This window comes from Triticum aestivum, chromosome 3A (assembly GCF_018294505.1).
Source record: "Triticum aestivum cultivar Chinese Spring chromosome 3A, IWGSC CS RefSeq v2.1, whole genome shotgun sequence".
In the NCBI taxonomy this organism is placed as follows: domain Eukaryota; kingdom Viridiplantae; phylum Streptophyta; class Magnoliopsida; order Poales; family Poaceae; genus Triticum; species Triticum aestivum.
The window spans coordinates 55,006,485-55,069,757 of record NC_057800.1 but is presented as its reverse complement, the minus strand read 5'-3'; the positions used below and the strand labels follow the sequence as shown (position 1 = coordinate 55,069,757).

The 63,273-nt window shown below is 41.6% G+C and overlaps 2 pseudogenes; both read left to right on the top strand.

Annotated features, from left to right (window-relative positions):
- Nucleotides 1-2,539: 2,539 nt before the first annotated feature.
- LOC123056760 (uncharacterized) lies at nucleotides 2,540-24,618 on the top strand (annotated as a pseudogene).
- Nucleotides 24,619-24,633: 15 nt separating this feature from the next.
- Nucleotides 24,634-27,996, top strand: LOC123056759 (probable serine/threonine-protein kinase WNK3; annotated as a pseudogene).
- The last annotated feature ends 35,277 nt before the right edge of the window (nucleotides 27,997-63,273 follow it).

Genomic DNA, 63,273 nt, shown 5'->3' with positions numbered 1-63,273 from the left:
TCTTATAATGTTTTGAACACAAAATGCTTTGATAATTTTAGTTGCATAAATTTTATATAATTTTAGTTTCAATAATACTAGAGGTTTATAAAAGCTTTTTAGTTGATTCCTTTTGCTATTAGGGTTTCATTAAAGTTTTCCAGTTCATTCTTTTTTCTATTAGAGTTTCATTAAAGTTTTCTTGATGAGGACACCACAACCATCGACAAGTTTCCAACAATTATAGGTCCAATCACAAGAAGTCGCGCCAGACAAATAAGTGACCAGGTGAACACTAACATAAGTTTACCTTGTAACCTTGATGACACAACTATGCTTTCATCTCCATTGTTGTTGGTTGAACTTAGGTATAACATGGAAGCAATCCAACAACTTATTTGCTCTTGAAGCAACTGCTTTGGAGGAACAAGTTTGGAGAAAATAAGTTGCAAGTGAAGCTGATGCTGTCAGTTTTTACCTATGATGTTTTGGTGTGGCACACCCATGTGATGGAGATACGGTGCCATAGGGGTACATCAACAGAAGCTATATCAAATTATCTTTCCAATGCAAAAAACCTCACATCATTTGGAGTTGTGAGTCAAAAGTTCTAGTCATTCTCGTCAAAGGTGTCCAGGCTGTCAAGACTTCACGAATTTCTGAGGAGCTCTGCAACAACTCTCAAAGTTGACTGCTTATTCACTCCAGGCAAACCTGCTTACTTTTGAAACCATTTTCACACCTAGCTAAGGAGGGTTGTCCCTGCTATAAAACCCCATCTCCCCCATCCTCTAGACAACCTTTGTCAAACCATTCAGCTACAAGCTTATGCAGTAAGACTGCTAGAGAGATCCGAGAGATCTTGCTACCTTTGCTCTTGTGAGTTCATTCGGATTCGCGAGGAGCCTCTGGTTCCCCCTAGTTCGTGCTCTACGGTTCCAGCCGTTTTGTGTGGATTAGTCCCGGTTTTTGGTTCTGTGATTGTTCGAACAGCGGGTTGGAGTTCTTGTAGCTTCGGTCAGCCATCCCCAACGTATGGGTTGCATCCAACCTTGGCAGGTATAAAGCTAGTTATCCCGGCTGCTTGCAGCTAGTTATCCCTCCCGATTCGATCCTACGACATGAAGATCGGGCCACCCTCGGGCATGAACTCGTTCATCGGGTTCCCACCTATCATCTGGCATCAGAGCTTTCGTTGACACGGTAGGATCTGTTATCCAACTTTATCTTGCTATCATTCCTTTAGATCGAGTGTTTTTCATGCTATATTTTCTGTTCTAGAAGTCCAAAGCCCCACCAAAAATATATCCAAGCCTTGTTGGTGCTGAGATCTTGTTGTTGCATACCTTGCATGTTCTTCATCTTTTAGATCTGCACCAAGTTCATCTTCATAATTGCTTTCAGATTTGGTTGTTGTGCTTTGGAAAAAGAGAGAAAAAAAAGAGTGGAAAAAAAATCAAAGAGAGAAAAAAAGAGTGGAAAAAAGTCAAGAGAGAGAAAGAAAGTCTTGTGTAAGATCCAAAAGTTTCAGCTTGACAGAAAAAATTTCAGAAGCTTGTGTGTTGTGTTTTTCAATCTTGGTGCAAAGGTGCAGAAAATCCATCCACATATTTTTCTTGGTTTGCATCAACTTGATTTCAGCACAAGCCCCTTTTTGTTTACCCCACCGAGCTCCACCAAAACCGAAGCTAGTTCTTTGATCCCTGTCTTTCAATCGCTTTAACACATCCGGGAGAAGCACAATCTAATGTGAACTCATTAGAACTTTGGTGAGTAAGAGGTGAGGTTGTGTGATTCCACAAAATTATCATATTCCACTTTTGGCCTTACTAACATGGCAGGATCTAGATCGAGTGTTCATGGAGAAAACCATGGGAAAGAAGATGCCCCGGTCACACGTGCTGATTTTCAGGAATTACAGAACATGGTTCGAGACCTTGGAAGGATGTTTCACAAACAACCTCCAACAGGTGGCGATAGGGTTCGACACCGACAACACCATATTGACCCACTTGAGGAAGTTGGGGATGAAAATTCCGTGCATGCTGATGTGGATGGCGACATGGAGGATGATAACAATAGCCATGGTGGACATGTGGCTGCTGCTCGTGGGCGTGGTGTTGCTGCTCATGGAGGGCAGCGAGGAGGACAACTTCGAGGGCGAGGGCATGGTCCTCGTGGGCACTACTATGACCCTCATGAGCGTGTTGCTCGTGGTCATGGAGATGATTTTGATGATTATGATGGTGTCCCATACCGTCGTGCTGCTAAAGATGGGCGTCGTGCAGAACGTCGTGATCGAGATGGTCGAGATGACATAGCAAGAATCAAGTTGCATATCCCCAAGTTCACAGGAAAGGAAGACCCCGATGCATATTTTGATTGGGAAGAGCAGTGTGATCAGATTTTTCGTATCCATAACCTTGCAGATCCGAAAAGAGTAAACCTTGCTTGTGTTGAGTTTTCTAGTTATGCACTCACTTGGTGGAATCAACTACAAGAAAATTAACTGCCGCTAGGCTGTAATCACATTGACACTTGGGAAGAGATGAAACAAGCCATGAGGCGAAGGTTTGTTCCTTCACAATATCAAAGAGATCTCCGAAAAAGATTGCAGTGTCTCAGCCAAGGTACGCGCACGGTGGATGAGTACTATAAAGAGATGAAATTGTTGTGGGTTCGTGCTCGTATTCATGAAGATGAGGAGTCAAAGATGGAAAGATTTTTGCATGGTCTCGACAATGAAATTTCTGATTTTGTGGAGATGTTTCCCTATAACACTCTACAAGATATTTTGGAGCAAGCAAAGCGCACGGAGAGGAAGGTGCAGCGGAGTGGTCATGGACGGATATCTCATAACCGCACCACCACACCATGGCAAAGGTTGCAGCCAAGTGCCTCTCATGGTGGTTCTCAGTTTCAGCATACTTCACACCCTACTACCACCTGACGAACAGCGGCTTCATCGGCATCATCACTAGCCCCTAGGAATGTGGACAAGCGTGCTCCTTCTGCTGCTGGAAGTACCTCTAACCCCACGGCTGTACCATCATCTCGAAGCCGGGATATTGAGTGTTGGAAGTGCAAAGGTCATGGTCACATTTCTTCTGAATGTCGAAACAAGAGAGTTCTCTTTGTGAATGAACAAGGTGAATGGGAATTTGAGAGTGAGCATGAAGATAATGGAGCATCGAGTGATCATGAGGATGACGAGGGCGAGAAGAGTGGTTGTGATATTCAGGCCGACATGGGAGATTGCTTTGTTTCTCGTCGTGTGCTTAGTGTTAATGCAGCTAGAGAAGAGAAAGGGCAGTGACATAATATTTTTCACACCCGTGGCACAATCAAGGACAAGGTTTGCAGAATTATTGTTGACAATGGCAGTTGCAACAACATTGCAAGTTCAGATTTGGTAGAGAAGTTGGGACTGAAACAAAGAAGGCACCCAAGTCCATATAAGATGCAATGGCTCAATGATTGTGGTACACTTCGAGTAAGCAACATTGTCACCGTTCAATTTTCCATTGGGAAGTACCGGGATCAAGTGGAATGTCACGTGGTGCCAATGCAAGCATGCCAATTGCTGTTGGGAAGACCTTGGTTGTATGATCATGATGTGCAAATCAGCGGCCGTACTAATCGTCTCTCATTCCAATATGAGGGAGAGCGCATATCTTTGCTCCCTTTGACACCCAAAGAAATATTGATGGATGATCTGAAAAAGAAAGAGAGAGTGAGCGAGAAACAATTGAGTGACATCCACCAACATAGTGAGCGAGAGAATCCAAAGCCAAATAAAACCCCACAGCTTAAATTGACCAAGACATGGGAAAAACAGGGATTAGTTGTGATGGCTAGGAAAAGGGACATGAGAGAGTTGAGAGAACCCAATTCCGTGTTCTTTGTACTTTTGTACAAGGACAATTTTCTTTCTACTAATGAATTAACCTCCACCACTCCTAGTGTTGTTGTTGAAATTTTGCAGGGGTATGAAGATGTGTTCCCCGAGGAGATACCACCAGGGCTGCCACCACAAAGAGGCATTGAACACCAAATTGATTTGGTTCCAAGAGCCCCATTGCCGAACCGACCACCATACCGCACAAATCTGGAGGAAACCAAGGAGATTCAGCGACAAGTTGAAGGCCTACTAAACAAAGGTTATGTAAGGGAAAGTCTCTCTCCTTATGTTGTACCCGTTCTTTTAGTGCCAAAAAAAGATGGATCTTCCCAAATGTGTTGTGATTGTAGGCCTATTAACAACATCACCGTGAGGTATAGGCACCCCATACCTAGGCTTGATGAACTTAGTGGCGCCACCATCTTTTCTAAAATTGAGTTGCGAAGTGGCTACCATCAAATTAGAATGAGAGAGGGTGATGAATGGAAAACTGCTTTCAAAACAAAATCTGGTTTGTATGAGTGGTTAGTTATGCCATTTGGATTGACAAATGCACCTAGTACTTTCATGAGATCAATGAATCATGTGCTTAGAATGTTCATTGGAAAGTTTGTGGTTGTTTACTTTGATGACATCCTGATTTATAGCAAAACTTTGGATGAACATGTTGAACACATTCGGTGTGTGCTTGCTGTCCTAAGAGAGGAGAAATTATATGCTAACAAGGAAAAGTGCACATTTTGCATAGAAAAAGTTGTGTTTCTTGGCTTTGTTGTTTCAGGTCAAGGTGTGGAGGTAGATGAGGAGAAGGTCAAGGCCATCCGTGAGTGGATGCCTCCACAAAATGTAAGCCAAGTACGAAGCTTTCTTGGCCTTGCTGGTTTCTACCGTCGGTTTGTGAAGGACTTCAGCACCATTGCTGCCCCAATGAATGAGCTAACCAAGAAATATGTTCCCTTCAAGTGGGCAAATGCACAAGAGAAGGCCTTCCAAGAGCTGAAAGAAAAAATGACATCTGCACCATTGCTTGCGCTACCCAACTTTGGTAAGACTTTTGAAATTGAATGTGATGCAAGTGGTGTTGGTATTGGAGGCGTACTAATGCAAGAAGGCAGGCCTATTGCATATTTTAGTGAGAAGCTATGTGGCCCAACTCTATATTATTTAGTTTATGACAAAGAATTATATGCACTTGTGAGATCTTTGGAAACATGGTAACATTATTTGTGTCCTAAAGAATTTGTGATACATTCCTACCATGAATCTTTAAAGCACCTTAGGGGTCAACAAAAATTGAACCATAGACATGCAAAATGGAGTGAATTCGTAGAATCTTTTCCCTATATTGTCAAGTACAAGAAAGGAGAAGATAATGTTGTTGCTGATGCTTTGTCTAGACGCCATATTTTACTGTCACAACTTGATACTAAAATTCTTGGGCTTCAAAGCATCAAAGAATTGTATGCCAATGACCCATATTTTGCAGAACCACACTCAAAGTGTAGTGAGGGGAAAGGTTGGGAAAAGTTTCACTTGCATGATGGATTCTTGTTTCGAGCTAACAAATTGTGCATCCCAGATTGCTCTGTTCGTTTGTTGCTTTTGCAGGAGGCTCATGCTGGTGGTCTCATGGGACATTTTGGAGCAAAGAAAACTGAGAGTGTGCTGACTGACCATTTCTTTTGGCCAAGGATGAGGCGTGATGTTGAGCGCTACATACTACGTTGTGAGATTTGCCGCAAAGCTAAGTCACGTTTAAACCCTCATGGACTTTATACGCCCTTATCCATTCCTAGTACACCTTGGCAAGATATTTCTATGGATTTTGTTCTTGGATTACCACGCACTAAGAGGGGGAGCGATTCAGTTTTTGTGGTGGTCGATAGGTTTAGCAAGATGGCTCGTTTTATCCCATGTCATAAGAGCGATGATGCTTCACACATTGCTGATTTGTTTTTTAGGGAAATCGTGCGGCTACATGGAGTACCACGAACTATTGTTTCAGATCGTGACACCAAGTTTCTGAGCTATTTTTGGAAAACGTTGTGGGCAAAGCTAGGGACAAAGCTTCTCTTTTCCACTACATGCCACCCACAAACGGATGGACAAACTGAAGTTTTCAACCGCACGCTATCCATGATGCTGAGAGCAGTTTTAAAGAAAAAAAATTGAAGATGTGGGAAGAATGTCTCCCCCACGTGGAGTTTGCATACAACAGGGCAGTACATTTGACCACTAAATTTTGTCCTTTTGAAATTGTTTATGGTTTCAAACCTGATGCTCCCATAGATCTTTTGCCTTTACCATTATAGGAGCGAACCAATCTTGATGCAAGTAAGCGTGTTGACTTCGTGAAGAAAATTCATGAGAAGACCAAGGAAAATATTGAGAAGATGACTGAACAATATGCAAAACGAGCAAACAAGGGAAGAAAGAAGGTGTTGTTTGAAGAAGGTGATCTTGTGTGGGTACACCTACGGAAGGATTGTTTCCCAGATCAACGCAAATGCAAGTTGCAGCCACGTGGAGATGGTCCATTCAAAGTTCTTGCGAAGATCAATGACAATGCCTACAAGATTGACCTTCCGATGGATTATGGTGTTAGTCCAACTTTCAATGTGTCCGACCTCTCTCTATACTTTGTACCATCAGAGTCAAGGACGACTCCTCTTCAAGAGGGGGAGGACGATGAGGACACCACAACCATCGACAAGTCTCCAACAATTATATGTCCAATCACAAGAAGTCGCGCCAAACAAATAAGTGACCAGGTGAACGCTAACATAAGTTTACCTTGTAACCTTGATGACACAACTATGCTTTCATCTCTATTGTTGTTGGTTGAACTTAGGTATAACATGGAAGAAATCCAACAACCTATGAGCTCTTGAAGCAACCGCTTTGGAGGAACAAGTTTGGAGAAAACAAGTTGCAAGTGAAGTTGATGCTATCAGTTTTTACCTTTGATGTTTTGGTGTGGCACACCCATGTGATGGAGATACGGGGCCATAGGGGTACATCAATAGAAGCTACATCAAATTATCTTTCCAATTCAAAAAACCTCACATCATTTGGAGTTGTGAGTCAAAAGTTCTAGTCATTCTCGTGGAAGGTGTCCAGGCTGTCAATACTTCGCGAATTTCCGAGGAGCTCTGCAACAACTCCCAAAGTTGACTGCTTATTCACCCAAGAAAGCCAGGAAAACCTGCTTACTTTTGAAATCATTTTCACACCTAGCTAAGGGGGGTTGTCCCTGCTATAAAACCCCATCTCCCGCATCCTCTAGACAACCTTTTGTCAAACCGTTCAGCTACAAGCTTATGCAGCAAGACTGCTAGAGAGATCCGAGAGATCTTGCCACCTTTGCTCTTGTGAGTTCATTCGGATTCGCGAGAAGGAGCCTCTGGTTCCCCCTAGTTCGTGTTCTATGGTTCCGGCCGTTTTGTGTGGATTAGTCCCGGTTTGTGGTTCTGTGATTGTTCGGACAGCGGGTTGGAGTTATTGTAGCTTCGGTCAGCCATCCCCAACGTACGGGTTGCATCCAACCTTGGCAGGTATAAAGCTAGTTATCCCGGCTGCTTGCAGCTAGTTATCCCTCCCGATTCGATCCTACGACGTGAAGATCGGGCCACCCTCGGGCGTGAACTCGTTCATCGGGTTCCCACCTATCATTTCTAGTCCATTCTTTTAGTTTATTATTTTTGCTATTAGAGTTTCATAAAAGTTTTCCATTCTTTTTTATATTAGTTCATTCTTTGAGCTAAATGACCCTAAAATTGAAAAGCACTTCAGATGAACTCTGAAGAGGTTGAAAATTGGCATGATATCATCATTTCACCCACATAGCATGTGCTAAAAAGTTGATAGGGTTACGGCAAAAACTCGATGCACTTCGTGTACAAAACGGACAATCTCTTTCGAAGTATCAGGGTTTGGGACGAAAACTCATCTATTACAAAGGGATTTCATTTTTTTTGAACTTATTTGAACTCCAGACTATTTGTGTGTTCAAAATGCACCATTCAAAGCCACATCATCAATTTTCAACCCTTTTGTGACTTCATTTTTTATTTTTCATGCATTTAGTGATTTTTTGAGCTATATGACCCTGAAAATGAAAAGCACTAGAAATGAACTCTGAAAAGGATGAAAGTTGGCATGGTATCATCATTTCGCCAAAATAGCATATGCTAAAAAGTTGAGAGGGTTACGGCAAAAACTGAATGCACTTCATGTACAAAACGGACAATCTCTTTCGAAGTATCAGAGTTTCGGACGAAAACTCATCTGTTACAAAGGGATTTCGTTTTTTGAACTTATTTGAACTCCAAAATTTGTGTGTGTTCAAAATGCACCATTCAAAGCCACATCATCAATTTTCAACCCTTTCTGACTTCATTTGTTATTTTTCATGCATTTACTGTTTTTTAGCTATATGACCCTGAAAATGAAAAGCACTACAAATGAACTCTGAAAAGGTTTAAAGTTGGCATGGTATCATCATTTCACCCAAATAGCATGTGCTAAAAATTTGAGAGGGTTACGACAAAAATTGGATGCACTTCATGTACAAAATGGACAATCTCTTTCGAAGTATGAGGGTTTCATACGGAAACTCGTCTGTTACATGGATATTCTATATCAAAGGCATCATCATAATAGTTGTGGAGAGAAAGTATTCACTTTTTGTTCGCTTGTGTCCTTTGCTAATTGCGTCGTAACCATGGATAATCTTCATCGTTTAACAGGGTGCTTGAGTCAGCCTTGACTTTGAAGGGAGGAATTTCATGAAACTTTTCATATTCTTCGGGCATGTCTGTCTTGCCCTCCACTCCCACGATGTCTCTTTTTCCTGAAAGAACTATGTGGCACTTTGGCTCATCGTATGATGTGTTCGCTTCCTTATCTTTTCTTTTTCTCCGTTTGGTAGACATGTCCTTCACATAGAAAACTTGTGCCACATCATTGGCTAGGACGAATGGTTCTTCTGTGTACCCAAGATCGTTCAGATCCACTGTTGTCATTCCATACTGTGGGTTTACCTGTATCCCGCCTCCTGACAGATTGACCCATTTGCAATTAAACAAAGGGACCTTAAAATCATGTCCGTAGTCAAGTTCCCATATGTCCACTTGATACGTCTCAACGTATCTACGTTTCCAAACACGTTTGCCCTTGTTTTGGACTCTAAATTGCATGATTTGAATGGAACTAACCCGGACTGACGTTGTTTTCAGCAGAATTGCCATGGTGTTATTTTTGTGCAGAAATAAAAGTTCTCGGAATGACTTGAAAATCAATGGAGATTATTTTTGGAATATATAAAAAATATTGGCGAAAGAATCAACGTCGGGGGGCCCAGACCCTGTACACGAGGGTGGGGGCGCACCTACCCCCCTGGGCGTGCCCCCTGCCTCGTGGGCCCCCTGACGCTCCACCGACCTCAACTCCAACTTCATATATTCATGTTCGAGGAGAAAATCAAGGAGAAGGATTCATCGTGTTTTACGATACGGAGCCGCCGCCTAGCCCTAATCTCTCTCGGGAGGGCTGATCTGGAGTCCGTTTGGAGCTCCGGAGAGGGGAATTCGTCGCCATCGTTATCATCAACCTTCTTCCATCACCAATTTCATGATGCTCACTGCCGTGCGTGAGTAATTCCATTGTAGGCTTGCTGGGCGGTGATGGGTTGGATGAGATTTATCATGTAATTGAGTTAGTTTTGTTAGGGTTTGATCCCTAGTATCCACTATGTTCTGAGATTGATGTTGCTATGACTTTGCTATGCTTAATGCTTGTCATTAGGGCCCGAGTGCCATGATTTCAGATCTGAACCTATTATGTTTTCATGAATATATGTGAGTTCTTGATCCTATATGGCAAGTCTATAGTCACCTATTATGTGTTATGATCCGCTAACCCCGAAGTGACAATAATCGGGATACTTACCGGTGATGACCGTAGTTTGAGGAGTTCATGTATTCACTAAGTGTTAATGCTTTAGTCCGGTACTCTATTAAAAGGAGGCCTTAATATCCCTTAGTTTCCAATAGGACCCCGCTGCCACGGGAGGGTAGGACAAACATTGTCATGCAAGTTCTTTTCCATAAGCACGTATGACTATATTCGGAATACATGCCTACATTACATTGATGAACTGGAGCTAGTTCCGTGTCACCCTATGTTATAACTATTGCATGAGGAATCGCACCCGACATAATTATCCATCAATGATCCATTGCCTACGAGATTTTCACATATTGTTCTTTGCTTATTTACTTTTCCGTTGCTACTGTTACAATCACTATAAAACCAAAACTATTACTTTTGCTACCGTTACCGCTATTATCATATTACTTTGCTACTAAATGCTTTGCTGCAGACATTAAGTTTCCAGGTGTGGTTGAATTGACAACTCAACTGCTAATACTTGAGAATATTCTATGGCTCCCCTTGTGTCGAATCAATAAATTTGGGTTGAATACTCTACCCTCAAAAACTTTTGGGATCCCCTATACTTGTGGGTTATCAAGACTATTTTCTGGCGCCGTTGCTGGGAAGCATAGCTCTATTCTTTGAGTCACTTGGGATTTATATCTGCTGATCACTATGAAGAACTTGAAAGATAAAAGAACCAAGATTTTTCCCTCAACTACGATGGGAGGTAAGGAACTTCCATCTAGCTCTGCACTTGATTCACCTTCTGTTTTGAGTAAACTTGCGAGACCTACTCCTGCTATTCATTCTGATATGTCGCATGTTATTGATGATGCCACTTCTGCTTTGCATGATACTTATGATGAAACTACTTCTATGCTTGATAATACTGTGCCATTAGGTGAATTTCTTGATGAACAACTTGCTAGGGTTAGAGAGAATGAAATTATTGAAACTGATAATATTGATGAAAGTGATGATCAAGATTCTCCCCCTATATATGAATTACCTGTTGTGCCTGAGGGTTATGTTATGGATGAAGAAACCGCTAGAGACTTCTTAGCTTGCAATGGTAGATCTAATCTTAAGAAATTATTATCTAAGCTTAAAGAAAAATCCTTGAATGCTATAATGAAATATGACCCTACTTTTGCTACTTCACCTATCTTTATTTCCGATAAGGATTACGATTTCTCTGTCGATCCTGAATTAATTACTTTGGTTGAATCTGATCCTTTTTATGGCTATGAATCTGAAACTGTTGTGACACATCTTACTAAATTAAATGATATAGCCACCATGTTCACTAATGATGAGAAAACTCGATACTATTATATCCTTAAGTTGTTTCTGTTCTCATTAAAGGGTGATGCTAAAATATGGTTTAATTCTCTTGATCCTGGTTGTGTGCGTAGTCCTCAGGATATGATTTATTACTTCTCTGCTAAATATTTCCCCGCTCATAAGAAACAAGCTGCCTTAAGGGAAATATATAATTTTGTGCAAATTGAAGAAGAGAGTCTCCCACAAGCTTGTGGGAGGCTTCTCCAATTACTTAATGCTTTGCCTGATCATCCTCTCAAGAAAAATGAAATACTTGATATCTTTTATAATGGACTATGATAACCCACAAGTATAGGGGATCGCAACAATTTTCGATAAGTAAGAGTGTCGAACCCAACGAGGAGCTAAAGGCAGAACAAATATTCCCTCAAGTTCTATCGACCATCGATACAACTCTACGCATGCTTGATGTTCGCTTTACCTAGAACAAGTATGAAACTAGAAGTACTTTGTACATGTTGTTGGATAGGTTTGCAAGATAATAAAGATTACGTAAATAAAAAGTAGGGGCTGTTTAGATAAAGAAACAATAAAGTAAATATAGCAAGTGTGGAAAAGTGGTGGTAGGAGTTGCGAAATTGCCCCTAAGCAATTGACTAGTTTACTAGACCGATAGCAAGTATTATGTGGGAGAGGCCACTGCTAGCATGTCATCCCTGACTTGGAATTCTATGCACTTATGATTGGAACTATTAGCAAGCATCCTGAACTACTAACGTTCATTAAGGTAAAACCCAACCATAGCATGAAAATATATTGGTCCCCCTTCAATCTCGTATGCATCAATTTCTATGCTAGGTTGAAGCTTCTGTCACTCTTGCCCTCCAATACATAGTCCTATCAACATACAACTAACCCTAGGGTGTGATCCACGCGCGCAATCATATGGTGGGCACCAAAGGATAGCAACATAACCACAAGCAAATTAAATCAATCATAGCAATTCATCAACCACCGATAGGACAACGAAAATGTACTCGGACATCATAGGATGGCAACACATCATTGGATAATAATATGAAGCATAAAGCACCATGTTCAAGTAGAGGGTACAGCGGGTTGCGGGAGAGTGGACCGCTATAGATAGAGGGGAGAAGGTGATGGAGATGTTGGTGAAGATGGCGGAGGTGTTGGTGTAGATCGCGGTGATGATGATGGCCCCCGGTGGCACTTCGGTGCCACCGGAAGCGAGGGGGAGAGAGCCCCCCTCCTTCTTATTCTTCCTTAACCTCCATGGCACGGGAGGGGCGAGAGCCCCTCTGAGATTGGATCTGTCTCTCTGTCTCTCTCTGTTTCTGCGTTCTCAGATTCTTCCCTTTCGCCGTTTCTTATATTCTCGGAGATCCGTAACTCCGATTGGGCTGAAATTTTGACACGATCTTTATCCGGAAATTTGCTTTCTTGCGGTCAAAGAAGGGCATCAACCGCCTTACGAGGTGGCCACGAGGGTCAGGGGCGCGCCTGCCTCCCTAGGGCGCGCCCCCTACCTCGTGGGCCCCTCGACCATCGTCTCGCGTGGATTTTTCTTCCCAAAAATCATATATATTCCGAAAAAAATCTCCGTCAGTTTTTATTCCGTTTGGACTCCGTTTGATATGGATATTCCGCGAAACAAAAAACATGCAACAAACAGGAACTGGCACTAGGCACTGGATCAATATGTTAGTCCCAAAAATAGTATAAAAAGTTGCCAAAAGTATATGAAAGTTGTAGAATATTGGCATGGAATAATCAAAAATTATAGATACGTCGGAGACGTATCAGCATCCCCAAGCTTAATTCCTGCTCGTCCTCGAGTAGGTAAATGATAAAAAAGATAATTTTTGATGTGGAATGCTACCTAGCATAATTTTGATCATATGTCTAATCATGGCATGAATATTAAGATACGAGTGATTCAAAGCAATAGTCTATCAGTTGACATAAAACAATAATACTTCAAGCCTACTAATAAAGAAATCATGTCTTTTCAAAATAACAAGGCCAAAGAAAGTTATCCCTACAAAATCATATAGTCTGGCTATGCTCCATCTTCACCACACAAAATACTCACATCATGCACAACCCCGATGACAAGCCAAGCAATTGTTTCATACTTTTGACGTTCTCAAAACCTTTTCAACTTTCACGCAATACATGAGCGTGAGCCATGGACATATCACTATAGGTGGAATAGAATGGTGGTTGTGGAGAAGACAAAAAGGAGAAGATAGTCTCACATCAACTAGGCATATCAACGGGCGATGGAGATGCCCATCAATAGATATCAATGTGAGTGAGTAGGGATTGCCATGCAACGGATGCACTAGAGCTATAAGTATATGAAAGCTCTAACTGAAACTAAGTGGGTGTGCATCCAACTTTCTTGCTCATGAAGACCTAGGGCATTTGAGGAAGCCCGCGTTGGAATATACAAGCCAAGTTCTAAAATGAAAATTCCCACTAGTATATGAAAGTGATAACTCAAGGGACTCTCTATATGAAGAACATGGTGCTACTTTGAAGCACAAGTGTGGAAAAAGGATAGTAACATTGCCCCTTCTCTCTTTTTCTCTCATTTTTTTCTTTTTCTTCTTTTTCTTTTTTTAGGCTTCTTTGGCCTCACTCTTTTTTTGTGGGGCTTATTTGGCCACTTTTATTTTGATAACCTCACATGGGACAATGTTCTAATAATGATGATCATCACACTTTTATTTACTTACAACTCAATATTACAACTCGATATCTAGAACAAGCATATGACTCTATATGCCTCCGGCAGTGTATCGGGATGTGCAATGATCTAGCGTAGCAATGACATCAAAAAACAGACAAGCCATAAAAACACCATGCTAGTTATCTTACGATCATGCAAAGCAATATGACAATGAATGCTCAAGTCATGTATATGATGATGATGGAAGTTGCATGGCAATATATCTCAGAATGGCTATGGAAATGCCATGATAGGTAGGTATGGTGGCTGTTTTGAGGAAGGCATAAGGAGGGTATATGGTACCGGCGAAAGTTGCGCGATACTAGAGAGGCTAGCAATGATGGAAGGGTGAGAGTGCGTATAATCCATGGACTCAACATTAGTCATAAAGAACTCACATACTTATTGCAAAAATCTATTAGTCATCAAAACAAAGTACTACGCGCATGCTCCTAGGGGGATAGATTGGTAGGAAAAGACCATCACTCGTCCCCGACCGCCACTCAGAAGGAAGACAATCAATAAATACCTCATGCTCCAACTTCGTTACATAACGGTTCACCATACGTGCATGCTACGGGAATCACAAACCTCAACACAAGTATTTCTACAATCCACAACTACCCACTAGCATGACTCTAATATCACCATTTTTATATCGCAAAACTATCGCAAGGAATCAAACATATCATATTCAGTGATCTACAAGTTTTATGTAGGATTTTATGACTAACCATGTGAATGACCAATTCATGTCATCTCTCTAAATAGATATAAGTGAAGCAAGAGAGTTTAATTCTTTCTACAAAAGATATGCCCACGCTCTAACAAATATAAGTGAAGCAAAAGAGCATTGTACAAATGGCGGTTGTCTATGTAAAGAGAAACAGTCAATCCAAACTTCAGATGATATAAGTGAAGCACATGAAGCATTCTATAAAGCCATACTAAAAAGATATAAGTGAAGTGCATAGAGCATTCTATAAATCAACCAAGGACTATCTCATACCAGCATGGTGCATAAAAGAAAAATGAAAACTAAATGCAAAAGACGCTCCAAGATTGCACATATCGCATGAACAAAACGAATCCGAAAACATACCGATACTTGTTGAAGAAAGAGGGGATGCCTTCCAGGGCATCCCCAAGCTTAGACGCTTGAGTCTCCTTGAATATTTACTTGGGGTGCCTCGGGAATCCCCAAGCTTGAGCTCTTGCCTCTCTTCCTTCTTCTCACATCAAGACCTTCTCGATCATCGAACACTTCATCCACACAAAACTTCAACAGAAAACTCGGTAAGATCCGTTAGTATAATAAAGCAAATCACTACTCTAAGTACTGTTGAAAACCAATTCATATTTTATTTTTTCACTGTGTCTACTTTAATATAACTTTTTCATGGCTTAATCCACTAATATAAATTGATAGTTTCATCAAAACAAGCAAACTATGCTTCAAAAACAGAATCTGTCTAAAACAGAACAGTCTGTAATAATCTGAACATTCACCATACTTATGATACTTGAAAAACTCTACAAAAATTAGTAAAAATAAAAAAAAAATTATAGGAAGACAGTGCAAAAAGAATCAGAGCCATTTGACGTTCCAGCTAAAAGTGTAAAATCTCGCACTACAGCCAAAGTTTCTGTCCTGCACCGTACAAACCATCAAGCAAATGTAAACATCCTAAAGGCAAACCTTGGCACATTATTTTTATTCTTAAACTTTATAAAAGCACACAACAGAAATAAATGACTCTCTAAAACTTCCGGGTTGTCTCCCTGGCAGCGCTTTCTTTAAAGCCATTAAGCTAGGCATATAGTGCTCAAGTAATGAATACACCCGGATCCCAAGGTATATCAAAGCCAATTTTAATTAGCAATGATTTGTAATTTAGTAGTGAGCACAAAGTAACATATATCATGTAATGACGAAGTCTAACTCTCTTCCTATGCATCGGCATGTCATAAAAGAACAATTCATGCACACATAGTAAAGGCCAATGCATAGTATAAATAGTTTCTTGCAATTTTATCGTATTGGAAACATAAAGAGGCGGAGATGTTGTTCCTCTCTCATAATAATTGCAAGTAGGAGCAGCAAGCACATGCATATTATATTCATCAAAATCATCATGTGCAATGATAAAAAGGCAACCCATCAATATAATCCTTAATAAGGGCAAACTTCTCCGATATAGTGTAGTCGGGAGAATTCAAAAATATAATAGGACTATCATGTGTGGTGTGCAGTAGCAACAATTTCATGTTTAACATAAGGAACTATAGCAAGTTCATATCCATAAGTATAATTCATATTGGCATCTTGGCCACAAGCATAGCAAGCATCATCAAAAAGGGATATTTCAAAAGAATCAACGGGATCATAACAATCATCCTTCGGTAAGCACGAAGGGGAATTAAACAATGTATGAGTTGAAGAGTTACTCTCATTAGAAGGTGGGCACGGGTAGCTAATCCGCTCTTCCTCTTTTTGTTCTTTGCTCTCCTCCTCATCTTTTTCATCCAATGAGCTCACGGTTTCATCAACTTCTTCTTCCATAGATTCCTGCAAAATATTAGTCTCTTCTTGGACAGCGGAGACTTTCTTAATAAGTGCATTAATTTCATAATTGTATTCATAATTCTCATAACAATATTTCAGGATAGCTAAATTTTCAGGTCTATAAACAGCATCATCAAAATCTTCAAACTCTTTAAACATAGATCCAATTTCATAAGCACCCTTAAAAGCAACAAATTCTTATATTTGTTCCACATCATAGTAATCATATATACCATTAGCATAAGAAGCTAAGGTTTCATTATCATTAAATTCACGTGAAAAGGGAAGGTGTGGAGCCTTCACCTTAGAGCAACAAGTATAATCATATCTCAAGCATAGTTGCCTAGCATACCAATTCAATATATGAATTTGATCTCATAATAGTTTCCCTTTTCGTGTCAAGCGGTAATCCCTAAAGTATTCACGTTGATCCAACGTTACTTCCATTACATAATTGAATGGGGTTTCTCAGTATTATTAAAGTAGTACATAATATTTTTCACATAACCAACATCGAGGGTTTTAGGAGGTTCCCCATCTCCATGAGTAGCAAGCACACCTAATTTTTTTGGTATTTCGTGTTCCATATCCATAACTAAAGATAGAGAACAACTAAGAACAGCAAATAAAAATTACTTAGTGATAAAGCAAACAAGCACACACGAGAATATTCACCCCACGCTATTGCTCCCCGGCAACGGCGCCAGAAAAAGCTCTTGATAACCCACAAGTATAGGGGATCGCAACAGTTTTCGATAAGTAAGAGTACCGAACCCAACAAGGAGCTAAAGGCAGAACAAATGTTCCCTCAAGTTCTATCGACCACCGATACAACTCTACGCACGCTTGATGTTCGCATTACCTAGAACAAGTATGAAACTAGAAGTACTTTGTACGTGTTGTTGGATAGGTTTGCGAGATAATAAAGATTACATAAATAAAAAGTAGGGGTTGTATTAGATAAAGAAACAATAAAGTAAATATAGCGAGTGTGGAAAAGTGGTGGTAGGAGTTGCGAAATTGCCCCTAAGCAATTGACTACTTTAGTAGACCGATAGCAAGTATTATGTGGGAGAGGCCATTGCTAGCATGTCATCCCTGACTTGGAATTCTATGCACTTATGATTGGAACTATTAGCAACAATCCGCAACTACTAATGTTCATTAAGGTAAAACCCAACCATAGCATTAAGATATATTGGTCCCCCTTCAATCCCGTATGCATCAATTTCTATGCTAGGTTGAAGCTTCTGTCACTCTTGCCCTCCAATACATAGTCCTATCAACATACAACTAACCATAGGGCGTGATCCACGCGCACAATCATATGATAAAACTTCTGATGAAATTCCAATTTCAATCGTTTGTAGTTCCATGACCCCGTATCATCACATAGCCTATACCATGTCAATGCGTCTTCCTTCAAAGATAAAGGGAAGACCTTCTTATTAACAACATCTCCGGGTACACCTGCAAGCTTAAATAATCCACAAACTTCATCAACATATATTAAGTGCTCATCAGGATGCATTGTTCCATCTCCTGCAAAAGGATTAGCTAGCAGTTTTTCTAACATAGCCGAAGGAAATTCAAAGCAGCTATTTTCATTTTCATTTTCAGTAGGTTCAGTTGGTTGAGGAGCAACTCTTTTCTCTACTGGTCGGGGTGAAGATACCCCGAACAAGCCCCTCGGAGGATTACTTTCCATAGTAACAAGTGACAGTAAATTTCAGCACACTATATAAATTTTTCCTTACCAAATTCCACCTACCAAAGGCGCTTCACTCCCCGGCAACGGCCCCAGAAAAGAGTCTTGATGACCCACAAGTATAGGGGATCTATCATAGTCCTTTCTATAAGTAAGAGTGTCGAACCCAACGAGGAGCAGAAGGAAATGATAAGCGGTTTCCAGCAAGGTATTCTCTGCAAGTACTGAAATAAGTGGTAACAGATAGTTTTGTGATAGGATAATTTGTAACGAGTGATGACCCACAAGTATAGGGGATCGCAACAGTTTTCGATCAGTAAGAGTGTCGAACCCAACGAGGAGCTAAAGGTAGAACAAATATTCCCTCAAGTTCTATCAACCACCGATGAAACTCTATGCATGCTTGACGTTCGCTTTACCTAGAACAAGTATGAAACTAGAAGTACTTTGTAGGTGTTGTTGGATAGGTTTGCAAGATAATAAAGAGTACGTAAATAAAAAAGTAGGGGTTGTTTAGATAAAGAAACAATAAAGTAAATATAGCGAGTGTGGAAAAGTGGTGGTAGGAGTTGCGAAATTGCCCCTAAGCAAATGACTACTTTACTAGACCGATAGCAAGTATTATGTGGGAGAGGCCACCGCTAGCATGTCATCCCTGACTTGGAATTCTATGCACTTATGATTGGAACTATTAGCAAGCATCCGCAACTACTAATGTTCATTAAGGTAAAACCCAACCATAGCATTAAGGTATATTGGTCCCCCTTCAATCCCGTATGCATCAATTTCTATGCTAGGTTGAAGCTTATGTCACTCTTGCCCTCCAATACATAGTCCTATCAACATACAACTAACCCTAGGGTGTGATCCACGCACGCGCTCATATGATGGGCACCAAAGGACAACAACATAACCACAAGCAAATTAAATTAATCATAGCAATTCATCAACCACCGATAGGACAACAAAAATCTACTCAGACATCATAGGATGGCAACACATCATTGGATAATAATATGAAGTATAAAGCACCATGTTCAAGTAGAGGGTACAGCGGGTTGTGGGAGAGTGGACCGCTATAGATAGAGGGGAGAAGGTGATGGAGATGTTGGTGAATATGGCAGAGGTGTTGGTGTAGATCGCGGTGATGATGATGGCCCCCGGTGGCACTTCGGTGCCACCGGAAGCGAGGGGGAGAGAGCCCCCTCCTTCTTCTTCTTCTTCTTCCTTGACCTCCTACCTAGATGGGAGAAGGGTTTCCCCTCTGGTCCATGGCCTCCATGGAACAGGAGGGGCAAGAGCCCCTCCGAGATTGGATATGTCTCTCTGTCTCTCTCTGTTTCTGCGTTCTCAGATTCTTCCCTTTCACCGTTTCTTATATTCCCGGAGATCTGTAACTCCGATTAGGCTAAAATTTTGACACAGTCTCTATCCGGAAATTAGCTTTCTTCCGGCGAAAGAAGGGCATCGACCGCCTTACGGGGTGGCCACGAGGGTCAGGGGCGTGCCTTCCTCCCTGGGGTGCGCCCCCTACCTCGTGGGCCCCTCGAGCATCGTCTCGCGTGGATTTTACTTCCCCAAAATCATATATATTCCAAAAAAATCATCATCAGTATTTATTCCGTTTGGACTCTATTTGATATGGATATTCTGCAAAAAAACATGCAACAAACAGGAACTGGCACTGGGCACTGGATCAATATGTTAGTCCCAAAAATAGTATAAAAAGTTCCCAAAAGTATATGAAAGTTGTAGAATATTGGCATGGAACAATTAAAAATTATAGATACGATGGAGACGTATCAGACTAACTGATGCTTCCAGAGACCACCTGGATAGTTGTGCTGGTTGTGTTTTCAGGGAAAGAACTGTTGATCAAGCTGAATTGCTATTTAATAATATGTTGAGTAATTAAAATGATTGGACACTTCCTGAACCAACTCCTAAGCCAACTCTGAAGAAAAGGTGTATTCTATTTCTTAGTCCCGAAGATATGCAAGAGGCAAAGAAATCTATGAAAGAAAAAGGTATTAAAGCTAAAGATGTTAAGAATTTACCACCTATTGAAGAAATACATGGTCTTGATAACCCGACACAGGTAGTAAAGGTAAATTCTCTCTATAGATTTGATAAATGTGAAATCCCATCTACTAAGTTTGCTAGCCAATGCTTGGATGAGTTTGATGGCTTTATGGTTAAGCAAGAAGACTTCAATGCTTATGCTGGTAGACAATTGAAACATAATGCTTATATGATTGAACACTTGAGTGATTATATGTCTAGAGTTAAAGGTGAACTTAAACTTATTAGTAAACATGCTTTTATGGTTACCACTCAAGTAGAACAAGTACTTAATGCTCAGAATGATTTTCCCAATGAATTAAATAATAAGAAAAATGATAATTCTATTAGATTTATGACTAGAGGGGGTAAAATGACTCAGGAACCTTTGTATCCTAAGGGCCACCCTAAGAGAATTGAGCAAGATTCTCAAAGAACTAATGTTGATGCACCTAGTTCTTATAAGAAGAAGAAGAAGAAAAATGATAGGACCTTGCATGCTTCTAGTGAACCTGTTGTTGACACACTTGAGAATCCCAATGATATTTCTATTTCTGATGCTAAAACACAATCTGGTAATAAAAATGAACCTAGTGATAATGTTAATGATGATGTTCATGTTGATCTCAACCTAGCAATGATAATGATGTAGAGATTGAACCTGATGTTGATCTTGATAACCCACAATCAAAGAATCAACATTATGATAAGAGAGACTTCATTGCTAGGAAGCACGGTAAAGAAAGAGAACCATGGGTTCAGAAACCCATGCCTTTTCCTCCTAAATCATCCAAGAAAAAGGATGATGAGGATTTTGAGCGCTTTGCTGGAATGATTAGACCTATCTTTTTGCGTATGCGTTTGACTGATATGCTTAAAATGAACCCTTATGCTAAGTACATGAAGGAGATTGTTACTAATAAAAGAAAGATACCGGAAGCTAAAATTTCCACCATGCTTGCTAATTACACTTTTAAGGGTGGAATACCAAAGAAACTTGGAGATCCAGGAGTACCAACTATACCATGCTCCATTAAAAGAAACTATGTTAAAACTGCTTTATGTGATCTTGGAGCCGGTGTTAGTGTTATGCCTCTCTCTTTATATCTTAGACTTAATTTGAATAAGTTGACACCTACTGAAATATCTTTGCAAATGGCTGATAAATCAACTGCTATACCTGTCGGTATTTGTGAGGATGTGCTTGTTGTGGTTGCAAATGCTACTGTTTTAACGGACTTTGTTATTCTTGATATTCCCGAGTACGATAGTATGTCGATTATCCTTGGTAGACCCTTTTCGAATCCTGCAGGGGTTGTTATTGATTGCAACAAAAGCAATGTCACTTTTCATGTTAATGGTAATGAGCATACGGTGCACTTTCCGAGGAAACAACCTCAAGTCCACAGTATCAATTCTATTGGAAAAATTCCAACAATCACTATTGGAGGATTTGAATTTCCTCTTCCTACTGTCAAGAAGAAATATGATACTCTTACTATTGGGGATGTGCATATCGCCGTTGAGGTAACCTACTGTTATTCAAAATTTCTCCGGTTTCATGCGATTCAGAATGAGTTTGTTAACAAGACTTGATCAACCTTGTTAGTGGATTCCTTTTGATGAGCATGAGATGGATGAAGTTAGAAAGCACAACCTTCTGTACCCTCTTTTTACTTTCTGTTATTTATATTAATTAAAGTAAAAAAATAGTATTTTCTTTTTATTTTCTGAATTATCCTTGCAATAAAAAAACCCAAAATAAAAGTTCTCCAAATGCCCTGAAAATGAAATATGATTTTTTTTCCAGAATATCTAAGAATTATTGGCATTGAGAACACATCAGGGGGACCCACCGTGTGCCCACGAGGGTGGAGGGCGCTCCCTACCCCCTGGGCGCGCCTCCTTCCTCGTGGACCCCATGTGGGTCCCCTCCACTTATTCTTGCACCCATACACTTCGTCTTCCTCCAGAAAAAATCTTCCACCGGCTCAAACCCGTGTTCTAGCTCATCTTGCTGCCATTCTCGATCTCCTTGCTCAAAGCTCCATTCAGAAAACTGCTTTGGGGATTATTCTTTGGTATGTGACTCCTCCATTGGTCCAATTAGTTTTTGTTCTAGTGCTTTATTTATTGCAAATTTTTGCTGCTTAGGTGACCCTGTTCTTGAGCTTGCATGTCAAATTTATGTGGTCAAAAGTAGTTTGAATGCATTATATAGCCTCTAGGCACTTGTAGGAGTAGTTGCTATCAATTTTGTTGAGTTTGGTTCACTTTTATTTTGAGTCACTAAAAATTTCAGAAATTTTTCAGAGAAAGAAATATGTTTAGGAAAATGTACCAAGGTGGTTATTCAAAGAAGCAAGGCCCAAGGCCCGCAATACGTGAGCCGGACAATGAACTATCAAGGGAGGCTCAAGTGCGTCCTTGTGAATGGCCGTCAGAGGATTTCATGGTCCAGACATGCATCAAGGAAGAATTTGAAGCATATGTGTGTAACGCTAATCTTGAGAGCTTCGTATCAGATAAGTGCCGGAAATACCTTTATTTAACTGATTATTTGTGAGAAGGTTTAAATTTACATCCTCGCGCAATTCTCACAATGTCCTATTTGATATTTATGATAAATCTTATACCATGGACTTAGAAGATTATAATACTGCTTGTAAACTCCCGTAGTGGGGTAGTGCTAGTGAACCTCGCAAATCTGAATTTAAAGAATTTCTTGCTAGTATCACTGTGGGGAATCTAGAGAAATAACACAAGCTACCCTAGGGAGCATTCATTTTCCTACCATACATTATTTTTCTCTCTTCGTGGGTAGAAGCATTAACGGTAAGGATGAGGCATGTCACATGTGTGTTCCCGATCTTAGTGTTCTCAAGAGTGTTGTAGTAGGATATAAACAATAAAACTTGGGGGCTATGGTTCATCATTAGTTTGTTGAGAGGAATGATCAGTTCCTCCAGTACCGACTAATCTTTGACAGACGGTGCACCTTCCATGTTGCTCTCCCTGCTCCTGCTTTCTTTGACTTTCAGACAAAAGGGAGATGTGTTATAACCAGGGAGGAGGCGAACGAGTACGAGAGGAGGATGGAGGCAGCTCGCCTCCAGGCTGCAGCTCTTCAGGCAGTAGCTGCTGCATCTCAATACGACCCCAGCTTCAACTTCGGATATCCAACATGCCATCCATGGGAATAGACCAACTTAGGCCAAAAGCCTAAGCTTGCGGGAGTACCCTCACCGACATTACATTCATGTTCACACACTCATGCCAGTTGTCGGTGCTCATACTTTTTCATTGTATTATCCATGCTAGTTTATTTTTCTTTTAAGCCCTCTTCTTGTGTGTTTGAAAACCCTTAATAAATAAAAACCAAAAAAATTAGTTGTAGCTTTTAGCTAGTTTACTTTCCATGTCTGTAGTAGTAATAATTAAAAAGAAAACCCAAAAATATTTCTCATTCTTCTTTTGCTTGTTGGGACCTTTCCCGTGTAAATAGTTTTATTTCATTTTTTTTCTTTGGGGGTCGAGAGGAGAAGACCATAATGAAAATGTAGAGTGGTTCTCATATGCATTATTGTTGATCTAACAAAGAGCCCATATTACCTTGTCTTTTCCCTTGAATTGAATGCTTGCAGATTCAGGCTTAGTCCAATGCACGTGCATTATTATTATTATCCACACTATTCGGTTGTGCAAGCGAAAGACAATAATGACGATATATGATGGACTGATTGAGATGAGAGAAGCCGGTATGAACTCGACCTCTCTTGTTTTTGTAAATCTTTCCCTAATAATAAACCAGTGATAGCTTCTGGTCATACGTGGTTGGTGTTTTTGCGAAAGAGCCCCTATGTTACTTTGAAATGAACCCGCAGTCATGTTTAAGTGGATATGATAAAACCGTTTTGACAAAAAACACCCTGCCGCATTTGCCCGTGTCCGCCGCTGCCGACCGCAACAAGCGCCTCCACGTGCGGGCGGCTCGCGCCCGTGCCTCCCTGCCGCCCCGCGCCGCCGCCCACCGGAGCTCCGCTGCCGGACCAACGCGCTGCCATGCCCTCCTCTCCTTCTTCCTTCCCCTCCCTATTGTTCTATTTCTCACATCCCCCCTCTCTCTCTCCTTCGCAGGAAGCGGAAGCCATGGCCCTGGTCCTCCATGCCAGACCGCCGCCCCGCGCTGGCCGGCCATCAGAGCGCCGCCGCCGGACCAACGCGCCGCCCTGCCCTCCTCTCCTTCTTCCCTCCCTTCTTCTGGTTCTATTTCTCACATCCCTCTCTCCCTCTCCCCCTTCACAGGAAGCGGAAGCCATGGTCGTTGCATCTCCATGCCGGACCGCCACCCCACGCCGGCCGGCCACCGGAGCGCCGCCTCCGGAGCAACGCGGGTTGCCGCGCTGGACCGCAAGCGGATGCACTAGTTGTGCTCGACGGAGATGGGCCCTGTGTGCGTGCCCCCGCAGCCTGGACGAAACTCCGGCGAGGCCATGAGCTCCCAAGCCCCAACCCAGGTGTAGGAGCGTACGGGAGCGCCGTCGTGGATCCTGCGCGTCCTAGGTCCGCCGAGGCCACGGGCTCCCAAGCCGGGCATAGGTGCGTACTGGAGCAACGCCCGCCTGGGCGAGGTCCTCCTGCTTCTGGAGGAGGCGAACAAGCCGAGCCAAGCCATGAGGCGCCCGTGGCCAACACAGTGTATCCTTCAATTGAACTATCTGATGTTTTTTCTACGTATCTGTGTCATTGACCCATTGTCTAGAGTGTGATTTCACACATTTGATTTCAGCCAATCATCTATGAAGTGCGACCTTTCATGCTTGAATTCTACAATATCCACTAATGAATTTCATGCTTTTAGTGAACCTCAACAAATTCATGGAAAACGTATTTAATTTTGCTCATCTGATTCGCTTTGCTGCATTATTAGTATGTCTGCCAGACTCCAAATTCAAACCTATAGCCTATAATAAACCCCAGTTTTTTTAATCAAGTTTAAACATTTCAGTTCCGTTTTTGGGTTGGAATTTATCAGTGGCCATGTAAGACTGGAAATTGCTCACCACGTGTTCCTTAGTGTATATTGTGCCAATAGCTATTAAACCTTCGATATGCTGGAGGGTGATGAGGTGACATGGAGCTAAAAATAGATTGAAGATTCTGTCATGGGTTCCTCAGAGAAGATAGAACAAATGTGTATGGAGATCCAGCTGTTGAAGACACCGAGGGACAAGAACATTCAGGAGTTGTTCGCCTAATGGGTTGGTGAGAACAAGAATACAGTTAACATCATCACAGAGCCCTGCACATCTCGCATGCGAGGCAGTATGTCCCTTTTTCTTTAGCACACTCATATGTCTCTTCCTACCAGGGAGCGTTCGTAATACTTTGCCTGATTCTATTATGGATTACCCATTTTGTTTACAAGTTGATGTACTTATTAATTTGGTGTCGTATTAACTACACCGGAGTCTGTTCTTGTGCAAAGGAAATTTGATTGGGATTGGCTGCACATCTTAAATGCATCTAGAAAATTAACCACAGATAGATTTCAGTCTTATCGCTCTTCTATTCAATACATTTTGATTGCTGAAATTTGAAACAATGACCAGGTTCTGTAGGAAGCACAAGAAAGTGGGTATGAAAGCTATGAGACGATGGCCAATGCAGATATTGACAGGGCTGGAATATCATTAGAGTCCGGCGCCAACGAATATACATAGCGACTTAAAGTGTGACAATATATTCATAAATAGTCCTGATGGAACAGTGAAGATCGGCAACTATATGGTTTGGCGACATTATTGCATCAATGGAAAAAGCAAAGTGTCAAAGGTGTGTGACATTGTGTTTTTCTGACAGCTACGGATCTGTGAAAATATACCTATTCTATTTACTGTGGATATACTCTCAGGTTACTTTGTTTAAAAAATTATTTTAGTCGTGTACTAACAACCATTGTGTTAAAATGCAGGCGCATTAGACTTTACGGCACCAGAATGCTTCACTGGCAATACAATGAGTTGCTTGGGTATTCCAATCCCCTTGCTGAACCCTGTGCTATTCGCAGCCTCTTTTGTCAATCCAGCAGCACACCGCTGCCCTTCGCATCCTCCCTGCATCACTGCAACTGGGCCGTGCTCACATCGTCTGCGGTCACATGCGCAATCTCTGCGCTCGACGCTGCCTCCACCGAGATTCATTGCAAGGTCTGTTCATAGACACGGTTCTTCCTCCATACCATTGTTGATGCTCCTGTTAATGGATAAGTGTCCAACAAAATTACCTGCAGGGTGCCTGAAACGCCCACTGTTGGGTACATGCATACAACAATTATGCCATGTCTTCCCTATTCGATCGGTCGCACAGGTATGTTTCTTTTCCGTCTTTGTTTAGTTTTAAAGAAAAGATTAATTTCTGAACTCACCATATTTTTATACTATATATAAGCATGGATGACTAGAATAGTTGATTGTCAGTTCACTTATATTTCTGCTATGGAAAGGAGCATCAGTTTTACGCATGCTTCCCGGGTCCTTGGTGAGAGGCCTCTGTGATGTTATTCTTTTAGGTAAGCTTTACTCAGGTTGCTACTCATGTCACAGTGTCTGTAACTTAGCCAGAGTCAGGTTCAGAGTTATTGACTGAATTTTTCGGGCACAACCATCAAGCAACCTGAGTAAAGCTTACCTAAGCCAATGACTTTGTTCTTTTAGCTAGAGCCAGGTTCAGAGTTGTTCACTCTGGATTTTTTGGGCACAACCATCAAGCAAGCTAGCACGTATTGTTTAACTGAAGCAAAGGGCAGCTAAGCTATGGATGCTTCATTCTTTGTTCTACACAAATGCAGCTACTATTTGTATTTGATCTGAGCAAAGGTGCAACCAATTGAAGTTATTTTGAAGAACCTGCACCTGAGTATATATGTTCTGATTTTATAGCCTGCAGAGTCTGTAGAGTAAAGTTTGTACATTTTGTGAATCGCTTTGTTCCGGTTTCCCTTGGTGTATAGTCTATACTGTATGAGGTTATTTACTATGTGCAGATTTGTTTGTGCCATTGCCGATCATGTACTTCTTTCTGTGCTTGGAAGCATAGTCTCATTGTATCCCCTAGATCTGTATAAGTATATTTAGCTCACATACACTTGGCATTTGTTCTTCAAAAGGCGATGTCCTCGATGCTGGACTCCTGGTAACAGTTTATTACATGTTATTTCTTTTTTTGGTGAGTCTTTTCTTGAGATTTAGGATTATGGAGTTAACGGGTGTTACTTTTGACCTGCTAATACAGCTGTGTTAAACGTTTTGCTCTTCGAAAGCAACTATGTAAGTCTGACGCTAACATAATGTTTACTGCTAAAATACTTCAGTAGGTATAACTTAGAGTTAGGAACACAAGTAGAATTTCATAGAAATCTGTCTAGCTCCTGTAGATGAAAGACTTCCTGCAAGTGAGATCTTGAATAACTCTTACCTCCAGGAAGATGAGGTCTATTCCAGCGCCTTCAATTTCAGTCTCTCTGGTCTCAAGTGTGACTGAAGATGGGTGGCAATCTGCAAGTTTCGTGCTTTGGAAGGGTGAATTCTTACTGAAAAACCATATGTATCTTACCGACCATATTAATTTATTGCTAAGGTTTCCTCATACCACTGGTAAATATAGCATTGAAGAAACTTTTAAATCAAACTTTACTTCAGTCTTTAATGACACTATGAATCATTTCAGGCTGTTTAAAGAATGCTGAGTTGTCAAGCGAGGTGCTGCAGTGGCTGGCGTTGCCGGGCATAGGACGACATCTCTAGGCTCCTGCCTGAGGCAAGCCTCTCCAGCCTCCTCGGATGCCCTCTAGGAACTGGCACTGCGTATGATGGTCTCCTCACCTAGCACCTAGGTTGACCTAGCCACCGCCATCGAAGCGGAGAGTTGACAACATATGTATGATTGTTGGACGTGTCAGTCCTGCCATTGACATGTTCAAAACTATGAATTGAGTGATTACAAATATGCTTTGATCAATGAAATGAAAGGATGTTCTGTTACATCTTGTTGTGCAGATATAGGGTTTGAATTATTTTCGGTCGTATCATCTTGGCCCTATAATAAAAAAGCGAGTGTGGGAGTGCGCGACCAGTCGCTACCAGTATCAAGGTGCACTTGATGTGTAGTTATCAGTCAATGAGAACCATAGAAAAATGGAGGCACAGACTCTAGGAGTATATATCCGCTCCCCAAAAAAGGGTGTGCTATATATTGAATGGTTCAATATAGGTCAGTGAGTTTGAGGCAGCAAAAAGCTTTAGAGCTAAAATCAATAGGAAAGGGTATTTGTTTCTTAAGATGTTTTTTTGATAAATGTAAGAAAAATTGAATGAGTTAGTTAGTAATAAGAGAGAAAAGGAGACCATGACGATTGTCTATTTATCCTTGCTCCATATTCGAAGTTTCTGCCAGCTGCTGTCGTCAACCTACCCTTGCATGCCATCTACTTCCAATTCACTTTTGCGAGAGATGCATGCCCGACCATCGACATTGATGCATCCTCTCACTCAACATCGTGTCTCCGCAGGATGGAGCTTAGATCGGTGAACCGCATAATGGTCAACAAAGAGGCAAAAAGTAGATGATTTTGACGCTTTCGATGGTGCATGCGGGGGTATTTTTCACCTTTTGCCTATAGCAACACACGGGTCTTCTGCTAGATGAGACTGGGGCGAAGCCCACCGTCATTATAAATTTTCATAATTACAAGTTGGTGTAGGAAGGGGCTCATGAAAGTCGCGTGCTAGAGTGTGATGACCAATCCCCGGTTCGGCCGTTCGCACCCATCAATAATGCACAACGGATCAGACTTTGAGTGACCCTCCACAACCCAGGTCCTTGATCCCGCTCATGGTAGTGAAGCACTGCGATGGCCGCCAATGACACCCTACTCAGGGTGCTACTTTCCTCGACGGCCTCCATGTTATCACTGTAGCGGGATGCGTGAGACCAAGTGTAGGGAATAGCTTGCGGAGAGCGATCCTCATGTCTAGCTCGACAACATTAGTTTTTAATGTTTTAAACGTTCCATTGTGATTGCACGTTAATGACATGTGTGTCATGTAATGGCTGGGATTGACGAAGTCCAGACATGTTGTGATTAGAGGACACTGCGGTAATCGCCGGTGGTGAGAGACTAAGATAAGTGGTGACACGGTGTCGATGAGGGACTAAGACAAGTGGTGACACGGGTGGGACACCGTGTTGACATAGAAGACGTTGAATTGTGGGGGTCTTGAGCCGTATTTATCGGGCCCGTTGCAACGCACGGGCATGTTTACTAGTATGATTAGTCCATCATTCGTGATTCAGCCTATTATGAATGAAACATGTTTGCGATGACAATTATAGATTATAGTTGCTCATGACATGCTTAATTAGCTATGAGTTTATAATGGTTTACCTTGCGTGCCAACATGCTATTAAAATGGTTGTGATGTGGTATGATAGGGTGGTATCCTCCTTTGAACGATTCGAGTGGCTTGACTTGGCACATGTTCACGCATGTAGTTGAAACAAAATCAACATAGCCTCCATGATATTTATGTTCATGGTGAATTATCCTACTCATGCTTGCGCTCAGTGTTGATTAATTTTAATGCATGTTCATGATTGTTGTCGCTCTCTAGTTGGTCGCTTCCCAGACTCTTTCTAGCCTTCACCTGTACTAAGCGGGAATACTGCTTGTGCATCCAATTCCATAAACCCCAAAAGTTGTTCCATATGAGTACACCATACCTTCCTATATGCGGTATCTACCTGCCGTTCCAAGTAAATTTGTATGTGCCAAACTCTAAACCTTTAAATAAAAATTAAGTTTTGTATGCTCGAATAGCTCATGCATCAACTAGGAATGTCTATATCTTCCATGCTAGGCGCGTTCTTCTCAAGAGGAGTGGACCCCGCTCCTCACTCACGAGAAAATGGCTGGTCTCCGAGATGCCCAATCCCATGCTCAAATCAAATCGAAATAATTGCAAACAAAACTCCCCCAGGATTGTTGTTAGTTGGAGGCACCCGTTGTTTCGAGCAAGCCATGGATTGATGCTTGTTGGTGGTGGGGGAGTATAAACTTTACCATTCTGCTTGGGAACCACCTATAATGTGTGTAGCATGTTAGATATCGAGATCTCTTGGTTGTTGTGTTGACAATGAAAGTAGCTCAAAATATTATTCATCTCTATTTCAAAATCGATCTCTGGCACCTCTACAAATCCCTGCTTCCCTCTGAGAAGGGCCTATCTATTTACTTTTATGTTGAGTCATCATCCTCTTATTAAAAAGCACTAGTTGGAGAGCACGCTGTCATTTGCATGCATTACTATTAGTTTATATTGAGTATGACTGTGACTGGATCTCTTTTACCATGAATTACAATTTCTAGTCAGCCCTTGATCTTCAAGGGTGCTCTGCATTTATGTTTTGGGGTCTCAGAAAGGGCTAGCGAGATACCATCTTGTTATATCATATTATGATTGTTTTGAGAAAGTGTTGTCACCCGAGATTTATTATTTTTGCTCGCTAGTTGATTATGCCATTGATATGAGTAAACATGAGACCTAAATGTTATTGTGAATATGGTTAGTTCATAATCTTTGCTGAAAACTTGAATGCTGGCTTTACATATTTACAACAACAAGAGCAAACAGAGTTTGTAAAAGTTTTTCTTTGTCACTTTTAGTTTGTCAACTGAATTGCTTGAGGACAAGCAAAGGTTTAAGCTTGGGGGAGTTGATACGTCTCCAACGTATCTACTTTTCCAAACACTTTTGCCCTTGTTTTGGATTCTAACTTGCATGATTTGAATGGAACTAACCTGGACTGACGTTGTTTTCAGCAGAATTGCCATGTTGTTATTTTTTTGCAGAAATAAAAGTTCTTGGAATGACCTAAAAATCAACGGAGAATATTTTTGGAATATATAAAAAATACTGGCGAAAGAATCAATGTTAGGGGGCTCACACCATGTCCATGAGGGTGGGGGCGTGCCTACCCCCCTGGGCGTGCCCCCCTACCTCGTGGGCCCCCTGACTCTCCATCGACCTCAACTCCAACTCCATATATTCACGTTCGGGGAGAAAAAAATCAAGGATAAGGATTCAACGCGTTTTACGATACGGAGTCGCTGCCAAGCCCTAATCTCTCTTGGGAGGGCTGATCTGGAGTCCGTTCGGAGCTCCGGAGAGGGGAATCCGTCGCCATCGTCATCATCAACCTTCCTCCATCACCAATTTCATGATGCTCACCGCCGTGCGTGAGTAATTCCATCGTAGGATTGCTGGACGGTGATGGGTTGGATGAGATTTATCATGTAATCGAGGTAGTTTTATTAGGGTTTGATCCCTAGTATCCACTATGTTCTGAGATTGATGTTGCTATGACTTTGCTATGCTTAATGCTTGTCACTAGGGCCCGAGTGCCATGATTTTAGATCTAAACCTATTATGTTTTCATGAATATATGTGAGTTCATGATCCTATCTTGCAAGTCTATAGTCACCTATTATGTTTATGATCCGCTAACCCCAAAGTGACAATAATTGGGATATTTACCGGTGATGACCGTAGTTTGAGGAGTTCATGTATTCACTAAGTGTTAATGCTTTGGTCCGGTACTCTATTAAAAGGAGGCCTTAATATCTCTTAGTTTCCAATAGGACCCCGCTGCCACGAGAGGGTAGGACAAAAGATGTCATGCAAGTTCTGTTCCATAAGCACGTATGACTATATCCGGAATACATGCCTACATTACATTGATGAACTGGAGCTAGTTCTGTGTCACCCTATGTTATAACTATTGCATGAGGAATCGCATCCGACATAATTATCCATCACTGATCCATTGCCTACGAGCTTTTCACATATTGTTCTTCGCTTATTTACTTTTCCGTTGCTACTGTTACAATCACTATAAAATCAAAACTATTACTTTTGCTACCGTTACCGCTATTATCATATTACTTTGCTACTAAATACTTTGCTGCAGATATTAAGTTTCTGGTGTGGTTGAATTGACAATTCAGCTGCTAATACTTGAAAATATTCTTTGGCTCCCCTTGTGTCGAATCAATAAATTTGGGTTTGATACGTCCATTTTGCATCATGCTTTTATATCGATATTTATTGCATTATGGGCTGCTATTACACATTATGTCACAATACTTATGCCTATTCTCTCTTATTTTACAAGGTTTCCATAAAGATGGAGAATGTCGGCAGCTGGGTTTCTGGGCTGGAAAAGGAGCAAATATTAGAGACCTATTCTGCACAGCTCCAAAAGTCCCGAAACTTCACGGAAGACGTTTTCAGAATATATAAAAAATACTCAGCGGAAGAAGTTCACCAGGGGGGCCACACCCTGCCCACGAGGGTGGGGGCGCGCCCTACCCCCTGGGCGCGCCCCCTACCTCATGGGCCCCCTGGTGGCCCTCCGATGACCATCTTCTGCTATATGAGGTCTTTTGATGAGAAAAAAATCAGAAGCCATCTTCTCGGACGAAACTACGCCGCCACGAGGTAGAACCTTGGCGGAACTAATCTAGGGCTCTGGCGGAGCTGTTCTGCCGGGGAATCTTCCCTCCGGGAGGGGGAAATCATCGCCATTGTCATCACCAACGCTCCTCTCATCAGGAGAGGGCAATCTCCATCAACATCTTCACCAACACCATCTCCTCTCAAAACCCTAGTTCATCTCTTGTATCCAATTTTTGTCTCCAAGTCCGGGATTGGTACCTGTGGGTTGCTAGTAGTGTTAATTACCCCTTGTAGTTGATGCTAGTTGGTTTATTTGGTGGAAGATCATATGTTCAGATCCTATATGCATATTAATACCCCTCTGATTATGAACATGAATATGCTTTGTGAGTAGTTACGTTTGTTCCTGAGAACATGGGAGAAGTCTTGCTATTAGTAGTCATGTGAATTTGGTCTTCATTCGATATTTTGATGAGATGTATGTTGTCATCCCTCTAGTGGTGTCATGTGAACGTCGACTACATGACACTTCACCATTGTTTGGGCCTAGAGGAAGGCATTAGGGAGTAATAAGTAGATGATGGGTTGCTAGAGTGATAGAAGCTTAAACCCTAGTTTATGTGTTGCTTCGTAAGGGGATGATTTGGATCCATATGTTTCATGCTATGGTTAGGTTTACCTTAATACTTTTGTTGTAGTTGCGGATGCTTTCAATAGAGGTTAATCATAAGTGGGATGCTTGTCCAAGTAAGGACAGTACCAAAGCACCGGTCCACCCACATATCGGATTATCAAAGTACCGAACGCAAATCATATGAGCGTGATGAAAACTAGCTTGATGATATTCCCATGTGTCCTCGGGAGCGTTTTTCTCTATATAAGAGTTTGTCCAGGCTTGTCCTTTGCTACAAAAAGGATTGGGCCACCTTGTTGCACTTTATTTACTTTTGTTACTTGTTGCTCGTTGACACGTCTCCATCGTATCTATAATTTTTTATTGTTCCATGCCAATATTCTACAACTTTCATATACTTTTGGCAATTTTTATACTATTTTTTGGGACTAACATGTTGATCCAGTGATCAGTGCCAGTTCCTGTTTGTTGCATGTTTTTTGTTTCGCAGAATATCCATATCAAACAGAGTCCAAACGGGATAAAAACTGACGGAGATTTTTTTTGGAATATATATGATTTTTGGGAAGAAAAATCCACGCAAGACGGTGCCCGAGGTGGCCACGAGGCAGGGGGCGTGCCTGCCCCCCTGGGCACGCCTGCCCCCTGGGCGCACCCCTGACCCTCGTGGGCCATCCATAAGGTGGTTGATGCCCTTCTTTCGCTGCAAGAAAGCTAATATCCGGATAGAGATCGTGTTAAAATTTCAGCCCAATCGGAGTTACGGATCTCAGGGAATATAAGAAGCGGTGAAAGGGAAGAATCTGGGAACACAGAAACAAAGAGAGACAGAGAGACAGATCCAATCTCGGAGGGGCTCTCACCGCTCCCGTGCCATGGAGGTCATGGACCAGAGGGGAAACCCTTCTCCCATCTAGGGAGGAGGTCAAGGAAGAAGAAGGAGGAGGGGGGCTCTCCCCCCTCGCTTCCGGTGGCACCGGAGTGCCACCGGGGGCCATCATCATCACCGCGATCTACACCAACACCTCTGCCATCTTCACCAACATCTCCATCACCTTCCCCCCTCTATCTACAGCGGTCCACTCTCCCGCAACCCGCTGTACCCTCTACTTGAACATGGTGCTTTATGCTTCATATTATTATCCAATGATGTGTTGCCATCCTATGATGTCTGAGTAGATTTTCGTTGTCCTATTGGTGGTTGATGAATTGCTATGATTGATTTAATTTGCTTGTGGTTATGTTGCTGTCCTTTGGTGCCCACCATATGATTGCGCGCGTGGATCACACCCTAGGGTTAGTTGTATGTTGATAGGACTATGTATTGGAGGGCAAGAGTGACAGAAGCTTCAAGCTAGCATAGAAATTGATGCATACGGGATTGAAGGGGGACCAATATACCTTAATGCTATGGTTGGGTTTTACCTTAATGAACATTAGTAGTTGCGGATGCTTGCTAATAGTTCCAATCATAAGTGCATAGAATTCCAAGTCAGGGATGACATGCTAGTAGTGGCCTCTCCCACATAATACTTGCTATCGGTCTAGTAAAGTAGTCAATTGCTTAGGGGCAATTTCGCAACTCCTACCACCACTTTTCCACACACGCTATATTTACTTTATTGTTTCTTTATCTAAACAGCCCCTACTTTTTTATTTGCGTACTCTTTATTATCTTGCAAACCTATCCAACAACACCTACAAAGTACTTCTAGTTTCATACTTGTTCTAGGTAAAGCGAACGTCAAGCGTGTGTAGAGTTGTATCGGTGGTCGATAGAACTTGAGGGAATATTTGTTCTACCTTTAGCTCCTCGTTGGGTTCGACACTCTTACTTATCGAAAACTGTTGCGATCCCCTATACTTGTGGGTCATCAAGACCTTTTTCTGGCGCCGTTGCCAGGGAGCCATAGCGTGGGGTGAATATTCTCGCGTGTGCTTATTTGCTTTATCACTAAGTAGTTTTTACTCTGTGCTCTTGTTTTGTATCTTTAGTTATGGGTAGGAAACACAAAATACCAAAAAAATTAGTTGTACCTACTAAACCAATGGTTAAAGAACCACTCAAAATCTATCACACTCCTGAAGCTTATCACTTGGATCATCTTCGATCCCTATGTGCTCGTGCTGAAACCCCAACTAGCTTAGTTGAGGGCAAATCTTTAGATGAGCATGCTTGTTATGTGCGACACCGAATATCTGAAAAGGGAAAATTTTACTGGGTCAAATTCATCCTTTGCAATGCTATGCTTGGAATTTATGTCAAATATATGATTTTACTTGTTGTTTTGAAAACCCTAAGAAACACCTTCCCTATCAATGTGAGTTTAGTGATAATGGAATCGTATCTTCGTATGCTAAGGGTGTTTATAATTACTATGATGTTCAACAAATTGAAGATTTTGTTGCTTTTAAGGGTGCTTACGAAATTGCTTCTTTGATTGAAAAGTATGATGCTACTCTTTACAAATCTGAAAATTTTGCCGTACTTAAATATTGCTATGATAATTATGCTTCTAATGCCTATGTTGAACAATATATTGAGGACTACCCCGCTGTCCAAGAAGAGACTAACATTTTGCAGGAGTCTATGGAAGAAGAAATTGATGAAACTGTGAGCTTAGTGGATGAAAAAGACGAGGAGGAGAGCGAAGAACAAAAGGAGGAAGAGAGGATTAGCACCCATGCCCACCTTCTAATGAGAGTAACTCTTCAACTCATACATTGTTTAATTTCCCTTCGTGCTTACCGAAGGATGATTGCTATGATGATTGTTATGATCCTGTTGATTCTCTTGAAATATCCCTTTTTGATGATGCTTGCTATGCTTGTGGCCAAGATGCCAATATGAATTATGCTTATAGAGATGAACTTTCTATAGTTCCTTATGTTAAACATGAAATTGTTGCTATTGCACCCACGCATGATAGTCCTATTATCTTTTTGGATTCTCCCAACTACACTATATCGGAGAAGTTTGCACTTATTAAGGATTATATTGATGGGTTGCCTTATACCGCTGCACATGATGATTTTGATGAATATAATATGCATGTGCTTGCTGCTCCTACTTGCAATTATTATGAGAGAGGAACTATATCTCCACCTCTCTATGTTTCCAATATGATAAAATTGCAAGAAACTATTTATACTATGCATTGGTCTTTACTTTGTGTGAATGAATTGTTCTTTTATGACATGCCGATGCATAGGAAGAGAGTTAGACTTCGTCATTACATGATATATGTTACCTTGTGCTCACCACTAAATTACAAATCATTGTTAATTAAAATTGGCTTTGATATACCTTGGGATCCGGGTGGATCCATTACTTGAGCACTATATGCCTAGCTTAATGGCTTTAAAGAAAGCGCTGCCACGGAGACAACCCGGAAGTTTTAGAGAGTCATTTATTTCTGATGAGTGCTTTTATATAGTTTAAAAACAACAGAAATAAAGAGGGGAACCCAAAACTTCTTCAAAAAGGAAAGCAGAAGTGAGAAAGACAAGCATTGTTGAAGTGGGAGCTAGCCTTGAACTTTGTTCATGCTCACAAAAACTTTGTGAAACTTGATTACAGAAACTTTTCAATAAAAATAATTATCCCCTTGTACAATTCCATTGTATTATAAAAATAATTTGCCAAGGTTTGCCTTTAGGATGTTTACATTTGCTTGATGGTTTGTACGGTGCAGGACAGAAACTGTAGCTGTAGTGCGCGATTTTACATTTCTTGCTGGAACGTCAAATGGTTCTGATTCTTTTTGCACTGTCTTACTATAAAAAAAATTTATTTTCCTAATTTTTGTAGAATTTTTCAAGTATCATAAGTATGGTGGATGTTCATATTATTATAGACTGTTCTGTTTTAGACAGATTCTGTTTTTGATGCATAGTTTGCTTGTTTTGATGAAACTATCGATTCATATCAGTGGATTAAGCCATGAAAAAGTTATATTACAGTATAAACAATGAAAAAACAAAATATGAATTGGTTTGCAACAGTTCTTAGAGTAGTGATTTGCTTCATTATACTAACGGATCTTACTTTTCTATTGAAGTTTTGTGTGGATGAAGTGTTCGATGATCGAGAAGGTCTTGATGTGAGAAGAAGGAAGAGAGGCAAGAGCTCAAGCTTGGGGATGCCCGAGGCACTCCAAGTAAATATTCAAGGACACTCAAGCATCTAAGCTTGGGGATGCCCCGGAAGGCATCCCATGCTTCTTCAACAAGTATCAGTATGTTTTCGGATTCGTTTCGTTCATGCGATATGTGCAACCTTGGAGCGTCTTTTGCATTTAGTTTTCATTTTTCTTTTATGCACCATGCTGGTATGAGATAGTCCTTGGTTGATTTATAGAATGATCATTGCACTTCACTTATATCTTTTGAGTATTGCTTTATAGAATGCTTCATGTGCTTCACTTATATCATTTGAAGTTTGGATTGCCTGTTTCTCTTTACATATACAACCGCCATTTGTAGAATGCTCTTTTGCTTCACTTATATTTGTTAGAGCATGGGAATATCTTTTGTAGAAATAATTGAACTCTCCTGCTTCACTTATATCTATTTAGAGGGATGACAGGAACTAGTCATTCACATGGTTAGTCATAAAATCCTACATAAACTTGTAGATCGATGAATATGATATGTTTGATTCCTTGCAATAGTTTTGCGATATAAAGATGGTGATATTAGAGCCATGCTAGTGGGTAGTTGTGGATTGTATAAATACTTGTGTTGAGGTTTGTGATTCCCGTAGCATGCACGTATGGTGAACCGTTATGTAACGAAGTCGGAGCATGATTTATTCATTGATTGTCTTCCTTATGAGTGGCGGTCGAGGACGAGCGATGGTATTTTCCTACCAATCTATCCCCGTAGGAGCATGCGCGTAGTACTTTGTTTCGATGACTAATAGATTTTTGCAATAAGTATGTGAGTTCTTTATGACTAATGTTGAGTCCATGGATTATACGCACTCTCACCCTTCCACCATTGCTAGCCTCTCTAGTATCGCGTAACTTTCACCGGTACCTTAAACCCACCATATATCTTCCTCAAAACAGCCACCATACCTACCTATCATGGCATTTCCATAGCCATTCCGAGATATATTGCCATGCAACTTCCATCATCATCATATACATGACTTGAGCATTCATTGTCATATTGCTTTGCATGATCGTAAGATAGCTAGCATGATGGTTTCATAGCTTGTCCGTTTTTTAATGTCATTGCTATGCTAGATCATTGCACATCCCGGTACACCGCCGAAGGCATCCATATAGAGTCATACTTTGTTCTAGACATTGAGTTATAATATTGAGTTGTAAGTAAATAAAAGTGTGATGATCATCATTATTAGAGCATTGCCCCAGTGAGGAAAGTATGATGGAGACTATGATTCCCCCATAAGTCAGGATGAGACTCCGGACTTTACAAAAAATAAAAGAGGCCAAAGAAGCCCAAATAAAAAAGAGAGGCCAAAGAAGCCCACCAAAAAAACAAAAAAATAAGAGAAAAAGAGAGAAGGGGCAGTGCTACTATCCTTTTTCCACACTTGTGCTTCAAAGTAGCACCATGTTCTTCATATAGAGAGTCTCTTGAGTTATCACTTTCATATACTAGTGGGAATTTTCATTATAGAACTTGGCTTGTATATTCCGATGATGGGCTTGCTCAAATGCCCGAGGTCTTCATGAGCAAGAAAGTTGGATGCACACCCACTTAGTTTTAGTTGGAGCTTTCATACACTTATAGCTCTAGTGCATCCGTTGCATGGCAAGCCCTACTCACTCACATTGATATCTATTGATGGGCATCTCCATAGCCCGTTGATACGCCTAATTGATGTGAGACTATCTTCTCCTTTTTGTCTTCTCCACCATCATATTCTATTCCACCTATAGTGCTATGTCCATGGCTCACGCTCATGTATTGCGTGAAAGTTAAAAAGGTTTGAGAACGTCAAAAGTATGAAACAATTGCTTGGCTTGTCATCGGGGTTGTGCATGATGTGAATATTTTGTGTGGTGAAGATGTAGCATAGCCAGACTATATGATTTTGTAGGGATAACTTTCTTTGGCCATGTTATTTTGAAAAGACATGATTGCTTTATTAGTAGGCTTGAAGTATTATTGTGTTTATGTCAAATTATAGACTATTTCTTTGAATCACTCGTATCTTAATATTCATGCCATGATTAGATATGTGATCAAGATTATGCTAGGTAGCATTCCACATCAAAAATTATCTTTTTTTATCATTTACCTACTCGAGGACGAGCAGGAATTAAGCTTGGGGATGCTGATACGTCTCCGTCGTATCTATAATCTTTGATTGTTCCATGCCAATATTCTACAACTTTCATATAGTTTTGGCAACTTTTTATACTATTTTTAGGACTAACATATTGATCCAGTGCCCAGTGCCAGTTCCTGTTTGTTGCATGTTTTTTGTTTCGCAGAATATCCATAGCAAATGGAGTCCAAACGGGATAAAAACTGACAGAGATTTTTTTTGGAATATATATGATTTTGGGGAAGAAAATTCCACGCGAGACGGTGCCCGAGGTGGCCACGAGGCAGGGGCGCGCCCCTGACCCTCGTGGGCCACCCGTAAGGCGGTTGATGCCCTTCTTTCGCCGCAAGAAAGCTAATATCCGGATAGAGATCATGTTAAAATTTCAGTCCAATCGGAGTTACGGATCTCGGGGAATATAAGAAACAGTGAAAGGGAAGAATCAGCGAACGCAGAAACAGAGAGAGACAGAGAGACAGATCCAATCTCGGAGGGGCTCTCGCCCCTCCCGTGCCATGGAGGCCATGGACCAGAGGGGAAACCCTTCTCCCATCTAGGGAGGAGGTCAAGGAAGAAGAAGGAGGAGGGGGGCTCTCTCCCCCTTGCTTCTGGTGGCACCGGAGTGCCACCGGGGGCCATCATCATCACCGCGATCTACACCAACACCTCCGCCATCTTCACCGACATCTCCATCACCTTACCCCCTCTATCTACAGCGGTCCACTCTCCTGCAACCCGCTGTACCCTCTACTTGAACATGGTGCTTTATGCTTCATATTATTATCCAATGATGTGTTGCCATCCTATGATGTATGAGTAGATTTTTGTTGTCCTATCGGTGGTTGATGAATTGCTATGATTGATTTAATTTGCTTGTGGTTATGTTGCTGTCCTTTGGTGCCCATCATATGATTGTGCGCGTGGATCACGCCCTAGGGTTAGTTGTATGTTGATAGGACTATGTATTGGAGGGCAAGAGTGACAGAAGCTTCAAGCTAGCATAGAAATTGATGCATACGGGATTGAAGGGGGACCAATATACCTTAATGCTATGGTTGGGTTTTACCTTAATGAACATTAGTAGTTGCGGATGCTTGCTAATAGTTCCAATCATAAGTGCATAGAATTCCAAGTCAGGGATGACATGCTAGCGGTGGCCTCTCCCACATAATACTTGCTATCGGTCTAGTAAAGTAGTCATTTGCTTAGGGGCAATTTCGCAACTCCTGCCACCACTTTTCCACACTCGCTATATTTACTTTATTGTTTCTTTATCTAAACAACCCCTACTTTTTTATTTATGTACTCTTTATTATCTTGCAAACCTATCCAACAACACCTACAAAGTACTTCTAGTTTCATACTTGTTCTAGGTAAAGCGAACGTTAAGCATGCATAGAGTTTCATCGGTGGTTGATAGAACTTGAGGGAATATTTGTTCTACCTTTAGCTCCTCGTTGGGTTCGACACTCTTACTGATCGAAAACTGTTGCGATCCCCTATACTTGTGGGTCATCACTCGTTACAAATTATCCTATCACAAAACTATCTGTTACCACTTATTTCAGTACTTGCAGAGAATACCTTGCTGGAAACCGCTTATCATTTCCTTCTGCTCCTCGTTGGGTTCGACACTCTTACTTATCGAAAGGACTATGATAGATCCCCTATACTTGTGGGTCATCAAGACTCTTTTCTGGGGCCGTTTCCGGGGAGTGAAGCGCCTTTGGTAGGTGGAATTTGGTAAGGAAAAATTTATATAGTGTGCTGAAATTTACTGTCACTTGTTACTATGGAAAGTAATCCTCCGAGGGGCTTGTTTGGGGTATCTTCACCCCGACCAGTAGAGAAAAGAGTTGCTCCTCAACCAACTGAACCTACTGAAAATGAAAATGAAAATGAAAATGAAAATGGCTGCTTTGAATTTCCTTCGGCTATGTTAGAAAAACTGCTAGCTAATCCTTTTGCAGGAGATGGAACAATGCATCCTGATGAGCACTTAATATATGTTGATGAAGTGTGTGGATTATTTAAGCTTGCAGGTGTACCCGGAGATGTTGTTAAGAAGAAGGTATTCCCTTTATCTTTGAAGGAAGACGCATTGACATGGTATAGGCTATGTGATGATACGGGGTCATGGAACTACAAACGATTGAAATTGGAATTTCATCAGAAGTTTTATCCTATGCATCTTGTTCATCATGATCGCAATTATATATATAATTTTTGGCCTCGCGAAGGAGAAAGCATCGCTCAAGCTTGGGGGAGGCTTAAATCAAAGTTATATTCATGCCCCAATCATGAGCTCTCAAGAGAGATGATTATTCAAAATTTATATGCTCGGCTTTCTGATAACAATCGCACCATGCTCGATACTTCTTGTGCTGGCTCTTTTATGATGAAGACTATTGAATTCAAATGGGATTTATTGGAAAGAATTAAACACAACTCTGAAGATTGGGACCTCGACGAAGGTAAGGAGTCATGTATGACACCTAAGTTTGATTGTGTTAAATCTTTTATGGATACCGATGTTTTGCGTAAATTTAGCACGAAATATGGACTTGACTCTGAGATAGTAACTTCTTTCTGTGAATCTTTTGCTACTTATGTTGATCTCCCCAAGGAGAAGTGGTTTAAATATCATCCTCCCATAGAAGTAAAATTAGCTGCACCTATTAAAGTTGAAGAAAAGACTATCACTTATAATGATCCTATTGTTCCTACTTCTTATGTTGAGAAACCACCTTTCCCTATTAGGATAAAGGATCATGCTAAAGCTTCAACTGTGGTTCATAAAAGCAATATTAAAACTTATACACCTCCTGAGAAAATTAAAGTTGAACCTGATATTGCTATTGTTAAAGATCTCTTGTCTGATAATATTGATGGGCATGTTATTCATTTCCTAGATGAGACTGCTAGAATTGCTAAACCTTGTGCTAAAGATAAAAACAGATGTGTGGTAGGCATGCCTATTATTTCTGTTAAAATAGGAGATCATTGTTATCATGGCTTATGTGATATGAGAGCTAGTGCTAGTGCAATACCTTACAGCTTATACAAAGAAATTATGCATGATATTGCACCTGCTGAGATAGAAGATATTGATGTCACAATTCAACTTGCCAATAGAGATACTATATCACCAATGGGAATTGTTAGAGATGTTGAAGTCTTGTGTGGGAAAACTAAATATCCTGCTGATTTTCTTGTTCTTGGTTCCCCACAAGATAGCTTTTGTCCCATTATATTTGGTAGACCCTTCTTAAACACTGTTAATGCTAAGATAGATTGCAAAAAGGATGTTGTTACTATCGGTTTAGATGATATGTCTCATGAATTTAATTTCTCTAAATTTAGTAGACAACACCGTGAAGAAGAATTACCTAGTAAGGACGAAATTATTCGTCTTGCTTCTATTGTCGTACCTCCTAGTGATCCTTTAGAACAATATTTGCTAGACCATGAAAATGATATGTTTATGAATGAAAGAAGGGAAATAGATGAAGTATTCTTTAAACAGGAACCTATTCTGAAAAACAATTTACATGTTGAAATCCTAGGGGATCCTCCTCCACCCAAGGGTGATCCTGTGTTTGAGCTCAAACCGTTGCCTAACACTCTTAAATATGCTTATCTTGATGAGAAAAAGATATATCTTGTTATTATTAGTGCTAGCCTTTCAGAGCATGAGGAAGAGAGATTATTGAAAACTCTGAAGAAGCACCGTGTTGCTATTGGGTATACTCTTGATGATCTTAAGGGCATTAGTCCCACTCTATGTCAACATAAAATAAATTTAGAAGAAGATGCTAAACCAGTTCGTGATCATCAACGACGGCTGAATCCTAAAATGAAAGAAGTGGTAAGAAAGGAAATACTAAAGCTCCTTGAGGCAGGTATAATCTATCCCGTTGCTGATAGTCAATGGGTAAGTCCTGTTCATTGTGTCCCTAAGAAGGGAGGTATTACTGTTGTTCCTAATGATAAAGATGAATTGATTCCTCAAAGAATTATTACAGGTTATAGGATGGTAATTGATTTCCGCAAATTAAATAAGGCCACTAAAAAGGATCATTACCCCTTACCTTTTATCGATCAAATGCTAGAAAGATTATCCAAACATACACATTTTTGCTTTCTAGATGGTTATTCTGGTTTCTCTCAAATACCTATGTCAGCCAAGGATCAATCAAAGACTACATTTACTTGCCCTTTTGGTACTTTTGCTTATAACGTATGCCTTTTGGTTTATGTAATGCACCTGCTACCTTTCAAAGATGCATGATGGCTATATTCTCTGACTTTTGTGAAAAGATTCGTGAGGTTTTCATGGACGATTTCTCCGTCTATGGATCTTCTTTTGATGATTGCTTGAGCAACCTTGATCGAGTTTTGCAAAGATGTGAAGAAACTAATCTTGTCTTGAATTGGGAAAAGTGCCACTTTATGGTTAATGAAGGTATTGTCTTGGGGCATAAAGTTTCTGAAAGAGGTATTGAGGTTGATAAAGCCAAGGTTGATGCCATTGAAAAGATGCCATGTCCCAAGGACATCAAAGGTATAAGAAGTTTCCTTGGTCATGCCGGATTTTATAGGAGGTTCATTAAGGACTTCTCAAAAATTTCTCGGCCTCTGACTAATTTATTACAAAAGGATATACCATTTGTTTTTGATGATGATTGTGTAGAAGCATTTGAAATACATAAGAAAGCATTGATCTCTGCACCTATTGTTCAGCCACCTGGTTGGAATTTACCCTTTGAAATTATGTGTGATGCTAGTATTATGTTGTAGGTGTTGTTCTAGGGCAAAGAGTTGATAAGAAATTAAATGTTATTCAATATGCTAGTAAAACCCTAGACAATGCTCAAAGAAATTATGCTACTACTAAAAAAGAATTCTTAGCAGTTGTATTTGCTTGTGATAAGTTCAGACCTTATATTGTTGATTCTAAAGTAACTATTCACACTGATCATGCTGCTATTAAATATCTTATGGAAAATAAAGATGCTAAACCTAGACTTATTAGATGGGTTCTCTTGCTACAAGAATTTGATTTACATATTGTTGATAGAAGGGGAGCTGAGAACCCCGTTGCAGACAACTAGTCTAGGTTAGAAACAGTGCTTCATGACCCACTACCTATTGATGATAGCTTTCCTGATGAGCAATTAAATGTCATAAATGCTTCTCATACTGCTCCATGGTATGTTGATTATGCTAATTACATTGTTGCCAAATTCACACCACCTAGTTTCACATACCAGCAAAAGAAAAAGTTCTTCTATGATTTGAGGCATTACTTTTGGGATGACCCACATCTTTATAAAGAAGGAGTAGATGGTGTTATTAGATGCTGTGTACCTGAGCATGAACAGGAATAGATCCTACGCAAGTGTCACTCCAAAGCTTATGGAGGACACCATGCTGGAGATAGAACTGCACATAAGGTATTGCAATCTGGTTTTTATTGGCCTACTCTCTTCAAAGATGCCCGTAAGTTTGTCTTATCTTGTGATGAATGTCAAAGAATTGGTAATATTAGTAGATGTCAAGAAATTCCTATGAACTATTCACTCGTTATTGAACCATTTGATGTTTGGGGTTTTGACTATATGGGACATTTTCCTTCCTCTAATGGATATACACATATTTTAGTTGCTGTTGATTACGTTACTAAGTGGGTAGAAGCTATTCCAACTAGTAGTGCTGATCATAACACTTCTATTAAAATGCTTAAAGAAGTTATTTTTCCAAGATTTGGAGTTCCTAGATATTTAATGACTGATGGTGGTTCACACTTTATTCATGGTGCTTTCCGTAAAATGCTTGCTAAGTATGATGTTAATCATAGAATTGCATCCCCTTATCACCCTCAGTCTAGTGGTCAAGTAGAATTGAGTAATAGAGAGCTCAAATTAATTTTGCTAAAGACTGTTAATAGGTCTAGAAAGAATTGGTCCAAGAAACTTGATGATGCATTATGGGCCTATAGAACTGCATATAAAAATCCTATGGGTATGTCTCCGTATAAAATGGTTTATGGAAAAGCATGTCACTTACCTCTCGAACTGGAACATAAGGCTTATTGGGCTATTAAAGAGCTCAATTATGGTTTTAAACTTGCCGGTGAGAAGAGGTTATTTGATATTAGCTCACTCGATGAATGGAGAACCCAAGCCTATGAAAATGCAAAGTTGTTTAAAGATAAATTTAAAAGATGGCATGACAAAAGAATACAAAAGCGTGAGTTTAATGTAGGTGATTATGTATTGCTATACAACTCTCGTTTAAGATTTTTTGCAGGAAAACTTCTCTCTAAATGGGAAGGTCCTTACGTTATCGAGGAGGTCTATTGTTCCGGTGCCATAAAAATCAACAACTTTGAAGGTACAAATCCGAAGGTGGTGAATGGTAAAAGAATGAAACATTATATCTCAGGTAATCCCATAAATGTTGAAACCAATGTTATTGACACCGTAACCCCGGAGGAATACATAAGGGACACTTTCCGGAACATTTCAGACTCCGAAAAGGAATAGGTATGTGGTACGGTAAGTAAACCGACTCCAAAGCAGTTTTTAATGCAATATTTCTCCGTTTTGGAATATTTAGAAAAATAGAAAAATAAGTAGCAGTCCGGGAAGGACACGAGGCCTCCACGAGGGTGGAGGGCGTGCCCTACCCTACTAGGTGCGCCCCCCACCTCGTGGGCACCTCGTGCGCTTTCCGGACTCTGTTTTCTTACACGACACGTATTTTGGTCGGTAAAAATTCATTATATAATCTCCCGGGGGTTTTGACTCCCGTATCACGCAAATATCTCGTGTCTTTGTTTTGAGCTGTCCTGCTGCAGATTTGAGCAACATGTCATCCCAGGATTCGGAAGGAGAGAGCTATGTGGCTGATTACCTTGCACTAAAGTCTATGGGGATGTGGAGCATTGTGGTTGGACTACGGAAGAAGAAAAGGACTAGAACCTAAGGGAAAGGAAGAGACAAGCTCAGATGAAGATGAAGTCCCACTACCTCAACCTGGGGACATGCATGTGGAGTTCAAAAAGACAAGCTTCCCTGATAGAGTAAAGAAACCTAAGATCGAGTTTATCCCTTTTTGCCTCTTGCAGGAAAACAAACAGGAACTATGCAAAAAGATACTGAGCCTGGAGCAGGAGATCAAGGACCTAAGGGACCAAAATTCTGTCCTCAAGCGCAAATTAAGGAAGAAGCCTACACCATCAACAAAACCATCACCTTCTCCACCAACAAAGAAGAATTGAGTATCTGGTATGGGCACTCCCCTTGGCAACTGCCAAGCTTGGGGGAGTGCCCCGGTATCGTATCACCATCACTTTTATCTTTACTATTTTACTTAGTTCGATCCTTTTGGTAATATCTTGATCTAGTAGAATAAAAGTTCTTAGTATGATCTAGTTGTGAGTTTTGCTTTATGATCCTTCTATGTAATCGAGTCTGTGAGCTATATATATAATAAAGGTTAGTGTTGAGTCAAGGGCTTGATTAGTTTGCCATGATCCTAAGTGAATAAAAGAAAAGAGAAATAAATAAAAAGAAACAAAGGGATCATATGGATCTTTATGGAGAGTAATGAGCTCACCTAGAAAAGGGTATGATGAATAAAAGTTGTTGAGAGTTGACAAACATAGTTTTTGTCGTTGTTGCAATTAATAGGAAGTAATAAAGAAAGAGAGGTCTTCACATACAGATATACTATCTTGGACATCTTTTATGATTGTAAGCACTCATTAAAATATGACATGCTAAAGAGTTGTCATGGATTATGTTTTCTTACATCTGACATAAATTATATTGTCATGGATTATCCAACATGGTTGAGCTTGCCTTTCCCTTAGGGATGGTAATTTTATCCATGGATCTAGATACCCATGGATACCCGACCCGGTCGGGCAAGGGTATGGAGCACATTTCTGCCCATGGGTCCGTGGATATGGATACCCACGAACAGACGGGTTGGGCATGGTTATAGTTTGTGCACCATGGATATCCAATGGATACCCGTATGACATGTGGGGCCAAATGCCAGTGACAGTAGAAAGAGCGAATCAATGGGAGATGGCAGGAAATATGCAACTTGTGCCATGAGCTATATGCTACAGAATCAACCTCTAGTATGTAACACTTAAGGCTCATCGAATTACTTGTTACCTACTTATGCATGTAACTTATGTTGTCATTTGTGAGTGAATGATGATGAGTTGATTTGATCTTTGGGAAGGCTTCATGCTGACTTTTCTATGCCCATGGAGCTCCATTGGTATGTGGGTATCCAGCGGGTTTGGGCATGGGCACAAGTTGTGCCCATGGATAATTTGGTGGATGGGCAGAGGGTAGGAAGATGGGTCATGGGTTGGATTTGGACCAGCTCCACCCGCCCCAAACCCGACCCATTGACATCCCTACTTTCCCTCTCATGATAGCCAAATTCATAGAACCAAGTAGAGATACTACTTGTGCTTCCAAATACCCTTAAACCAGTTGATACGTCTTCGTCGTATCTACTTTTCCAAACACTTTTGCTCTTGTTTTGGACTCTAACTTGCATGATTTGAATGGAACTAACCAGGACTGACGCTGTTTTCAGCAGAATTACCGTGGTGTTATTTATGTGAAGAAACAAATGTTCTCGGAATGACCTAAAACTTCACGGAGCAACTTTTTGGAAAATATAAAAAATACTTGCAAAAGATGAAGGCCAGGGAGCCCACCACCTGTCCACGAGGGTGGGGGCGCGCCTGCCCCCCTAGGGTGCACCCCCTACCTCATGGGCCCCCTGGAGCCCCTCCGACTCCAACTCCAACTCTATATATTGTGTTTCAAGGAGAGAAAAATCAGAGAGAAGAATTCATTGCGTTTTACGATACGGACCCGCCGCCAAGCCCTAAAACCTCTCGGGAGGGTTGATCTGGAGTCCGTTCGGGGCTCCGGAGAGGGGAATCCGTCGCCATCGTCATCATCAACCATCCTCCATCACCAATTTCATGACGCTCACCGCCATGCGTGAGTAATTCCATCGTAGGCTTGCTGGACGGTGATGGGTTGGATGGGATCTATCATGTAATCGAGTTAGTTTTGTTAGGGTTTGATCCCTAGTATCCACTATGTTCTGAGATTGATGTTGCTATGACTTTGCTATGCTTAATGCTTGTCATTAGGGCCCGAGTGCCATGATTTCAGATCTGAACCTATTATGTTTTCATCAATATATGAGAGTTCTTGATCCTATCTTGCAAGTCTATAGTCACCTATTATGTGTTATGATCCATTAACCCCGAAGTGACAATAATCGGGATACTTACCGGTGATGACCGTAGTTTGAGGAGTTCATGTATTCACTATGTGTTAATGCTTTGTTCTGGTACTCTATTAAAAGGAGGCCTTAATATCCCTTAGTTTCCATTAGGACCCCGCTGCCACGGGAGGGTAGGAGAAAAGATGTCATGCAAGTTCTTTTCCATAAGCACGTATGACTATACTCGGAATACATGCCTACATTATATTAATGAACTGGAGCTAGTTCTGTGTCACCCTAGGTTATGATTTTTACATGATGAACCGCATCCGGCATAATTCTCCATCACTGATCCATTGCCTACGAGCTTTCCATATATTGTTCTTCGCTTATTTACTTTTCCGTTGCTATTTCTATCATCACTTCAAAATACCAAAAACATTACTTTTGCTACTGTTACCTTTTGCTACCGTTATCACTACTATCATATTACTTGCTACTAAACACTTTGCTGTAGATACTAAGTTTCCAGGTGTGGTTGAATTGACAACTCAGCTGCTAATACTTGAGAGTATTCTTTGGCTCCCCTTGTGTCGAATCAATAAATTTGGATTGAATACTCTACCCTCGAAAACTGTTGTGATCCCCTATACTTGTGGGTTATCAAGACTATTTTTTGGCGTCGTCATCGGGGAGCATAGATCTATTCTTTAAGTCACTTGGGATTTATATCTGCTTATCATTATGAATAACTTGAGAGATCCAAAAACCAAGATTTATCCCTCAACTACGAGGGGAGGTAAGGAACTGCCATCTAGCTCTGCACTTGATTCACCTTCTGTTATGAGTAAGCTTGCGACACCTAAACCTGCTTTTGCTATTCGTTCTGATATGCCGCATGTTATTGATGATGCCACTTCTGCTATGCATGATACTTATGATGAAACTACTTCTATGCTTGATACTACTGTGCCACTTGGTGAATTTCTAGATGAACAACTTGCTAGGGCTAGAGAGAATGAAAATATTGAATCTGATAATACTGATGAAATAGATGATGAAGACTTGCCTGTTATTCCTGAGGGTTATGTTTTTGATAAAGAAGCTTCTTTAGCTATTTTAGCTTGCAAAGATAGATACGAACTCAAGAGGTTATTAGCTAAATGGAATCAGCAATCTCTAAAAGCTAGAATGAAACCTGACCCTGCTTTTGCTACTTCACCTATCTGTGTTACCAATAAGGATTGTGAATTCTCTGTTGATCCTGATATAATTACTTTGGTTGAATCTAATCCTTTTCATGGCTATGAATCTGAAATTGTTGTGGCACATCTTACTAAATTAAATGATATAGCTACCTTGTTCACTAATGATGAGAGAACTCGTTACTTTTGTATCCTTAAAATATTTCCGTTCTCATTAAAGGGTGATGCTAAGATATGGTTTAATTCTCTTGATCCTGGTTGTGTGCGTAGTCCCCAGGATATGATTTATTACTTCTCTGCTAAATATTTCCCTGCTCATAGAAACAAGCTGCTTTAAGGGATATATATAATTTTGTGCAACTTGAAGAAGAGAGTCTCCCACAAGCTCGGGGGAGGCTTCTCAAATTACTTAATGCTTTGCCTAATCATCCTCTTAAGAAAAATGAAATACTTGATATCTTTTATAATGGACTAACCGATGCCTCCAGAGATTACCTGGATAGTTGTGTTGGTTCTGTTTTCAGGGAAAGAACGCCGGATGAAGCTGAAATTCTATTGAATAATATGCTAACAAATGAAAATAATTGGACACCTCCTGAGCCAGTTCCTGAGCCTATTCCTAAACCAACTCCGAAGAAGAGAGGTATTCTATTTCTCAGTCCTGAAGATATACAAGAGGCAAAGAAATCTATGAAAGAAAAAGGTATTAAAGCTGAAGATGTTAAGAATTTACCTCCTATTGAAGAAATACATGGTCTTAATTTACCACCTGTTGAAGAAACTCATGGTCTTGATAAACCTACACAGGTAGTAACGGTAAATTCTCTCTATAGATATGATAAAGCTGAAATCCCATTTACTAAATTTGCTAGCCCATGCTTAGATGATTTTGATAAATTTATGGCTAAGCAAGAAGATTTTAATGCTTATTTTGGTAGACAATTGAAATACAATTCAAATATGCTTGAACACTTGAGTGATTATATGGCTAATGTCAAAGGTGAACTTAAACTTATTAGCAAACATGCTTCTATGGTTACCACTCAAGTAGAACAAGTACTTAAAGCTCAAAATGATTTGCTCAATGAATTGAATAGTAAGAATAATGATAATGTTGTTAGAGTGGCTACTAGAACTGGTAAAATGACTCAGGAACCTTTGTATCCTGAAGGCCACCCTAAGAGAATTGATCAAGATTCTCAGAGAAATAATGTAGATGCACCTAGTCCTTCTAAAAGGAAGAAAAAGAAAAATGATAAGACTTTGCATGCTTCTAGTGAACCTATTACTGAAACACCTGAGAATCCAAATGATATTTCTATTTCTGATGCTGAAACACAATCTGGTAATGAACCTGAAACTAGTGATAATGTTAATAATAATATTCATGATGATGCTCAACCTAGTAATGATAATGATGTAGAAATTGAACCTGATGTTGATCTTGATAACCCACAATCAAAGAATCAACGTTATGATAAGAAAGACTTTGTTGCTAGAAAACACGGTAAAGAAAGAGAACCATGGGTTCAGAAACCCATGCCTTTTCCTCCCAAACCATCCAAGAAAAAGGATGATGAGGATTTTGAGCGCTTTGCTGAAATGATTAGACCTATCTTTTTGCGTATGCGATTAACTTATATGCTTAAAATGAATCCTTATGCAGAGTATATGAAAGATATTGTTACTAATAAAAGAAAGATACTGGAAGCTGAAATTTCCACCATGCTTGCTAATTATACTTTTAAGGGTGGAATACCAAAGAAACTAGGAGATCCCGGTGTACCAACTATACCATGCTCCATTAAAAGAAACTATGTTAAAACTGCTTTATGTGATCTTGGAGCCGGTGTTAGTGTTATGCCTCTCTCTTTATATCGTAGACTTGATTTGAATAAGTTGACACCTACTGAAATATCTTTGCAAATGGCTGATAAATCAACTGCTATACCTGTCGGTATTTGTGAGGACGTGCCTGTTGTAGTTGCAAACGTTACTATTTTAATGGACTTTGTTATTCTTGATATTCCCGAGGACGATAGTATGTCTATTATTCTTGGAAGACCCTTCTTGAACACTGTAGGGGCTGTTATTGATTGCACTAAAGGCAATGTCACTTTTCATGTTAATGGTAATGAGCATATGGTACACTTTCCGAGGAAACAACCTCAAGTTCATAGTATCAACTCTATTGGAAAAATTCCATCGATTATATTTGGAACTTTTGAATTTTCTCTTCCTACTGTCAAGAATAAATATGATATTCTTGTTATTGGGGATGTGCATATCCCTGTTGAGGTAACATAGTGTTATTCGAAATTTCTCCGGTTCCATGTTATTCGGAATGAGTTCGTTAACAAGACCTGATCAACCTTTTTAGTGGATTCCTTTTGATGAGCATGAGATGGATGAAACTAGAAGGCACAACCTTCTGTATCCCACTTTTACTTTCTATTATTTATATTAAATAAAATAAAAATAAGTATTTTTCTATCTGTTATCTGATTATCCATGCAATATAAAAATACCCCAAAAATAAAAGTTCTCCAAATGCCCTGAAATTTAAATATGATTTTTTTTCTAGAATATTTGGCACTGAGAACATAGCAGGGGGGGTCATCCACCTGGCCACAAGGGTGGAGGGCGCGCCCCCTGCCTCGTGGGCCCATGGTGTCCCTCCTCCACTTATCCTTTCACCCACACACTCCTTCTTCCTCCCACAAACATGAACAACCAGCTCAAACCCGAGTCCAAGCTCGTTTTACTGCCATTTTCGATCTCCTTGCTCAAAGCACCTCTCACAAAACTGCTTGGGGAGATTGTTCCTTGGTATGTGACTCCTTCATTGGTCCAATTAGTTTTTGTTCTAGTGCTTTATTCATTGCAAATTTGTGCTGCCTAGGTGACCATGTTCTTGAGCTTGCATGTCAAATTTATATGGTTCCAAGTAGTTTTGATACATGATATAGGCTCTAGGCACTTGTAGGAGTAGTTGCTATCAGTATTACTGAGTTTGGTTTACTTTTATTTTGAAGTGACTAAATAATTTCAGAATTTTTCAAAGGAAGAAATATGCTTAGGAAAATATTCCAAGGTGGTTCTTCAAGAAAGCAAGGACCCAGGCTTGCAATGCGTGATGCTGATGAAGAGCCACCAAGAGACGCTCCAGTGCATCCTTGTGAATGGCCTTCTAAGAACTTTATGGATCAAGCGGGAATTAAGGAAAAACTTAATGCATATTTGCGTAACACTGATCTTGTGAGCTTAGAGGAAGAGAAGTGCAGCCAGTATCACCATCTCACTAGTTCCTTTGTGAGGAGGTTTGAATTTTCATCTTCACGTAATTCCCCAACTGTCCTGTTTGATCTTTATGAAAATTCTTATACCATGGACTTAGAGGATTTTACCACTGCTTGCAAACTTCCACGATGGGGTAGTATCAGGGAACCTCGCAAATCTGAATTTAGAGATTTTCTTGCTAATATAACTGTGGGGGAATCTAGAGATATAACATAAGCTACCATAGGGAGCATTCACTTTCCTGCTATACATTATTTTGCTCTCTTCATAGGTAGATGCATAAATGGTAAAGATGAAGCATGTCATATGTGTGTTCCTGATCTCAGTATTCTTAGCAGTGCTGTGTTAGGAGACAAATCTTATAATTTGGGAACCATTGTTGCACGTAGGTTGCATCTTAATGGATTTAATGGAGATTTATTTGGTGGAGTTTATGCAACCCGCATAGCTAATTTTCTTGGTATAGCCATACGCGAAGATGATATTGAATTACCTCCTGCTTACCTAGACTTTAATGCTATGGTTCACCACCAGTTTGTTGAGAGGAATGAATCACCTCTCCAGTATCGACTAATCTTTGACAGACGCCGTGCTGTCCATATTACTCTCCCTGCTCCCGCCTTCTTTGATCATCAGGCAAAAGGAAGATATGTTATTACCAGAGAGGAGGCAGATGAGTACGAGAGGAGAGCGGAGGCCGCTCGTCGCCAAGATGCAGCGCATGAGGCGATAGCCGTTGCATCTCAATACGACCCCAACTACTATTATGGATATCCATCAGGCCAGACGTGGCCATAGACCAACTTAGGCCAAAAGCCTAAGCTTGGGGGAGTACATATTTCCCACCGACATTACATTTATGTTCACACACTCATTGCTAGATGTCGGTGCTCATACTTTTTCATTGTATCATCCATGCTAGCTTATTTCCCTCTTTATGCTTTCTTCTTGTGTTTTAATAAACCTTAAGAAAAACCAAAAAAAATTAGTTGTAGCTTTTAATTAGTTTACTTTCCATGCTTGTAGTAGTAACTAAAAAGAAAACCCAAAAAGATTTCATGTTCTTCTTTTGCTTGTTGGGAGCTTTCCCATGTAAATAGTTTTATTTCTTTTCTTTGGGGGTCGATAGGAGAAGACCATGATTAAATTTGTTGAAGTGGCTCTTATATGCATAAATGTTGATCTGACAAAAGAGCCCATATTGCCTTGTCTTCTCCTGTTTATTGAATGCTTGCATATTCCAGCTTAGTCCAATGCACATGCACAATTATTATTATTCACATTGTTCGGTCGTGCAAGTGAAAGGCAATTATGACAATATATGATGGACTGACTAAGATGAGAAAGGCCGGTATGAACTCGACCTCTTTTGTTTTTGTAAATATGATTAGTTCATCGTTCCTGATTCAGCCTATTATGAATAAACATGTTTGCAATGACAACTAGAGATCATAGTTCTTGTGCCATGCTTGATTAGCTATGAGTTATAATGGTTTACCTTGCATGCCAACATGCTATTGAAATGGTTATGATGTGGTATGATAGGGTGGTATCCTCCTCTGAATGATTTAAGTGACTTGACTTGGCACATGTTCACGCATGTAGTTGAAACAAAATCAACTAGCCTTCATGATATATATGTTCATGGTGGATTATATCCTACTCATGCTTGCATTCGGTGTTGATTAATTTTAATGCATGTTCATGACTATTGTCGCTCTCTAGCTGGTCTCTTGCCAGTCTTTTGCTAGCCTTCACCTGTACTAAGCGGGAATACTGCTTGTGCATCCAACTCCATAAACCCCAAAGTTATTCCATATGAGTCCACCATACCTACCTATATACGGTATCTACCTGCCGTTCCAAGTAAATTTGTATGTGCCAAACTCTAAACCTGAAAATAAATATCCTGTTTTGTATGCTCGAATAGCTCATGTATCAACTAGGGATGTCTGTATCTTCCATGTTAGGCGGGTTATTCTCAAGAGGAGTGGACCCCGCTCCTCACTCACGAGAAAATGGCTGGTCTCCGTGATGCCCAGTCCCATGCTCAAATCAAATCAAAATAATTGCAAACAAAACTCCCCCGGGGACTCTTGTTAGTTGGAGGCACTCGTTGTTTCGAGCAAGCCATGGATTGATGCTTGTTGGTGGAAGGGGGAGTATAAACTTTACCATTCTATTTGGGAACCACCTATAATGTGTGTAGCATGGAAGATATCGCCATCTCCTGGTTGTTATGTTGACAATGAAAGTATACCACTCAAAATATTATTCATCTCTATTTCAAAACCGAGCTCTGGCACCTCTACAAATCCCTGCTTCCCTCTGCGAAGGGCTTATCTATTTACTTTTATGCTGAGTCATCATCCTCTTATTAAAAAGCACCAGTTGGAGAGCACCGCTGTCATTTGCATTCATTACTGTTAGTTTACATTGGGTATGACTTGACTGGATCTCTTTTACCATGAATTACAATGTCTAGTCAGTCCTTGATCTTTAAAGGTGCTCTGTATTTATGTTTTGCGGTCTCAGAAAGGGCTAGCGAGATACCATATTGTTATATCATATTATGATTGTTTTGATAAAGTGTTGTCATCCGAGATTTATTATTATTGCTCGCTAGTTGATTATGCCATTGATATGAGTAAACTTGAGACCTAAGCATTATTGCGAATGTGGTTAGTTATAATCTTTGCTGAAAACTTGAATGCTGGCTTTACATATTTACAACAAGAGCAAACAAAGTTTGTAAAAGTTTTTCTTTATCACTTTCAGTTTGTCAACTGAATTACTTGAGGACAAGCAAAGGTTTAAGCTTGGGCGAGTTGATACGTCTCTGTTGTATCTACTTTTCCAAACACTTTTTCCCTTGTTTTGGACTCTAACTTGCATGATTTGACTGGAACTAACCCGGACTGACGTTGTTTTCAGCAGAATTACCATGGTGTTATTTATGTGCAGAAACAAACGTTCTCGGAATGACATGAAACTTCACGGAGCAACTTTTTGGAAAATATAAAAAATACCTGCAAAAGATGAAGTCCAGGGGACCCACCACCTGTCTGCGAGGGTGGGGGCGCGTCTGCCCCCCTAGGGCACGCCCCCTACCTCGTGGGCCCCCTGGAGCCCCTCCGACACCAACTCCAACTCTATATATTGTGTTCCAGGGAGAAAACAATTAGAGAGAAGAATTCATCGCGTTTTACGATACGGACCGCCGCCAAGCCCTAAAACCTCCCGGGAGGGCTGATCTGGAGTCTGTTCGGGGCTTCGGAGAGGGGAATCCGTCGCCATCGTCATCATCAACCATCCTCCATCACCAATTTCATGATGCTCACCGCCGTGCGTGAGTAATTCCGTCATAGGCTTGCTGGACGGTGATGGGTTGGATGGGATCTATCATGTAATCGAGTTAGTTTTGTTAGGGTTTGGTCCCTAGTATCCACTATGTTCTGAGATTGATGTTGCTATGACTTTGCTATGCTTAATGCTTGTCACTAGGGCCCGAGTGCCATGATTTCAGATCTGAATCTATTATGTTTTCATCAATATATGAGAGTTCTTGATCCTATCTTGCAAGTCTATAGTCACCTATTATGTGTTATGATCCGTTAACTCCGAAGTGACAATAATCGGGATACTTACTGGTGATGACCGTAGTTTGAGGAGTTCATGTATTCACTATGTGTCACTACAAAACAAAGACACATTCGTGACATTTTGGGCCCAATGAATTTTTTCTGTCATACATATGACACTTCTATGACGATAATTGTGACAAAACCTGGTATCATCATAGATGTGGTGGGCTCCTACTTCTATGACAAAAAATCATGACAGAAAATGGGCTTTTCGTCCTGGGTGGGTCGGAGACGCAGCTGCATGACATTCTTCGGGTCGTCCATGACGGAAAAAACCGTGGTAGAAGCGAGGGCGAGGAAAATTTCGGGGAGTTCCCGGTTACGGTGGGAGGTCGGGGGCCGAGCGATGCGCGTTTCTCTCGTACACATACGCGCGTGTGTGCGAGGCATTGGCTCTAACTGAACCCAAGCGATTGCACTGCAGGCTACGCGTTACTGAACCCGAGCGATCGATCGATGGCTGTTAACTAGACCCGATCGAGCAATTCCTTCGCTACTGCTGCTAACTGAAGCCGATCGATTGGATGAACAGTGAGCGTTGCAGGGGGGTTGGATGAACAGTGAGCGGTGGCGTTGCCTCTGGATGAACAGGACCCCGTGGTGTGGAGGGCTGGATGAACAGTAGACGGTGGAGGGGTGCCCGTGGAGGGGTGGTTGAACAGGACCCCGTGGTGTGGAGGGCTGGATGAACAATAGACGGTGGAGGGGTGGTTGAACAGTAGCCGGTGGAGTAGCGCGCGGTGGAGGCTGGATGAACAGGAGCCCGTGGAGGCTGGAGGAGGTCGACGGTAGCCCGTGGAGGCTGGAGGAGGTCGACGGTGGAGATGAACAGTATCCCGTGGAGTCCTATTTTGCGGTACGCCACACCCCTCCCGATGAACATGACCCCCGTTTCGACCGTAGGAGGTCCGTTTCATCCGTTTTGCGGTATGCCACACCCCTCCCGATCAACAGGACCCCCGTTTCGACCGTAGGGGGTCCGTTTCCTCCGTTTTGCGGTACGCCACACCCCTCCTGATCAACAGGACCCCTGTTTCGACCGTAGGAGGTCCATTTCCTCCGTTCTACGGTACACCAGGCCTTGTTTCCATCACCTGTTCCGTCCAAGCCCTCCCGATGAACATGACCACGCATTCCGTTTCGACCCAGCCGGTTGGCTACGACGCATTCCGTTGCCTCCCGATGAACACGACGCATTCCGTTGCCTCCCGATGAACACGACGCATTCCGTTGCCTCCCCATGAACACGACACATTTCGTTGCCTCCCCATGAACACAACAACGACGCTGTTTCTCCGTTCCGACCCAGCCATGTACACGAGCCCTGGCCGTACGTATGCGCGAGTAGGCGTTCGAGACCCTGCCCGTATGTACACATACGTGGCCGTATTTTCTTTCTTGCACCCTAGCCGTTGTACGTACGTGTACATGCTACGTGCGCGCCTCTACTACGACACGTGCGCGCCTCTACATCGACCAGTATGTACGTACACGTTCGCGACCAGAATGACAACGCTACGTACGCTTCGACGAGGTGGGTCCCGACTGTCAGGCACTTCCTTGCCTGCGAAGATGTAGCTGGTGTGTCCCAGCAGTCAGGGGGGCGAATCATTTTGTTTTTTTGCCCGGACGCACTTCCTTGCATGCGAAGGTGTAGCTGCTGGGTCCCAGCAGTCAGTGGGCGAATCATTTTTTTTGCCCGGACGCACTTCCTTGCGTGCGAAGGTGTAGCTGGTGGGTCCCAGCAGTCGAGGGGCGAATCGTTTTTTTTCAAACGCACTTCCTTGCATGCGAAGATGTAGCTGGTGAGTCCCAACAGTCAGGGGGCGGATCGTTTTTTTCGGATGGACTTCCTTGCGTGTGAAGATGTAGCTCGTGGGTCCCAGCAGTCAGGGGGCGGATCATTTTTTCGCGAAATAGGGTGGCCCGTCCGGTGGGTCCCCGCTGTCAGGTGGAGGAATAATTATTTTGCGCGTAATAAGGAGGCACTTCCTTGCGGCTCCCGTGGACCCAGCTGTCAGCCTCTCCACGTACAGTCCACGTCCGATGGAAGTCGTCCCATGACCACGTTGACCACGCCGCGCCGAGAGCACCAGGGCGGTGGACGACGGCGAGGCCTAGGAAGGGGACGACGCGGGGCCGGGGAAGACGCAGCAGTGGATGCACATGCGGAGAGGAGTACAAGGGTTCACTGGTTCAGCTGCGCTACCGTCGCCGCAAAATAACAGGGGGTGTGGGTGAATGGAGGGATGGCCTAGCCAGCGGTGGGAGTAGTAGGGGCGGTGAGGCCTCCGTGGCAGCACAGCCGGCCACGGGACGCAAGAGCAGGCGGCACGACTGGCGCTGCTTTGGGCGGCTGGAGAAAGAAGACCAGAGGTTGAAGAAGCACGACGGCCGTTGGATGGACATTGTACGGTCACTGCATCTAGAATCGTTTATATTGACTAAGTTGACAAAGCCCTTGGTACGTCAACTTAGTAGGCCCACAGGTCAGCTTCCGGAACGGTGCACCCCAGATGTCTGGGGGAGGAATCATTTTTTGGGCGGGTGAAGCTAGAATATCCGAGATTGAAGAAGAAGCACGGCATCCGTTGGATGGACATCCAACGTCCACTTCTGCTAGAACCGTGTGTTGACTATAAGTTGACAAAGCCTTGCATACGCATCAATTCTGTTTTTTTAGGGGACGCGTCAACTTAGTAAGGCCAGAAGTGTGTGGCTGAGAACTTATAGCCCATTTGAGATTTGTAAAATTGTGTAGCCCATTTTTGAATTCTAATACTCCCTCCGTAAACTAATATAAGAGTGTTTAGATCACTATTTTAGTGATCTAAACGCTCTTATATTAGTTTACAGAGGGAGTAGAATTTACTACAGCCCATTTACAGTTTGTTAAAAGTACAACCCATTTCAACCAATCATTCAAAACATAATTCACTAAAATTTCCCACATTTTGATGGGATCCGAAATATTTTTATCCCGAAATTTCTAGTCAGATTAAATACAATTTCAATATAAATTTATGTTACGTAAAAATCCAACAAAACATTGCGCTCGCAACAATTAATGAAATTAAAATTTTCAATATCCAAAAATAATATTTTATCAAGTAATCATGTGTTTGGTGCATTTTTTTATAGTTACTGCCCAGTTTTTATAATTATATCCCATTTATTATTTCTTAAAGCTCATTTTCTTGTTAAGCCTAATGCATCCCTCCTAGGAAAGATTTGCAGCCCAGCGGGGCGGAGAATAACAACTTGACCTTGCCTAGGTATTCCTAAAAAAAGTATAGCTGGGCTAGCCATTTTCAGCTTGAAAAAAATTAATATCTGGGCTGGATATCTGGCCTGGGCTAGACGGGCCACAGCCCGCCCAGTTAATACCTGCAGCGATGTTTTCGTTGTTGTTCAGAGGAGAAAAATTAATATCTGGGCTAAACATCGAAAAACTCTGCAGTGCTCACACCTCAAAAACACAAATACTGCTCGAGCTGCTTGGTCCCAGCTGTCGGCCGCTTCTTGTGCAATTCTCTCGTTTATTGACTACTCCTACTACATAGGTTGACAATGGTGTGGGACCGTGATGTCAGAAAACCAGGAGGAAGCAAAATAAATTTTAGTTATATATATAATAAGGAGGCACTTGCGTACGTGAGGCTATGGACCTGGTGGGTACCCATTGTCATCCTCTCCAAGTAAAGTCATCTCCTCGCCCGCGCGCGCTTTCCGCCCAAAATAGTCAGCGTCGCCCTCCCCGCTTCCCAGTGCAGGCACTTGCTCCGCCTTCAAAGGACACAAGTGTCGTCCGTCCATCTGCCGCCCACATTAATGATACGCGGTTGCCGAGGTGGCTACTCCAGCGCCACACGTCCGTCCCTCCGCCCGCCCACTATTGCTATATAAACTGCTGCGCCGGCCATAGCCGCAGTCATCTGCATTCGTTCCCTTTCTCCTGTCGACACCACTACTGCCCACCATGGTTTCCTCGTGCTCCAGCGCTCTTCAAGACGGGCGGACGATGGACCACAAGGAGATGGCAGCCATTGCTGCCGACTGGCTGGCCGGCAGGCAGCCGGAGGATGATGACGTCCCAATGGAGAACATGGTAGTCGACGATCCGGCGCCAACCCCCTCCTCCGCACCATCCTCGCCGGTGCATTGCACCATGGCCATCGATGAGGCCCGTGCCCAATATATGGACAGGGTGAGGCAGATGCGTGAGGAGCAGTTCCGGGAGGCGCAGGTCGACGCCGCCTACAACCACCATCTCCTCGAGGCGCTGTTTGGCGAGACCGAGGACGAGGTAGAGGACAATGCCGGCTCCGACAAGTCCCCGCTCCGCTGGCGTCGATTGGGCCCTGCTCCGCCGAGGCCCCGCGGCGCCAACAACGAGGCAGAGGACACCGCCGGCTCCGCCGAGGCCCTGCCCTGCCAACAACGAGGCAGAGGACACCGCCGGCTTCGTCGAGGCCCCGCCTCACCAACAACGAGGCAGAGGACACCGCCGGCTCCGTCGAGGCCCCGCCTCACCAACAACGAGGCAGAGGACACCACCGGCTCCGTCGAGGCCCCTCCCCGCCAACAACGAGGCAGAGGACATCGCCGGCTCCGCCGAGGCCCCGCCCCGCTGCCAACGAGGCGGCGCCACACAGAAAACGAGGAAGAGTAGAACACGGTAGGTCGCTGCCACTCGGGTCCAAGTAAGGCCACCGCTGCTACCCTCCGGTTGAAGCCAAGCTAGGCGGGTTGACCATTGACGGCCGGTTAGCTTCTTGGCGGCGACGTGGAGTCGGAGAGCTGCGCTGGAGAAGAACACTGCTTCTACTTAACTGCTGGTGCAGTTGGCTGACTGACACGTGGGCCCAACAGGCCACATGTCAGTTACGCAACTGCACCTACAGTTAAGCCACTGAAGCTTCTGTTCGGCTCAGTGGGACATAGGTGGGTAGCTTCGGTTAATTAATTATACCTCCAGCGCACCCCTTTTTAGTTGAAGAATGTATGAAATGTAATGAAATCTGGCATGTTTATATGAAATCCGACCGTGTATGAATGAATTTATTTTGATTAGTTCGAATTCCTGTATCACTGGCATTGGATGAACATGCAAAACAATACGTACTAGCATCATTCCCAGGGTGATCACCTCGTTTGCAGCAGTTTCACATGTACTCCCTCCGATCCTTTCTAGTATGCATACAAGTTTTGTCTGCAGTCAAAGTATCTCTACTTTGACCAATCTTATACAAAAAAGTATGCACTTTCACAATGTGCAAAGTAAAAAGGAACAGAAGGAGTACAAAGAGTTTGAACAGCTTTTTAGTGTTTCTGTACATTGCAATCAAACACACAGGCCTGGCGATTCATAGAGAACATTCAAAACAATCGATGATTATGCATCTCAGCGACTCACATGTCAGAGGCAATATTTACTTCACAACTAAAGAATAAAGAAAAAATTGATCGACGCTGCTGACAGCAAAGGGCGTCCCATTCAAAAATATCAAACGCATGTCTTGCTAAAATCAATGAGCAAAATTTGACAAGGTTGTCCCATTCCAAAATATCAAATGCCTATGATTGTGGAATGGGGAGGGTTTGCCATCAGTTCGGACATTGACATGGCACCTCGTGCTAAATAAACCAGCTATTCTTTTTGTGCAGTTCCACCAAAATCAACCAAATTCGCGCGTAGCTTGTATGATTTCGCCCTTATATGTTGCAACGCCTTGAACTTATCGTCACCTCCTTTCTTGTGGTGGAAATGAATGATTCGATGTATTCATGAACATTTTGTGCAGTTCCCATTGAAATCAACCTGAGCACCCCTGTTTGCACAAATGCAAAAAAGTGATTAGTATAAAGCAAATTGTACTATGAATTGACAGTTTCAACAGGCACATACATGGTCCATGTAGAGCACACTTTTAGAAAAATGGAACTCACTAGAAAGAATCCTAGAACAACATTGTACTCGCGCATCACAGCAAAAAGATGGAGATTTGTCAGTCCTTCTGAGCTGAAGTTAGTTTGGTCTTGTGGGGAGTAATGTAACCATCCTTCAACTGCTCCTGATGATAAGATAGACAGGGCTTCTTCATCCTGGCATAATCGGAACTAGTCACTTCACGTACTCCATATTCTTCTTTAGAGGAAGATGATCATGTTGTGCAAAGATAAGAGGACTACTAAATGCTA